Raw genomic sequence first — 65,375 nt, forward strand, 5'->3', positions numbered from 1 at the left:
ATCAAATTTACTTCCCATCTCTGAGGATTGGAGGTTTAGAAAACTTCCTTAAAGATAATATAAGAAAGTCACTAAAAGAAGAAAATCAAATTATGTTCTAGAAATTTGTTAAGACCAGTACTGTCCTGTGGTTTTTCCTGGGCCAATACTGTCACCCAAAGTCACAATGTGCTTAATTTCTAGAGACTCTAGTTCCTATTTTCAAGCTGATGACTATTAAACTTTCCTTTGCAAAAGAATAACATGAACAGAAAAAAATGTTTTAGCGATAATTTAAACACAGATGTTCTCGAGCATGCATTCTCAGTAGAGGTAAAAACGGATTCCTGGGGAGCAAAAAAATCTCACTCAACTATATAAAGCACAAAAATATACATGGTACATAAACATCACATAAGCGTAGTACTAACATTTTAGGGGGGTAACAATTAGAAAAAATATATCCAATAAGGCTCTTTAGGGAGGTGAGAATGAAAAATTCGAGAAACACTGCTGTAGATTCTTTTGTCAAGTTGGGACCCTCTAAATTAATTTCATTTTAGTGATAATTCAAAATCTCTGGATAAAATAGAAAATCATGGTGATCATACACCTAACCAAGGTACTTGTGAATGGTTCTCATTCTATGGCCTTTGTTTCTCCTAGCAGAAGTCACTAAAGTTGTTCGAGTATAAATAAAAGTCTAGGATTAATAAAAATAAGTTTATGAATCATTAAGTTTACAACACATAGAGTACAAACCAAGAAAGTAAATTTATTTAAATTACTAAAATAGCTTTTGAAGTCATTTACAGATCAGCTGCTACAATTACTTTTCTTGAAAGATAAGTAAGGTTAATTACTTTAAAATCATTTTGGTCAGTGAAACATTTAATAAAAACATTTGTTTCTCCATATAATATATAGGTATAAAATAAGCCTTTTTCAAAAACTCTTGTTTTACAATCCTCTAAAAATCAGATAATATGACTTCTGACAGTCAGGTACAAATCACAATATGGGGTATCAATTTATAAATACTGGTAGTCCTGGTGGGGAGAAATTAGAGCGCTCTCTCCCACCAGTCATGAGACCCTCAACAGGTTAAGCTGTGAAATCAAGGACTGGCTCTAGGATTCTAAAAACAGTATTTTCATTTAAAGGTTTGTAGATGATTAAAAAACAACAAGGTGAATCTAGAATTTTAGGGTTTTAAGAAAATCAAAGCAGTTGATAGATGAGCAAGCTGTAACAGATGCAAAGTCAGAGTACAACGATGTGCAGCAGTGTATTTTAACATTCTTCACATAGGAAGTTCACTCTCTTTTTGGCTTGAGGCACTATTAATAGAATTTATCATGTGCATAGTAAATCTTAATATTTGTTATTCGAGTGTCACTAAAGGGCTACGACTGCGACGAGTGGACACGCGGAAAATTAAATCCTTCTTCAACAGCCCAGCAAAGCTGGCTAGCAAATGGTTTACCAATTTTTGAAATTATAGTCCTTTTTTTCCCCCTCCCTTCCCCAGAAATTATATGTCTTAATTCGAAACAAAGCTTCAAGATATATCCAAAATAAACTGCTCTGAATTTGTCTGCCCTTAAGTGTCACATGAACAAATATACTCAACCTCATGATATTTACATGCTTCAAAATCCTTGGGAGGACCAAAAATGTCTTAGAGGTTGAAAAAAAAAAGAAAAGAAAAGAAAAGAAAAAGGGACATGTGAAAAACAGATCTCAACAGAATTCATTGAGAGTGGAGTCTGTTCGACTAATCTAAGTCTCAGGGGCTTACTTTAACATTTCATCTTGTAGACATGTTTCTCTCTTTCCTTCCCCATTCCACAAGTCCTCTCTTTTCCTTTGCCTCCTTTTCCCCATCCTCCAAAAACAAAGAAAAAAAAAAAATCCAAACACACACTTGGATGACCTTTCACTACTTTTGTTCCTATAAGCAGAAGATGACTAAGGAACTCACAACTAAAGGAAGTAAAAGAAAACAAAATGCAAAAACCCACAGTTGCGTTTAGGGAGCTGCCTTACCTCCTATGAGAGGATTCATAGAAAGCATTTTCTAATCCTTCGCGCTGGTCACACCATAGCAATAATGATTTAAGCCAGAATCTAAGTAGATCCTCTATAGGACTGCATGTAATTTATAGTTCTCAGATTTTATCAGCACAATATCACTTGTAACAGGGAAATACTTCTCTCAAACAACAGGTAGTAGCTTGAATAAATGAAAAAATGCTCCATGTTCACATAAGAACTTAACTTCCTTTAAAAAGAAACCAGTTCTTTCCAAAAGAGCTCTGAATCCTGTCTCTGGTTAGAAAGTCTGAAAATTTCTCAGAACTTGAGACATGATTTCCTCTTCTGTCACCCTTTATAAGCAGATGCCCCTCTTCAGGGCATCTTCAGGCTGGACGGGCAGGACCAGGTGGGAAATACGGCTCCAGAGCCCACTCAGTTTGTCCGGGTCCATGTGTTTGTAGGAGTTGGGTGTGTCGGAGTTGGTGAATTTGACTCGGAGGAAATCCCTCACTTTTTCTTCAATTTCCTTTAGACCTAGGCTGGTTCCAAGTGTCTCCTCCTCCAACAAGACGGTCAGGACTAAGGCCACATCTTTGAAGGCTGCATTCTCATGGTCACAGTACTTATAGAAGATCAAAGTAGAGCGTGCGGGCAGTGACTCGAAGCGGTGTACCACCGCTGCATTCTGGCCATTTCTGAATCCGTTGGTCAGTTCCCGATCGACCTCTAGTTTGACAGCATCACTGTCCTCAGTAGCTTTGCCTGTCCCATCAATCCGGATGGCACGGACACTATTAAAGGATGAATAGGCATCAGCGATTTGTTCACTCAGACATTTGAGCACCTCTTCAGCATCGCGGGCAGCAGTGAGTAGCAAGATCGCGGGCTGAGGCCGAGGCTGGGAGCTATTAAGATGTTTTTCCAGGAATGTTTGGCTCCTTTTCCACAGCTTCTCATCTTGACCTTGGTACTTATTCATGAGTTGTTTCATCTGGTTCTGGAACTCTTTAACAGCAGCGGTTTTTGCCTCAGGGGTGTGAGGGGACCACCAATACCCGACAACAAAAAGAGCTATCATGGCTATCAGAACTGGTAGCCGCCACCACTTTTTCTTGACAGAAGATGCATTTTGGGGTTGTCTTGCCACGTCTGCTCAGAAAAAAAGAAATGACAGATACAAATATTTTCTTGTATTCAAGGGCAAGTGATTTAAAAACCAATATTAATCTTTATAAAAATTAGATAAAAGAGGCAGGAATTTAAAGAAGGGAGCTGATAATTTGCTTTCCTGAAGAAATAATTTATTACATGTTTTCAAGAAAATCTCACATCCATAGGTTTTAAGTTATGTGTGTAAGTATGCTGTGTGTCTCTTCAATGTCAAAATGATAAAAAAAAAAAAAAAGTCTTAGAGGAAAAAGAATTATTTTAAATGTAGGAAATGGCATAAGCAAGCCAGAAATAATGTAATTTATAAAGCAAAACTATTATTACTGCTAATATTAGGGAAGTAAACGATATTAAAAGACACTTTATAAAGTGCTTTTTAATTTAGAAACTCAGAGCTCACATGGCTCATTATTCGGGGTGGAATTTTTGAAGTTTCTGAAGTATATAAAAGATAAAAAAGATGCACTATAAGTGAACATCTTGCATATACAATAGCTAGCTGTCCTTTTAATTGCACAGATATCTATCTTTGGTGGTATGCAAGGTAACACTGGTAAGATTCACTTTGGAACTCATCCCTAATTATTATTGGCAATCATGATATCGGTTTACATTTATTTAGTGCTTTTCAGTTTATAAAGCACTTTCTTATGTATCACTCATTTAATCATTTAATATTATAGCAACGATAATACTCTTACACATTCTATTTATTCATTGGCTGCTTTGGGCTAATAATTTTACTATGGACTCTTTAAAGCACCGGTTCTCAAAGTGTGGCTGGCCTTTCAAGGGCCTCACAAGTATCATCTGACTTTTCCTACCATGTTGACATTTGCACTGACGGTGCAAAAAGCCACGGTGGGAAAACCAAGTGACGCTGTAATACGAATCAGAGGACAGTGGCACCAAACCGTACTGGTACAGTCTGTGTATGCTTCATGGCTATGCACTCAAGGTTATCAGTTTCACTTTAGAATGCCCTTCATAAAGCAGTTAAAATTATTTACCTTATTAAAACTCAACCTGAGTGCAAATCTTAATAGTCTGTGTGAAGAAATGAGAAGCATCCATAAAGCACTTCTGATGCGTACACAGCACGGTGCAATGGTGGTCTCAAGGAAAAGAACTTTGTGCAACTGAGCTGTGGGCTGAACTAGTGCTTTTTTCATGGAATTTTTACTTGAAAGAACAAGTGACAAACTATGGTTAATCTGATTTGCATACGTGATAAAGAATTTTCTTCAAAGTGAGCCTCACAATATCAGTTGCCGATTATAAAATTCAAGGTTCCAAGTGAAAATTAGGATTGTGGAAATACCTGCCATTCTGAGCTTGACAGCTCCCAGCACTTAAATGACTTTTTTGTCTTAAGATTGGTGGTGATGTTAACAAAAGTAATCTTTTTATATTGTATTACAAATATGTCAACATTTGGAAGACCTATATAACTTAGTGAACCAATATTTTCTAAATGACCAATTAATGATATTCCATTCAAAGTACAAGACCGACTGACAGATTTTAATGTAATAGAATACAAAAAGTTCATTAATATGGTTTCGGATTTCACATTTCAAACAACATTATTTCAATTACCACTTGTTGAGTTTTGGCAAATATCAAGAGAATATCCACAATTATCTGAACATTATTAAAATTCTATATATTTGTATAAGCTGGATTTTCTGAAATTACTTAGACCAAAACGATGTATTTTTTGAATGCAGAAGATTGAATGCTGAAGCAGATAGAGAATCCAGCTCCATTTTATTGAGCCAGACATTAAAGAGATTAGAAAAAAATATAAAGCAATTTGTTACTCTTCTTACTAAAGTAGTTAAAAACAAAAAAAAAAATTCAATTTTAATTTCTAGGTAACTATGGATAGGTAAAACTCATATACATTATTTTATATTTTTCCATATGTATTTTTAAAAAGCTCTTTGGTGTGCTTATTAATTTCATTAGTGGAAAGTGGTACTGAGATCAAAATGTTTGAAAATCACTATTTTCTTTGTACTAATGCGGGATCATAAACAGGCTTAAAAAACTTAACTTGCCCAAGGCTATACAGAAGGTAAGTGGTCCAATCTAATTCAAACACAGGCTTGTTGATTCTAAAACCCCTGTTAATCTCACTTTGTTATGCTATGTGTGTGTGTGTGTGGGGGGGGGTCCTCTTTTTTTTTTTTTTGAAATCAGCAAGGTTCACTTGGTTAACAATATTAGTGGCTGTTCTTAAATTTTACTTTTAGTCTCATGGACAATAAAGTGAAAGAGAAAACCCGATGTACTTTCATATATTTTGTCCTTAAAAATAATTTCACTGCTATTAATATACTTTTCCCTTAAAATTTCCTTAAAATAAAATATCTTTGAGTGCAATATCAGAATTAAGTTATTTGGCTGTCAAATAATTTAAAAACAATTATGGACCCCCAATTTTAGAGACGCATTTAATAAAAAACTGAACAGACAAACTTACATTGGCTGGAGGCTGACGGAAACCGGTTTCTCAGCTCTGATTTCTGAAGGCTGTCATCTAATGATAGGAGCAATAAAAGCTATCACTTTATGTCTCATAACTTATGTACTTCCAACAGAGAAAGAAAATACAAACCTCATCAAGGGAAAATAAGGCAGTCATCAACCAGAAACAGAAGAAAAAGCCAAAGATCCGAGTGCCCGTTAGACTGACAGCTCCCTGAGACACAGACCCATTTCCCTCCTAACGACCGCTGGCATGTAGTGGTCTAGTACAAAAGCATTAGTTTTGTGAGGAAGCCTTGAAGTATCTGATTATTTAATGGGAGTGGTGAAACTTCTGGGGCAAAGTTAAGAGGATAAAGAAAATAAGCACAACACAACTATAATAAAAGGAAACATGTTATATAATATCTGAAAAACTGCCATATATTTAAAACTCTTGATGATGCTAGAAAGAGGGGAAAAAAACTAAATATAGATTACAGATTACTGAGCTATCTAGATACAGTGTTTTAACATAAAGCTCTATCTTAATCCTATTTTCTACCTCAAACTGATTCAAGGGAATACTATTCCACCTTAAAAAAGAAAGAAATCCTGCCATTTGCAATGAGATGGAGGACATTGTGCTAAATGAGATAAGTCAGACCCAGATGGACAAATACTTCCCCATGCCATTTATGGGAGGAGTCTAAAATACAGTCAAATTCATAGAAGCAGAGAGTAGAATGGTGGTTTCTGGGTACTGAGGGAGGATGAAATATTAGTCCAAGGGTACAAAGTTTCGGTTATGCAAGACGACTAATTCCTGGAGATCTAATGAAGAGCATTGCTGTAGCTGACAATACTGTATCATATATTTAAACATCTGCTAAGAGGGTAGACTTTATGTTAAGTGTCCTTTCCACATGCACACACAAAAAGAAGAAATGAAGAGGTTAGGAGGAAACTTGATTTGCTTATGCCATAGACTGTGGTGATGGTTTCACAGGTGTGCACTTACCACTGAACTCATCGATTTGCATACACTGACTACAAAAGCTGTATACATTAAATGTATGTCAATCCTACCTTAATAAAATGTTTAAAAAAAGAAAAAAAACCTATGAGAATGGCAAGTAGAGGACCCTATAGTGAAAGAGCATGTGAAACATAATACAACTTATTTTTTTATTAAATTAAAAAAAAAATCCATCAAGATAATGTTTATCTTGAATACCTTACAATCCATGGTTACAAAGAATAAATGAGATATTCGATAAAACTGCTGGTAAGTGCTCTTCTGTGATGATTTTAATGAAGAATAGCTAAATGACAGTTACTCTATAACATGTAAGAGTTATATAATCCATAGAACGCAAACTTAGCGGGGTGTATACTGTTGAGGCAGGGCACTGCATAAAAGATAATCTCAATCCCTCTTATTAAAAATATCATTAGGGACAGTTAAAAAATTCTTTAAAAAAAAAAAAAGATTTTTAGAAGATAAAGCTCTAGCTATTCAGTCTGAAGAACATGGTAACAATCATTCTAAAAAGTCAAGGGCAGAGGGCTCAAATCTTTCTTAATTATTACTGATTATTACATGATATATTTCAACAATACATAAGCATTAACGACTATTCATGTGGTAGATAGCCTTGGAAAACTGTGTTTACAAACCTACAAAGTTCCTCAGAATAACCTGGTTATAGGCACTGCTGCCCTTACTTTAAATACAAGAAAACTGAGGTCCACAAAGGTTAAGTGACTTTCCCAAGGTCACTCAATTAGTGGGTAGAAGAGCTGGGACTGGAACCCGAGAGCTCTAAACTCTCCTCTTTTCTATACGCCACTTCTAGAGACAGGTTCCAAAGTATGTATGTTAGTGAGGAACAGACTCAAAAGGTCTGAACTCTCCATACACATTCTTCCTCACTCTCGCTGTTTTATCATCCAGGAAACAGGAAAATCAAGACAGCAGTTCTATCTTCCACCAAGGGTAGGCTACAGGCGGAAATCTGACCTGGGACCTGTCTACCCAGGGAACTGGTGTTAACATGGGGTGACAATAAGAGTCTAAAGTCTCAGGTTCTTGAACATGTAAATCTAAAAATAATTTTTTTTCTCACTGAAACAGACGGAAATGTATAATTAAGGCAATGAGATATGAAATTCGGAATGCTAAGAAAACTTTTTTAAAAATGATCTCAGACTGAATAGGAATCTATAAGGCTGTTTGAAAATCACGGTAATCTACTTTCATTGAAAATATTTTCTTCCTGTTCATTGTTTTTATCTTAAAGTCCTTGTGTGGTTAAAGGTCTAAGAATTCCATTATCTGTACCTAAATGTGCAAACTTCTGGTATCTATGTGACACTCAAAACCCTATATATAAATAGTAGATGGCTATCAATCAGTATACAACTATTTAAGCCATAATAAATACACTAACAAGACAAAGAAGGAATGCAAACATAAAATACAAAAAGTGAACTATCGATTTAGCAACTAAAAGATCTATTTCTACATTCCAATCAGATCTTCAATATAATTATTTTTCATTCTGTACTGCATGTGCACAGTGTCTTATTAGAGGAAGTAAAAATTATATTAAGATTTGTTGATAACAATGTGTCCTATACTTCACTTATCGGGAAGTAATTTATCTATTAATTACCCAGGAGATATAATTAAAAACTGAGAACATAAAAAGTCTCTGAGCTTTTCAAAGTATACATACTCAAACTCATTTTTACTTCCAAGAGCATCTCTCAGATGTTAAAAGTAAGTTTTAAATTTTTATACTGGTTATAAATACAATCCTAATAAGCTGAATGTTAATATTTGTCTTCTTAAATATAATAGGTCGGGGAAAGCAAATTGTGAAAGTAAACGGTCTTTTAATAGCAGGTACATATAGTGGTAAGAAATGATATCCAACAATAAGGCAAGAGCAAACTGCTATTCAGTTTTAGACAGCAGCAGAACTCACTTATATGAGAGGTAAAATGAACTGTGACCCTTACTACTTCACTGACAGAAAAACAAAGCCACAGAGGTTATTTTGTCCAACTGCAGTTAGTCATTTCATGAGCAAGAGATATATGACAGGGATTTTGACATCATCTAAATAAAAGGAAGGATGACCTTGAGACCTGCTGTGATCAGATGAGTAAAAAAGGAATAGAGGTGAAGGGTCACTGAAGGCATGGGTTGCTTTTTTTATAGTCGAGGTTTAATGTGAACACACTGCTATAGACATTATGATAGACGCTGAATTCAAAGTATGATTATTTCATCACATCTATTTATGGTATTTCTTAAATTCTATGACATTTAATCGTTCCTTAATCTAAACATGAAAACACAATTTGTGGATTTCAGCCTTTACTACTAAAAATGGGTGCACGAAGCTGTTTCAAGTGGTCATTTACATAAAAGTAAAGAAAGTCTACTAAAACTAACGAGACAGGTACTGTCCACAGAGAATTTCATTATCATGTGCAGACTGTACTGCAGGTGGACAGACCTGACGACTTGCTCAGTCCAGACCCATCACCCGCTGGTTTTCTCACACTTTACTATCTATTTTACTATCTACCCGTTACACCTCGCTCACCTCCTGCCAGTCCAAGCGGATGGAAATAACCAAACTAGTAATCATAGCTGTCCTTTATTAATAAAATCACAATCTAAATGCTTATCTGAAGAATTAAATATTTCTGTATGTTCAACAAGAAAACAGCAAATAAGCTTAAAATTATTTTGACAGGGAGAAATTTCCCAACTTACTTTGCATCTTAGTCCTTATTCTTGCAGTTTGTTTGACCCATTTCTGAGGGGTGTTTTGATAAAAGGCGCCTGAAGCAAACACATACATCAAGATATCATTTCATGTACTTTGAAGAGGTACACTATATTCTACTGTTATAAAACAAATTTATGAGAAAGACAAAACAAAGTTGGGGAGGAAAACAACAAAAGTGACAGTTTCAAAAGTAAAAGATAATGTCAAAGGACCACATCAGCGAGGATGAATACTTCCCACAGCAAAATAAACATATGATCACCTAAGAAATGAAACTATGTCTAAGTCCTTTGCTCTGGTCTATGAGTGTGACTGAGTTCAGTAACACCTGAACTTGACTTCAATGCTGTTTAAGAAGAAAAAAGTTAACCATTTGCTTGTGCAAATAAATTACTTTCGGTAAAATTGTTTTGGATACATTTCCACATCACAGAGTAACTATCACATATACTATCAATGTGTAGTGAATTAAAAGGAAAGAGGATAAAATGACTTAAAATCCTATTAGAATTTTTTGACTCATAAAAGAACAACCAACCGCTTAGCACAGAATGTTGCTTATCAAGAGCTGTGACATCTCGACCTGAAACAGAAAACAGATACAGTCAAAGAATATTTAGAAATAAAAGCAATGAAAATGTTGCAGAGGTATTTTGCTTGTTTACTATGGATACTATAAAACAAAACAAACAAAAACCCTTTCTTTCATCAATCCCAAACATATATGATATATATTTATTTTCTCTTTTCTAAACTTCAAAAATGTTCAGGAATTAGAAAATTAGAAGTCAGCTTTAGGATCAATAAATATCAAAATGTTTCGGATGTTTACCAGTTATCAAGCATACTTTATTTAATTCTTACACTTTATGTGGTAAATACTACGATTATTCCTATTTTACGAATAAGGCAACTGAAATTAAAAATTTGCCCAATTCTATATCTGAAAGTAGTAAGGGTGAACTATAAACCTGGCAGTCCATATATATAACGTTTCATGTTACATAAGCAGACTTGTAGACATTGAAGAAAAAGAGATGAAGTAAAATATGCCACCACATGTTCTGGAGCAGTATTTAAGAACAACCGTAATACTTGAAACTAATTAAAATAAATAAATTTTTAAAAAGGAAAGCATCAATTATTTTTTCTGACTAAACTCAATTATTATAAATGATGCAAAAAAATAACAAATAATTGAAAAATGATACAATGAGAATTAGAAAATGATTTACAATTATAACAAGGTAAATTTCAAATTTGCCCTGAGAAAGGGAGTTACTTATACCCATTAATAATAGTATGGATATAAATTTATTTTCAACTTTATTTTTTGTGAATACAAATACAATATACGCTGACTACAAAATAAAGGTACCATTCTACAAACGCGTAACTTAAAAATTCATAAATATCTATTAAGTGCCTATGTCAAAACGTTACATGTAGAAATACAATGATGAATCAGATGTATATTCTTCTAGATTTGTCTTCAGTCTATACTAACAAAATACATTTTAAAAAAGTAGACACATGATTTTTTATGTTGCTTTATTCTAAGAAGCAGTTTTTTAAAAAACAACTCAGATTTAGGGTTCTATCTTATTTCAATGGTATGTGTCACAGTTTAACTGGATGGCCTTTTTTTTCCAGTGATGTATAGATTTGAGGGACTATCTCTTGAACACCTACCTACTCATTAGCATACAGAATTCATTTTCATAGCGAAACAGTATTCCACTGCATGAGTAAAGCATAATTCATGTAGGAAGATATATATAAGAGCCTCTGAAGACCGAAGACTTAGAATAACAAAGGGCAAATACATGTTTCAGACAGCAATTTTCCACAAATGATCTGTTTTTGTGTTTTAGCAACTTATTCATTGTGTTATGTCTTAAAGTTACAAATCTAGAATGTACTGAAAACTAAAATAAGTAAATAAAAAAATAAAGTGGAATTCTATGAATACGGTGATTATAAAACAAATTTCCAAAGACTTCTTTCTAAATAATCTCATTTTAAAAATGGTGATGTGAAAGGGAAAAAAAAGTCCTTGAAGATTCTACACACAGGATATTTTTGGCTGATTAATAACTAACAAATTCTGGACTTGAATTAAAAATTTGAAAAGAAAAAACTGTATCATTTCTGCTTAACCTAAGAAATACATATTCTTTGTACATAATCTGCAATACAGGAAAAACATAAAAGAAAAATGTCACCATGAATTCTACCATCCTAGATGAATCACTTTTAGCTTTTTAGCCTATTGTCAATTTTTCTGTGTTATGTTTTCTCAATGTTTTATTATTCATGTGTTCAAAGCTGTAAGCGAGGCTCTAAGTCTTTTATATGCCACCAACTAGCTTACCATTAACGTTCTACTACACCTGGTTTGTCACTTATTTATTCATCTTTCCGAACTTTTACAACAGAATTGAAATTATTACACTGCATATGAAATTTTATATCTTTATTATAATATGTCCAGTATAAGCAGACTCGAAATACTATATCAAACTACATTAATCAACAAATTTGTATTGCAAGCAAGAATATTCAACAAATTGCTGAAAGCAGTAGTTTTATTTTTTAGTTCAAATTCAAGCTTAACTATGACAACTCAAGAAACAAATATAAGATGCAAGATATTTTTTAAGCATTCGCCATATCTTTTTCAACATTTTATATTAAACTGCAAAAAGGGATCTTTAAAAATGAGAACAGCATTGACCACGCTGACAGACAGACTTTTAAGTGTGCAAAAACATGGCTTTACTTACTTTGTGATGGCTGCCAAAATGGCTCTGAACATTGACTTGCTCCACTGGTTTCAGCTAAAAATAAAAAAGAAATATAGTATAATAGAAAGCATATATAACTTTTTAAATGTACATTTGGTAAGAGAAAAACGAGTAATTAAAAGAGCAAAAATATTCAGATAAACCTCAAGGAATTCAATATTTGGATGCATAATTTTGAAAAAGTTCTAGAGTTAGGTTGTATCTAAAAAATTTATTATTTTTCTCCTGACTGCCTTCTAAAGAAAAAAACATATAGAACATGGCATGAGGTAAGGGAAAATTTTGAAATTCTGTAACACTGGATCTTCTTGAAATTATTAATATCAATTTTTTTGCCTTAAGTTTTTCTTGAAAGCAGTCAATATATTATGTATTTTAGCCTACTCTTCTTAAAAACTTTTTCATACAAGCCCAATCCCATCTGATCTCTGAAGCTAAGCAGGGACAGGCCTGGTCAGTACTTGGATGGGAGACCACCTAGGAAGACCAGGTGTTGTAGGTGTAAAAAATAAAAAAAATAAGGATTGTAAGCTGACATGGTCCTTGCAATCTGTGAGGTCAACTAAGGGTTGTCTAGCCTAAAAAAAAAAAAAAAATGTAGAATTTATAAATAAATCTGTTTAAAAGTAATCAGATTGCTGTTTTGGAAACAAAAGCATTTGACACATCCACGTAAGATGGCTAAATATTTTTGATAGCGTATTCCTATACTAAAAAAATTTTAGCATCAATCTCCAAAACCTACTTCTTTCTAACATTATATATATGCATTACTGAAATATGAATGTGTTATGTATATTATAAAACAGCAAAAAAAGATATTTTAAATGAATGAAATTTTTAAAATGTACACAAAACTAGTATTTTCTTCCTATAGTGGATCTTCTTGTACCTCTTCGGTGATAACTGGTTCCAAAGATAATTAGGAATATTAATATTCTCCTTAATACACCTAAAGGGATCACATAAGCATGGGGTTTATGTAGTTTTAAAAAGCTATCCGCTGATAGCAATGGCATCAACACTGGCTATATGAATTGCTTAATTAGTCTCTAATTTTGAGAGCTTTATGTATACATATGAAAACTAATAACAGCACTTAATTTGAGTGTTTGCTATATGCCAGGTACTTTCTAAGTGCTTTGCACATATGTATTCATTTAACCTCACAACAACCCAGATGAGGACACTGAGGAACGTAGAAGTTGAGCACCTGCCTGAGGGCATGAACCCAGAAGCGGAGGAGTGAAACCCAGGGGCTCTGGCTTCAGAGCCCATGTCCTGAACCACTATGCTAGAGTCCTGCAGATATCCTGTGGGATTTCTGTCTTAAGTAAGAATGGGGAAGAGCGAGGAAGGGTGGGAAATGTATAGATTACCAAATGCCCGGAGATGAGCTTATGAGCTTGTTCTTAAAGCTGAATGATTAAGTAAAACTTAGAAACTATAGAAATTCTCAAAAGATGGTAAGGGGGAAGTGGAGACTTACTCCTCCACGGGACTGAAATATAAAATTACTCAGTATTTATAGAGTTTATAAATTAGATCAGCACCCTCAAGGCACAAATTCACTTTTCCTCTCCTCTTCAGTCAATTCTTTTCCTTGAATAAACTTAGACACAAACTTACATGAACTATCAAGAGCTATTAATGCTAACTTGGTGTGAATTTGAACAATCCGGAAATGAAAGTAGTTTCCTAAGTTTATTAAAACTTCCTAAAAGCTAACACTCCTGATGGTATAGTATTAATGCCAATGTGATTACTTTCCCTATAATTTTTTTTTTAAATTACAAATGACTCTTCTTGTGAGCACCAAAATAATCATATTCCATAAATATCAGAGCAGGCTAAAAAGTGACTTTTTTGTTTAGATATTACATGACATTACATTACTAATCAGATGTAGTAATCATGGACTCAGTAATTTTAATTAAGAAATTAAAAGGTACGAAAGGTAATACAAGTTTTTAAAGTATTGTTTTTAAAAAGCGAATTCGCAAAATAACTTTATATTTTAACTCAAAATACAGCTCCTAAGGTAAGAGTCATATGTGTACAAAATGATGTTACCTTCAGAATCAACAGAAGCCCCGGGTCTGACCTGAACAGAAGTGACATCGGAACTAACATCAGAGTTGTCGTCTTCATCGTCAGTGTCCCCTAAAAAGAAGTCAAGGTTACACCGGCACGTTCTTTATTCTGGTGCTCTAAAGAGCTGGATTATACAGCAAAAACTAATGATTCGACATTAAGGCGAAGCCTTCTTAATTATCTGATCTAGAACTGCTCTTTATTTTGTTTATCACTGAGTCAGAAAGTTTTAAGTAACCTAAAATTGAACTCATTTGTGTTCTCTAAGGTGTATAATTATATTCTAAACATATATTCAGAGTGGTATCTGTAAGATTATATATTCTAAGGCTTCAAATTAGAGTTAAAAAAAGAAAAAGAAGCATTAAGTAGTGGAAAAATTTTATCTTATGGGGGGGGGAACTACATATAATTAGTGTGTAAATACAGATAAGACCGGTATATGCATGAATGCTTGTGTGTGTGTGTGTTGGGGGTGTACACAAACATTTCAGTATGCAGATGACTAATTTCAGGTTATGGTACGCTTAAAAATGGGCTAAATTGTATTATACTATTCAAATATGGACTAGTTATGAGAATCTGGAAAACTGTTTGTTTTAATACTAAAATCAAAGTTCAGCACATCTAGGAAACTAAAAATATTAGCTTCGCTTAAAATTATTAACTCAGACAAAAGATGCTTAAAATGCACATACAGGCTATCAACACTTTTTCTATGCTATTTACTGCCCATTTAACAGTGCAGATAAGCATGATTTTTTTTCCTGAAGAAAAAGACACATTAGGGTCTGTATTGCATACCTAAATTCTTTATAAGTTGTAAACTTTGAAGAAAAAAAGAAAAAGACACGTTTTCTGCTCTCACTCTCAAGAACCTATCAAAATTCCTTCTAAAGGGAACAAAAAAGATTCAGAATATACAGCATGACATTTTAGAAGAAAATACCTTCAGAGAAATCGACCTTCTGATGGACACTGGTGGTTTCTAGAAGAGAAAAGCATACGTGTTGTACAAAACACCAAAAGCTAAAGTTTAGGACTAAGAGCATCTCAGTGAAAAAAAGTGAGCATGAAGACACACCAACTCAACTTTTTTTCCCAGCTGAACCATTAAGGAGTCTATTATTTCCCTCTAGGCTATTTCAGGAATAAGTCTGATACAAATCAGAATTGGAAAAAAAAGTTTATTTTTCCTTCACCCATGGGTCTGCTGCTTGTATTCTAAAATGCAACCTGTGTTCACAGACTTTAAATACTATGTTGATATATATTTCAGTCCCTATAGGTGCTAATTTTCAACAAGATCTTCGAGTCTTTATCTGGTTCCCAAAATGTCAGAAGGGAAAACACTAGTATGTTAAGGTTCGAAGATTAACTAAGGGACTTGTCAAAAGGTGTCAGGACTAACAAGTGATGAAAAACGGACTCGAACACAAGCTCTTCCGATTTCCAGTCGACTGCCCTTTTACCGCCCTATCAGTTTTGTTCATAATAGCACGTTATAAGCATTCAATAATTTTTTTTAAATTAAAGACTTTTTTTCAGAGCAGTTTCAAGTTGACAACAAAAGTGGAAAGGAGATCACCCATGTGCTCCCTGCCCCACACAGGCAGTCTCCCCATTATCAACATCGCCGCCAGAGTGGTACATCCGTTACAACTGATGGACCTACATTAACACATCACAATCCCCCAAAGACTGTAATTTACATTACGGTTCACTTCTGGTGTTATATGAGTTTAGACCAATGTATGATGACAAGAATCCATCGGTAAAGTATCAAACAGACTATTTCCACTGCCCTGAAAAATCCTCTGTGCTCCACCTACTCATCTCTCCCACACCCTCCAAAACCCTGATCTTTCGGCCTTTTCCGAGATGTCATGTAGTTAGAATCATACAGGTGTGTATCCTTTTCAGATTGGCTTCTTTCACTTAGTAATATGCATTTAAGGTTCCTTCATGTCTTTTCTTGGCTTGATAGCTTGTTCCTTTGCAGCACTGAGTAATATTCCACTGTCTGGATGCACCATAGTTTATTTATCCATTCATCTACTAAAAGACATCTTGGTTGCTTTCAAGTTTTGGCAAATATGAATAAAGGTGCTATAAAAATGAGTGCAGGTTTTTGAACGGACATGTTTCCAACTCTTTTGAGTAAATATCAAAGAGCGATTGCTGGATAGCCTAGTATGTTTAGTTACAAGAAACTGTAAAACCATCTTCAAAGTGGCTGTTATCACTTTGCATTCCCACCAGCAAGGAATGAGAGTTCCTGTTGCTCCACATCCTGGCCAGCATTTGGTGTTCTGCATTTTGGTCATTCTAATAGGTGTATAGCGGGAGCATTAATAAGAGTCTGTCAATGTTGTTTCTGTATTTACTGATATGACCATGTGATATTTCTTTAGTCTGTTAATATGATGGATATATTGATTTTTAAATCGTCTTTTTGTACTTTCTGGGGACTCGATATTTCTGATTCTAGGATTTATGCCAGTCACTAACATATAGGAGGTAGTTAAAAATAAATGATAGATTTTAGGATCACAGAATACAAACTTTTAAGTTAAGACTTTTGTAATATTTTTCATACTATGATAAAAAAAAACTATATGCAAATTAAGAAAAATAATTAGATTTCATAATAATTAGATGTCTTGCAAGGTCTTAAATATTCCATCTGTTTTCATCTTTTTAACTGCAAAGACTGTACAGATAAATATTTAAAATATAATCTGATGAGTAAGCAACATCTATGACTAAGTTTCAATTTCATTTCCTTCTTTTGTTATTAAGGTTCCTTTATTTTAAATCTCTTGGCTGCTACACATACAAGTTTAAAACATTAAAAAATATACATATATGGATATATAAAGGTATTACTCTTTCCTATGCTTCTGCAAAAGCTTTTTTGAGACATTAAAATCCTGTTTGGAGCAGTAATATGCTTAATTAAAGTTTTTAAAGAAATTATAAAAGCTGTGGCCTTAACAAATATACAGACACATGGCAATAACTGAATGTACTAAGGTACCACTTTTTCAGTAACTTCAACCCATTAGAAGAAGGTACCTTCAGAAATCCTAGGTCTTTCTTTGTTAAAACAGATCACTTACGACAGATCAGTTACAACCATCTCCCCGGTGGAGACCACTAATTTTAACACTTTCTGTTCACTTTCTTTTGCTTGACTATAGATTTTAAGAAAACTACAAAGTTCCAGGGATATTTCTACTACTGTATAGACTTTCTACTATTCCTAGAGACTTGTGGGATGTGTTGGTGTGAGGAGTGAAGGCTACTCAAGCAAAATATAAACTTTGCTTACTTTCTGTTTTGTCTGGGGACAAAGATATGAAGATTTCATAAATGACATTATTATGCTTTCTCAAAGAGAAGACCGGACAGAATACAGGGGTGTCTTCCTGTGCCGTCGGTACAACACAGCACAGAGTGTTACAATAAATCTATGTCCAGGCAAGTATGTAATTCTCTGAATTTACTCTTGTAACAGATGACAATATGGGTGACTTGCTGTCTTTATTCCTGCCATTGATATAAATCAGAGGTCAGTGAACTTTTTCCATAAAGGGCCAAATAATAAATATTTTAGGTTTTGTGAGCCAAATAAGTTCTGTCATATATGTGTGCATGTGTGCATGTGTGTATATATATATATATATATATATATATATGATTACACATTTATTCATACAATAAAAATATTAATGTGAAATATATACATATTTCACAAAATGTAAAGATCTTTTGTAGCTCATAGGCTGTACAAAAACAGAACTGCAGATCAGACTTTACTTTGAAGCTTTAGTTTACTAACCCCTGGTATAGACAGCTTTAAGAACAGTATCTTTAAGATACTGTCAACCATGCTTTTGAGAACAGAGTGGGGCAGCAGGAAGGAGAGAATAAAGAATAGTTTGGGATCTCATTAGTATTCGAGCTCCGTGAACAGTCACTTGATATACTAATCTCACAGAAATTTCTACACTAATCTTACAGAAACTTCCGTTAAACTAGAAAGCACTTGTTTTACCGTTTTTATTATAAAGTACTTATAAAAATGACTTCTAACTCTAGCATAAAAAGTAGAGGTATAGGATTATTTTAGCTCAAGTTCTCTCCCAATTAAGACTCTGACTTAAAAATGTGTTTTAAAAGTTTTTAAATAGAGTATTTGAGAAACTCTGGTGGGTAAAGTACACATGATATCTTTATACTGCAAGGATCATTTTTAGTACCCAGACACTATAAATCCTGAAGCTGCTAAAGAAATTAGCCTGAGCTGAAGTGAAAGATGAATTTAAAAGAAGATGCAACTATTTATAAAGAAAAACGAAGCTTCCATCCTTTTGCCTCATATCCGAATTTAGAAGAGAAGTGTAACTTAAAACTAAGGCCAACCACAATCCACGTAGGTTCACTTAAAGCTGGAGATCTTGGTATCTCATGTCCTACACACAGGCAAACACTGAAAAGAATTTAAACCAGGTAAACAAACATGGCAAAGAACACTGAATTTACTATAAGCAAAAAATCTCAAATTCACTTTCTACATCAAGAAAAAATCTTACTTAGTAAGTTGATTTATCTCCTTTCAATAATGTAAATTTAAAAAGGCTAATAAAAACTAAAATGTATGTATTACATGTTCTTACATGAATTTAAACAATAGTATAACAAAATCCATTTCAGACAGAATAAAAACCAAGGCTATTAAGAAAGCTCATGGTCATAGGGAGAGTGTCCTGCATGCCAAGATAATAAAGCAAGTGATAATCCCAAGCCAGTGACTAACATGTGTGCTCCTGTATTCCATTAGTAATCAGAACCCTCAAAGACAACCTGTAAGAATTAGAAATAAACAAACCTAATTCACTCATGTTAGTATTTCCATTTGTTGTGTATGCGGAATCTGCAAGAGAGATAGCAAGACAATAATTAGAGCTTAAATGGAAATGCATTATATGGTTCTTTACCACAGGTTTGGAATCAAAACCTTAACAGATCTTTATCGTTATAATACCTGATAATAATCTAGCAGAAAAAAAAAACAAAAACAAAACCTAATTCTTTCTTACAGGTAATGACTGAGGAGTAGAAACTTATGTGAAGACAAATAAGCTTCCTTTTTAGTTTCCATAATAAAGCATTCTCATAAGCCAATTGAAAAGAAAATAAAAATGGACTGCTCGGAATGACTTTACTAGTTTTCTTTCATAGTCATGAAATTAATTTAAGGGCAACACTTCTTAAAAGTTTTCATCAAAAAGAAATTCATTGAGGCAGGGAAATTTTAGAGCCCTGAGCCACAAAGCCTTGATCTTCAATTTTTTATCAGCCTTATACTGGGAAAAATAAAAAGTCCCTGACCCTTGTTTTTAAAATCATCATGCCAACAAAAAGAATCATAACGACACGTAAGAAACACCTCTTAAAAAAAATGAGGAAGTCTTTTATATACTTATATGGAAATATGGTAAGTAAAAACAAAAACAAACAATATGGAGGTACAAAAAAGGAATATTTATCATGCTAAAATTTGTGTTAAAAAAGGAAGGAAAAGATCATTTATACATGAGTTTCCTTTTACGTCCGCAAAGTATCTCTGGAAGAATACCTAAGAAATGGACATCGGTTACCTCTGGTTAGGACAATGGGTGGGTAAAGGGTAGAGGGGACAGGGACTTTTCACTGCATATTTATAGTAACTTTTGAATTTTGAACCATATGAATACATGCACTACCCTATTTAAAAATTAAAATTATATTTATAAAAAGTTAAACCAACAGACAAAACAATCTCTTACCAGATCTTGGGCTTCTTAGAGGGGGTCTACGCAGGCTGGTGACAAGGTCTTCACTCGCCACTAATAATGGGAGGAGAAAGTATTTGAAAAAATATAAAATGTCCAGCATTCTAAATTATACAATCATCTATTTATTCAACAAAGGTTTTCTGAGCTTTCCATTATGCTAAGAAAAATGGAACTAGAGACAATTTTCCTGCCATAAAAAAAAATTATGGACTTGATGGAAAAATTGGTAATTTTTCTCAGCAGACCATATTTGTATAAAAGAAAGAAATTCAAATAAAACTCTTCTAATTTCTCAATTAAGAACCAAATTCCGATGCTGTACACCAGAAATAAATAAAATACTGAATGTCAACACTAATTGGGGGGGGGGGACCAAAAGAAGCAGAAGAACCAAATTCCATTTGTAGCATACATTCATTGTGGATCACTTATGGCATATTTTAATTTCAAGGTTAACTTCCTGAGAGTCAATACAGTCTTTCCAAGACTTTAACCTTGTGTGTGTTTGTTTAGGAAATGCACACTCCAATTCTAAATAAAACATTAATGTTAGCCTAGAAATCCAAGATGTGTTTTCTCAAAGCCTCTCACAAAACATAATCTAAATCCCAATATATATCTAAATTTGGATAATGTTTTATTTGTCTCTATAAAAAAGCATCATATTTGACCTTGTATGATAACTGTGAAAACCATATCAGACTGGCTTTCATTGGCCAATGCCATTACACTGACTGCCCAGGTTTGTGACTTAACTCAATTTCCCTTTTACAGCATCTAGAAGAGAAATCCCAAAGGGCTTGTCATTCATTTCTTCAAAAAATACTTACTGAGCATGTTTTTATCCACTTTAAATAAAGAGATACAGGAAAGCAATTAAATTCATTTTGTGTAACTCAAAAAGGCAAAACTAAGATCAATGAGGGAAAGTTACAGCATAGCGGCTTTTAATTCAATATTAAAAAAAAAACCAAAACCACAAAAACAATTAATGTTATCTCCAAAACAGAACAGATAATGAAGGCATGATTTCCATATCACTGAAGATGATCAAGCATGAATGGATGTTTGAAGATTGTGAAGATTTAGGGATGACTTTCCTAAATCTTATGGCTTTAAGATTCTATGAAGTAAGTTGTTAGCATTTCATACATGAGGTATTTAGAACTTATATAGGTAGCTTTAAAAATGAATCTTGAACATGTCTCGTAGTCTCATTATTATAACTACCTTTCTCTTTTTCTCCTCTGTATTCCCATACTTTCCATGCTTAATTAAAAGCTAAACTCAACTTAATCTACAAACATTAATTACTATTACGGTCCCTATCTTTTCATTTAAGAAGCATTTCCTGTATGCCCTACTATATACATAGCCCTGTGTAAGATAATCAAAGAAGAGTACTAAAGAGAGGTATTAGAGAATAAAATAAGTAGCCTTCTTCTTAAGTAGCAAGCTCCTTTTGCTTTTGCTCGCTACTGCACCCCCAGCATCTAGGATGGGGACTGGCATAAACTAGGTGCTTAATAAATATCTGGAGAATGAATGAATGAATGCTATAATAAATATCTGGAGAATGAATGAATGAATGCTCAAACAAAACAGTCGGCATTCAAAAATATTTATCTATGATTATTCAGCTAGAAACCACAACTAGTAAAACATAAGTATCTGCTTAATTTTAGGGAAAGTAAATGAACATTTCCTAATATATTTTTAGATTATAAACTTAGTTCTCTGATTTCCAGAAAGGAATGAATCTGGCCACAGACGAGCAGTTATATATGTACACGTGGAATGAACTGACTGAACAACTTACTGGTTACTTTAATGTGAACATAATTCAATTCTGGAACTTCAAACAATGAGAAGAGTTCAAATTATATCCCTGTTCTAATATAATCAACATTTTTCATGACTTCCAAAAACTGGATGACCAATGATATAGTTGTTTTTACTAAGCTGTTTCAGAAAGCGGCCCCTTGGTTTAGTCTTTATTCTTAATGGCATCTTTGGATAAATGTCTCTCAGACCACACCAACGGCTTTATAGCCAACTGCAGCAAGGTTCTGAATAACAAGTTAAACTGAACGTCCATGATTCTCAAGGAAAAGGGCCTCTCCTTAAGCTAGTACTTAAAAGAGTTCTTTGATAAAGAGTAGCTCTTATTTAAGTAATTTCTCTGTTAGACTTTATAAGCATTTATTTAATAATTATTAAGAGGCATGAAATGGCAGCATGCCAAATGCTAGATACAGTAAGATCTTTAAAAGCACCTTTTAAAGTTAAAAGAACCCTGAGTATCACAAACCTCCCAAATAAGCACATACTCTTATCGGTAGCTAGACTGTATGCACAGTGTACTATCAATATAATCTGGGTAACGTATGTATGAGTTCCATCAATCTATCATTTTTATTGGGAAATGTTTTCTTTTCCACTTCCAATTAGAGTATAAGCTTGTTGAGAAAAAGTTTTATGAACTTCACATCTTTTGTAAAGTGCCATAAAAAAAAACACAAGAAACCCTTGTTATTTCTATGTTTTATGGTGGACAAAGTGATTTTGCATGTATTATCTTATTTCTGCAGTGGTATTGTGAGTTAGGAAGGGTAAATCGCACAAATAAAAGCCTGAGGGTCAAGATGGACAGGTAACTCAACCAAGATCCAGGGCTCTTTCCACATGATGCAGCCATACACCTCATTACTAGTCCTTAAATACAGGCCTAATGTGAACTCCAGGCTATCCAAGACATTCTACTGCATAAGTTTTATAGTGTTCTATAGGATAGCATTCAACAGTCTTCTTTACGTCAATTTACTTAACTCCATAAATTTACTCTAGATTTTATGTTTTTTCCCCCCTCTTTAATCCCCCCCCAACTTCCACCCTTGACCTACGAATGTTGCCATTCCCCCCTCCTTTTTTTTTAAGACCTGGGGGGTGTCTCCTCCCAAGAGCTTGCGGCATGCACCCGGGGGTCCCCACTAGGGGTATGGTCCATGGCTCCACCTGGGGCAGGAACCCAGGACCTTCTGTGTGTAAAGCAGACGTGCTAACTGCTACGCTATGGAGCTCTCTAGATTTTAAAAATTAGAAATTTTTGCTTCTCCAGGTATAAGGGGCATGCAATTAAATCTACTGTAAATAAAATTTCAATAATATGCTTTTTTACTAAATGGCCTGGAAAATCTGATTTTATCGCCTATTACTTGAAACAGTTTTCTCTTCTTTTTAAAAGTTTATTAATTTTTCTTGTTATTTTTAAATTTTTTTCAAAGCATTTTTCTAAGGTAGTTTAACATAGGCTGCTCAAGGAATTAAGCAAAAGGGTGCATTTACTTGGAACTGAACTTGAACCAGATACTTTATTCTAAATTGAGAACAGTTCAAACTATAAAGTATAACCTTATTAAAAGCAATAAAGAAATAAGTCAGAATGTGGGTTAAAAAAAAAAGAAAAAAAAGCCAGGTATGATTGATTTTAATTGCTACAATCACTTACTGTTCTGGGACTTTCCTAGTATCAAAAAAAGCAAAATGAAAATAAATGGAACTAAAAACCAAAAGATTCTAAACATTAATAACCGGAATCAATCTTATCTCCTGCTTTCCAAACAGTTAAAATAGTTTTATTTTACTTATTTTTTATTATTTATGCCTACAGCACCTGGCCTTCCTAGATGGTCTCCCATCCAAGTACTAAACCAGGCCCAACCCTGCTTAGCTTCCAAAATCAGACATTGGGCTTGTTCAGACATCGGGTTTGTTCAGAATGGCATGGCTGTAGACCACAGACCATTGCTCCACTGGGGCACAAACCTAGGACCTTCTGCATGTCGTGCTAACTGCTACACTATGGAACCAGGTCCAAAACAGTTAAAATAGTTTTAAAAACTTAAGCTGATTATCAAATGTAGCCTACTTCCATGTTACATTGATACTAAGATGCAAATATTTTTATACTCTAACATCTAAGATTGGGATGCATCATACAATCTATGGCATATTATAGTTTAATAAGTAGCCTTTCTTCTTTCTAGATGGTATATAAAACAATGATGGTGTATCTTAAAACTGATGATATCTTGGATTTGATGAACTGTAGTATGGAACTGACAAGATTAACCATGTTGCTTTTACCATGCAGACCATTTAATCCATTTTAAATACAAGGTAGTGTGACACTGTCATTCATTCAACACTTAACCTACTGAATAGCTAATTATTAAATGGGAGAGTGACAGTGAGGTCCTTGGGGGAAAATGAAACTTTGGAGAAGACAAACCTGGGTCTAAGTTTCGGCTAAGTCACATACTATGTAATCTTAGGGAAGAGTCTTAGCTACTTTGAGCTTATTTTGTCATCTGTAAAATGGGTATATCTATCCTGCATAGATATGTGAATAAATTAACATACACAAAGTGCCTGGTACTTAGTAGGTACTCAAGTATGCACCCTGTCTTTCTCGACACATTGCTTAGTTCAATAAACACCTATAAAGAAGATTCACTGAAACTCTGATGAGTTGGGACCCTTGATGAACCAGGCTATAATGTGTACATTTCAAAAGTTGGCAAGGAAGGGGAAAAAAAACAAAATAATTATTCTTACCCGGAGTTTCTTGTGTTCTGATAGTCCTCTTTGAGGCTTTTTGGCTTACACCAGTTTGTGGAGATGGTTCATCCTCTAAAGAATAGATATGGCAATTGTCAAAATTCTGAATATATGATCCAGATAGAGATTATACATATAGCAATTATGTTAATAGCAATATTCAAGCAGAAATGCAACTGATTTATTTCTTTAGAAATGCAAAATTAGGTTTACCAAAACTTACAAACTAGTCAGAACTACACTTAAGACAATAAAAAAAAAAACCTATTTACCACTGATGCTTTACAACAAAAGTATATTTTACTTTAGAAAATTTAAAAGATGGGCTAAAGTGTCATAAATGTGCAAGAAAGCAGAAGAGTGAAAAGTGTTTAGATCCTTATAGATTTACTTAAATAAAAGTAACTCCTTCATGTGTTAAAAACTTCACTTTCATAACTGCACTAGGCTCTGTGAATCAATACAATCTAACATATATTGTCAAATAAAAATATGTGCAAAGCATTCTCCCAGATATTGAAGGAGATACAGAATTAACATAAGGACTGAAGTATAATATGGTCCTTCAAATATATACGGCAGGATCTTTGTCTTCAGGAACTCTATAGTCTTAAGAGATAAACTATCACATATGTGGCTAAACTGTCTTGAGTGACCACATCCTTTAGTACCTTACATATCTTTAATGTAAAGTTTTCAGAATCAACACATCTTCAAATGTATCAGCAGGTAAACGTGATGCCTATGACTTTGCTCTAAACTGTAAATCTACTTCCTTTTCATATTCATCAACGGTCTACCTAACAACGTAATCCCATTGTGATTCAAACCCCCTGACTTTTACCTCATAGGTGCCTAGGGCTAACATGAAACTTCCGTCCTGACTGGGTGTTAGATGAGGGTGAGCAGGCAATGTGGGAGAGAATTGATTAAGCGTGTCGATTTACCTGGGACTCACCTAACACTACACACTCACTTCGTCAGCATCTTTTCGGCTCATTTAGATAAAAAACTAAGAGTCTGTCGAGCTACTACTTAACCAATGAGTTACACTGAGGGCCCCCAACGTGGCAAAATTTTGGCAGACACCAAAGAGCGATCAGCTCAAGTTTATCATACATCGGGGGGCTTCAAGTTCAGGACAACTTACCACATTTCAGTATATGCATTTGGGGGGGGGGATCTCAAGTCAATTCACCCACTACGTTATCCCACAAAATGCCCACTCATAAATTTCCCTCCCCACCTGGATAGTGATGGAAAAGGGCTGGAAGGTTAGATTAAAACAGTAATTCTCAGCTGGGGAGTGTTGGCCTCTATGTTAAAGGAGGAAATGGAAGTGGCTTTGGTAGAAACATCCGCAAGACAGACGAAACCGAAATGAAACCGAGCCTGAGTGATTCAGGTTCCCGCCTGCCGCCTAACTCGCCGTCCCCCCGTGAAGGCCTGCAGAAAGCGGCAACCCCGGCACCCCTAAACTGATGCCCGGGGACAGGCTGAGCTGCCCGCTTTGCTCACTGCTGCCCTCGCAGTCCTCGCGCCCGAGCCTCCTTCCTGCCCGCGGTGGGATGGACCGGCCGAGGGGACACCCGGGCATCGGGGCGGAGGGGCGCCCCGAGCCCCGGCGCGGATGGGCTCCGCGGGGACCCACTCCCGGCTCCGAGGCATGCACACGCACCGCGCGCCCACTGCGCCCGCTCCCGGGCTTGCGGCTGGGGCTGTTAGCTCCGCCGGCCTCACCTTCGGAGAAATGCAGCGCTGCGGCGGAATTCAGCGCTGCGGCGTCCCGCAGCGGGCCCCGGGTTGTGACCAGCGACGGCTGTGGCGGCGGCGGCGGGGGCGGCTGCTGCTGCTGCTGCTGCAGGCGGGCCGTAGTACTTCGCGTCTTCATGTCCCCGGCTTCCCGGCGCGGCGGCTGCCTCCGCTGATGAGACCGAAGGTAGTAGGCGCTCTTTCTCACTTCCCCTTTCGCAGAGTCGGGCCGGAACTCTTCTAGCGGGATTCGTTTTTCCGCCGGGGACTTTTCTCCGGCCACGCGGGGCTCGAAGTCGCTGTACACCTTCGGCGGCTCTTCCGAGAACCTCACTTCCCGCCGGCCGTGGCTCGACGGCGAGGGCGTTCCGTACGCGCGCGCGTCACTGCCGACGCCATCTTGAGGGGCGCGCCAGCGCCCTCCCTCCCGAAGGGGGGCCCGGGGTGTGACGTGCAGCCCCCATCTTTCCATCGCCGGCTCCGCCCGCCGCCCCTCGCCCGCCATAGTGGTTGACGTAGCTTGAGTCGATCGCGAGGATGGCCTCGGGGTCGGGGCGGCTTAGGTTCTCCTGCCGTTGGTGGTGACGGCTTTTCGGGGTGATGGGCGGTGGTCGCGACGGTCAGGGAGGCAGTGGAGAGTCGCTGGGGCTGCCGCCTGCGTCGTCGCTGCTGTGCTGCAAACCTGCCTCTGGGCCCATGGTGTGTCCGAGGGCTGTGGGAGAGGCAGTGCCTGTGCTAGGTCAGCTGCCTGTGGGTCACTCCCGCCTCCTGGATGAGGGCACCAAAGAGGAGGAGAAGAGGGAGGAGGACGTCTCGCTTTCCTCGGCCTTGGAGGAGAGAGGGAGGGGACGACCGAGAAGGGACAACAGGCTGGGCAAATTGCGTGTCCTAAACCCAGCTGCTCGTGGCAACTGTTGCCCGCACGCAAGAGACGCCGGTGCTGTCCCCCAATACCAAGTCTCCGGAAAGGCGGAGTGAGGCGGGGTGGCGGAGTTTCAGACCTTGTCTCCAGACTGTTGCGCAGTTCTCTTTGGAACCTTTCTGATGCGCTGCTACCTTGCCTTAATGTGCCTGGAAATGTCCCTAGCAGGAGAGAGAATGATCAAGATAGTTTTGCGGGTGTCACCTTTTTCTTGGGGACAATTTTGGTTTCAAGCTCCTTAGGAAAGCAGTTATCTAGTTTTAAATTTTAAGTCACCTGTTGAGTACAAAATAAGAACGACGTACTCGAGTGGGTTTCCCTTTGTGAAGTATGCATAACAAACGTAGTCTTATTCCTGGCTTTTGTGTAAAAGCTCTATTCCAGCAGCAATGTTCCAGAACCTTATCAGTGGAGTATTATGGACAAAGAGAAATGAACAAATACATTGATTAAAGACAACTAATTTTAACTTGTGATCCGTTATTTTCACTTCGATTCTGGGCATGGCTTGATAAACTGCGTTTGATTTAGTTTCCTGCATTTCGTTTATTGGATAACAGCATGAATAAGAAGCAATTTATTTCACCTCTGTGTACAATATTTACAGATGTGCTAATAGCTAACCAAATTTAGGCACACTGAGGGAAGGGGAATTAAGTCAGTATAAAGTTTGAATAATTATTGAAAGATTAATGTTACCTTCAAATATACATACTTATCTCAGCTTTTATAATTGATTTTAGTGAATAGACTTTTAAAATTGTAATTAAGATACAAATTACAATGAATGATTCTGAAAAAATTGAAGGTATTCTTTCAAGGATTTTAAATCACCTTGGAATGCTATTAAGTAACTCATTTGCTTGAAAGGCACAAATTTCAACTTAATGAAATCTTAAGATGTAGGTTTTCACTAATAGTCCATATATTTGGCCACAGACACAAGGAATTACACTACATGCTTTGGAGAGTCATCTAGGTTTTATCCTGTTTAGCTTTATTTATAGCCAAAGAAACTGGAGGAACGGTAACAAAGGAGATACTACTTAAAAAAAAAAAATCTATCTTAAGGGAAAATTAAAAGCATAGTTTTCCTTGTCAGCCTGGGCTAGATAGTATGTTTGGAAAATCCTGGGGACTACTTCTTCGACAAAATTCTGAAAAGTGTTGGTACTTAGTTAATACCTGGCTTTTATTTATTTTAAGTATGCTTTCTCTACAACGTGCCTATTACATTGCTCAATAACAATAATAAAAGTTCTGTAATTATTAAAGGATATAAAACTATAGTACTAATATGCAAAGTTTATAGTATGAACATTAATGCATGTATTAAAAGCCTCTTTAAAACATTTACTAGGACACCGATTTGTAAAACTCAGGTTTGGGGGACATATTTAAAAAGAAAGGGCAAGAGATTCTACATATTGACTAATCAGTCCATGTGTTATTTTGTAGTTAAAAATGTTTGTTAAGGCTTAGGAATGGCTTCCCAAAGAAGCAATCATGAGAATCAGAAGCATGGAAACTTTAACATTTTATTTGCTTAGGATTTTCCCTCCTTTGACTAGGTAATAAGGATACACAAGCCTAGCTCTGCAATACCTGCTTCCCACACCTCGCAACCTTAAGAATACCAGCTTCTGTCACTAGCTGTGAAGTAAAGCTAAACTCCAGTCTAACCAGATATTCTGCTGTAGATGTTTTCCAAACTACTGGGGTTTCCGAAAGGGGTGACATTACAGAGACAGTAGACTCATAGTCAGTATTATAAGGGAATTGCTGGGCCACCGATACCAAGAGGAGGCATGAGCTCTGAATATTGGACAATTACTTTGGAATTTGAGATTTGTAGAGTCAATGAATCAAAGAAGACAGGAGAAGAAATGATTATAACTATAATTCATATATTTTTTAAACATCTATGTTGGCACAAAATAAGTGTTTAATAAATATATGAATGAAATTAATGAGTATATTCTTTATTCCTAGGGAATTTGCCATGTATTAGGGAAAACATGCAAAAATTATAATTCAGATTAAGTGACTGTCATTAATATAATACCTAGTCGTTAGTCCTAGTCTAGAAGTCTAGTGTTCTTGACACTGGATTTATAAATAAAGCAGCTATTTTAAATGAAAAATTTTATTTTAAAATAATTTTTGCATGTGGGTTTTTTGTTTAGGGCAAGCAGAAATCCAGTTATATGCTGAAAAAATACCTATCCATTGCGCATGATATTCACATTTGTGCTTAGATAGGCAAATAACCGGGGTTTTTATTTTAGTAGAAAGAGGCAACATTGTTATTTTTAATAAGGAAATAGTGATTAAATATTAAAAGGAAGGAAATTAAGGACATTGTAGCTGGTTCCATTTGCTTCCTAGTCTCACAAGTGAGACAAAATATTTTAAAGACTGTTAATATGAATAAAAATGTCTAGCTGGAAACGTTATGCGGAAATTAAGAAAATTTAAACTCAGTGAAGTGAATGGAATATCCTTCCACTTATTCTTTGTTGTGTTAGAAATTGTAGTCAATTATTAGAAATCATCTAAGTGTTCTTAAATCCTGTGACTTCTGCCATAAGAAAATGACTGAGAAGTGAAAGTACTCAAAATCACTCTTACCGAAGAATCATTAATCCAACAAATATCTGGGCCTTTGCTCTTTTCCAGCCAGATCCTGTTCTAGGTGCTGGGCATACAGCAGTGAAAGAATAGATTAAAAGACAACCCTCCCTGTCTTCCTGGAGTCTATAGTCTATGGGAGTCAGATAAAAAACAGAGTAAGTAAAATAGTGTGTTAGAGTGTTTTGGGAAAAAAAGGAAGAAAGGGGAAGTAAGATTTATGTAAGTAGATTTCTTCTCTGTTGTCCCAAATTGGTGTAGGTCAGGAACAGGAATTTTAGACTTAGACTTGGCCCTTGAACAAGGCAGGGGGTGGATGGTTAGGGGCCCTGACCCCAGATGTGGAGAGAAACTCAACTACAGACTTCCTCCACATGCCTGAGGGGATTGGTTGCAGGACCCCTGCGGATCCCAAATACACAGATGTGCAAGTCCCTTATATAAAAGGGCGTAGAACGAATGCATAGTCGCCACCATGGATTCCCCACAGTGGATGGAAAGTCCTGTTTTACATCTAGGGTTGGTTAAATCTGTGGAGGCCAAACTCAGGTATGGAGGGCAGACTGTGTGTTTATTGAAAAAACCCAGCGTATCGGTGGACCCGCACAGTTCAAACTCCTGTTGTTCGAGTCCATTGTACTTGACCTTGCTTCTAACCAATTGTGTGTTCTTGGGAAAATTGCTTTTCACACTTATAAAATACATCGAAAGAATTATTTTTTGCTCATCATTTGCTACTGTCATTCAGTGGATACCGTTTTACTCCTACAAGTAAGGTATGGGGTATATTGGTTGTCCCCATTGGACACGAGCAAAATGAGGTTTGGGGACACACACTTAGTAATAGTAGAGACCGGGTCCAAGTCAAGTGTGACCGGTGCTGGCCGTTATCTTTGGGTAGCGCCTCTCACTGCGTTGGCTCCATGGGTTCTTCCAGCCTAGGATTGTTAGGTCATAAAGGTGAGGGTCGACTCGCAGATGCCCGTCTTTCCTGTCACAAAGCAGCCGGAGAACGCGCGACTGCTGCGCTCCTGTTGCACGCAGCGACCACTGCCTGGCGCTGGCGGCCCGCTGGGCGGCGGACGCGGGGAGGGGGGTGCAGTCTGGGGCGGGCGGGGAGGGTTGTGGGGGAGGCGGGGCGACTACCAGTCCCAGCATTCCGCAGGCGCCTCCCCTCCCCGCGGAGGTCACCATCACGTGGGCAGGGACCGGGCGACATTCTGTTCGGCGCGTCCGAGAGGTGCAGCTCGGCGTCGTGGACCAGAACACTGGGAAGGCTCCGTTGGCGTTGACCGTGGACGATTGTAAAACGCCGCTATAATTCGTAAGTGAAGGAAAGGTGTACACAACTTTTCTATGTTTTAATATTTGATCCGATATTTGATATTTGATTCGAAAGATCTTTCAGAAACGATCCCTCCCCGCCCCCACCTGCCTACTGCAAAAACCTTAAACGGAGCAGGGGGTATATTTGTGTTTTGTGGTAAAATAAAAAGGAGAAACAGAATCTTATAAACATTAAATGGGATAAGGTAGGAGTAAATGTTTAGTTTGGACTTTTAGACGAGAAGCAGAATTTCTGTAAGGCTCAAAATGTAAAGGGGAAATTTACCTGTTCAGGGCGCGACTACTTCCTTTACCTTCGTGACTAACTGGATCTCATCATTCTTAATTCTTCTTAAACAGCAAACCCCCACTCGCCTCTTTTGTAGCCTTTAACGGTGCTAAAAAGGTCAAAGTTTGAAGTTTTAGTAAGACCCTACAATTGCCATTTTGCTTAATATATTGTGTCTTCCCACTTGTACTTCATACCCGGTGAGAAAGTTTTACCCCTTTTTTTCCCTCCTTCAAGAGAGTGTGTAGTATTCTTATTTTATCAGCAGTGCTCAATTGTTAGACTTCATACACAAATATGGAAATGAGCTGTCTTGACCCGATTCAACTTACTGTTTTTGTTTGTCTTACCTGTCTTTAGGTTTTAAAACATTTTGTTTTGGACCTATATGAGAGATCCTGCCCTTGTCTCTTTTTTAAGAATTAAGGCTGTGGCAGTTATCCATATTTATCATTTTTTTTTTAAGCACATGATTCGTATGTAAATGACCAGTGGAAAATCATTTAATTTATTAAGGAACTTTATGGTAGAGGAACTAAAAAGGTTCTTGGAAGCCTTTATGTGGATTAGAACAGTTTGAAAGACTGACATTTGCTATGAAAACTTTGAGGGGCTGTAAGTAATGTGTATTATGCCAATGCAAAGTCCATAACTTGACCAGTTTTGTCGCTGGTTTATCAAGTAACTGTAAGTGACTCATTTAAGCTCTTTTTCACTTTATTTCCTAGTATAGAGGTGATAATACTAGCTTGAGAGCTTCTGTAATTCACAAATAAAGTACTTAAGAATTTAGCTAATTATTTGAGGATTGTTGGGTGTTTTAATAATGTATTGTGCCTTGTATATGTAATTTATTTTTGCCTAAGCAGTCATTTACAACTGTATTCCATGGAAATCCACATTTCTTTGAAGGGCCATTTGAATTTCCCGAAGGAAAGTGTGCTTAGAGAAGCCTTGTCTGCTTTATGCTGTTTTTCATTTTTCATTTAGAATTTTAATTGTGCTCAAATTTCATTAATATTCTACATCTTATGACCACTATTGTCCCACAAGAGATAATTCAATATAGTGATTATACTTAATCCTTAGTTTTGCACAGCAAATTGGTTAATGAAGAAGGATGTCCTCAATATTAGTTATGAGCTCAGACTTTGGAGTCAGAGCTGAGTTGAACTCCTGTTCTGCCACTCTGTGACTTGGCCAGGCTGCTTGATCGCTCAGAGTCCATTTCTTCATCTGTAGAGATTCATAGGGTTATTTGGCATATTAAATGGAATAGTTTAAGGACTCAATAAGTAAAAGCTGTTATTACTAATTGGGTTAATATTAATATTAGCATTAGTATATACTAATATTAAAGGAGTTTTTGGCTCATGATTTTGATAATCAAAATGGAAAGAAAATTTGCCCATGATTCTGCTACCTCAAAGATCAAATTATTTTTCATTTTTTATGCTCTCCTCCAGCCCTTGACTGTAGGTATAATGTAAATATAATATTTTTACAGAAAGTCTAATTGAAAACATTGGTTCATTGACTTCTGAAGGTTTTGTTTTATTATATAAACAGAGCTCTCTGGTTCTGTCTTTAATGTGATCTAGTGAAGAAACAGCAGAACTTTCTACTTGCTTTCGCCATTCCAAAAAACAAACTCTCTAGTCTCACTTTTATTTAATAGTTTAAAAACTGTTTTGAGGGGCTCTTTCGTGTCCCCATCGTGGTGATCGCTACACATTATCTCTTTAATAGTCACAATGCCTCTTTCATCCATAGTGTTATCCCATTTCCTGGTTAAGAAAACCAAGGCATAGAGAAGAATTTGCCAAGACACGTGCTGGAGCAGGTCATTTAGGCCCAGGCCACCTGACTATAGAGGACCGCACTGCAGGGGTTTTATAGCTGTACATTCAAGTGTGAACATTAGGTCATATATGTAGGCAGCAGTTGATACTGAAGCTGACTGACAACTTCTTTGTATAAAAGTAACAGTATTTGTACTTTAGAACTACCTCTGCGACCACCACATTTTTAAAAAATTTCATAGGAAAATAACAAAGAAAAATAAGGAAGGAAGGGGTTAGCGCCTTTACTTAGAAGGCATTCACCTACAGTTTTATTAGTTGTGGTGAAAATATTTATATCCAAGTTATTAATACTAATTTTCCCCTTTTTACACAGTAAACAGGGTTTATAGTGAAGGAAAACTAACCTTTAAAGTAGTGTTTCTTAAACTTTATAGTGAGCATCAGACTCATCTGGTGAACCTGTTAAAACACAAACTCCTGCACCAGACCCTCAAAGATTCTGGTCTAGTTGGTCTGAGGTGGGGCCCAAGAATTTGTATTTCTAACAAGCGCCAAAGTGATACTAATGGTTTCCAGCTAATGAGTTTCGTAAGGAAGCAAATATTTGTGTTGCTTGTCCCAATTGTTGGCCTGATGGTGAAACCCCAGGAGCAATGAGCATCCAGCTCTTGGTTTTAAAAATCAGTCTCAAAATATCTCCCCCAGATAATTATCAGCTACAAAGGAATAATGTAACTTAACAGTGGAGATACCATGTTAACCAACTGATTGCAGTTAATACCACCAGAGACAGACATGGACCTCACAAACCCAGTGATAGGATGCTGTTAGAAGAAAGAGTACACCACCATTTCTGTGGTGTTACCCTTGTCAAAAAAAGCATAACCTCTATGTTTTCTGGTCACGAGAAAACATCATACAAATCCAAATCGAGGGACATTCTACAAAATGGCTAGTACTTTTTCAAGTGTCAAGGTTGCAAACATCAGGAAAGGTCACAAAAGACAAGTAAAAACTAAAAAACTTACTGATTGCAGATTCAGGAGAATTAACAGCTAAACACAATGTAGAATCCCATATTGGACCCTGGAACAGAAAAAGGACATAAGTGGAGAAACTGGTAAAATTTGAACAGTCCGTAGTTTGTTAATTGACTTGTACCAATGTTAATTTCTTCCTTTCTTTTTTTTTTTATATAATTATAATTTTATGGAACGGTGACACTGGGTAAAGGATATAAGGGAACTCTGCACTATTTTTGCGACTTTTAAAATTACCCTCATACACCACTTAATGACAGGGATACGTTCTGAGAAATGCGTCATTAGGCAATGTTCTCATGCCTGTGGTATAGCCTGTTGCTCCTAGGCTGCCAGCCCGTATAGCGTGTTTCTGTGCAAAATAACCCAAGATTAAATCAAGCACAGAAGCAAATGATACAATCAAGATTCCATAAACACTAGATGTATGAGGCATGACATCCTGCTTTATAAGTAGAAAGTACACTCTAAAATAATGATAAAACGTATAGTAAATACATAAACCAATAAAAGAGTATCATGTACTGGACATAATTGTATGTGTTATTTTTTATAGAACTAGCAGCACGATAGGTTGCTTTACACCAGCATCACCACAAATACAGGAGTAGTGTGTTGCACTATGACAGCTACGGCATTTGTGAGATCACTAGGCAGTAGGAATTTTTAAGCTCCATTATAATCTTATGGGACCACAGGCCTACATGTGGTCCGTCGTTGACTGAAACATCGGTGTGCAGAGCATGACTATAGTTCAAAATAAAAAGTTTAGTAGAAACATGTTGGCTTGATGTAGGTACTAAAGGTGATTAGGGGAGTTGAGTTACAACTGAAGATCACTTTTGCTTCCCACTGAAAATCTTTACAAACTCTTTGATTCTTTATGCATTGCTTTTTGCCTCTATGTGGCCAACCTAACCCTGAGATACAAATCAAGGAGTTGGGAGGGAATAAGAAGGAAAGGAAGACTTCCTGTACTCAGAAAACAAATATACTATCTGAACTGCTTCCTCTCCAAGAAACAGTTCCCTAAGGAAGTAATTGGAATGCTTTCTGTTTCTAGTTCAGTTCTTTTTCAAACTCCCTTTCAAAAATGTGGAATCAGTACTGGGAAATAAGAAGGAAACTGAAAATACTGGCGTATTATGACATTGGACATGGTGAGAGGAGTGGGCAATACTTAGAAGCTAGTTTTAAACAAACACAAATAGTTGGTAGAGGTATAGAAATACTTAAGCTTAGCTCTAGGTCTCACTGTTGAAAGCTGCATATTAACTAAAAGTTTGGCTGCTGGTGTTTGAAATCGAAACTGTAGACAGAACTTAAACTACGGACTTTTAGTCCATTAGGTAAAGGCCGATTGAAATGTACCAGTACATTTCTAAACCAGTGTTTCCCCTTTATGGTATGTTAGCAACACACACACATACACACACACCTGTTTGGTCAGTTCCTGGGGTGAGAGGAGAACATTCTGCAGCTGTTGTCTAAGTCAGGATCATATTTTTCATTTGGCTTATCTGTTCTCTGTACGAGAGAACAGTGTGTGTACTAAATAGTGCTGAAGACTGCCATCCATGGACTTACTCTCTGTCAGTGATCTCAAGACTGCCAAACTAAAAGTAGTTCCTCTCAAAACTTAGGGTGAAGCCTGTTTTTCAGGAGCATTTATTTTCATAATGTATTTTTAACAAAGAATTATTTTACGTGTGAATTTTAAAAGAGTGATTGACTCCTTTTTTTTATACTCTTTATTCTCCTATCATCTAAATTCCAAACTTGTTATGAAATACGAAACTCTTTAAGATTTTACTTTGTGTGTGAGACTTAGGGAAACTGTCCTATATAAAAAATAGATAGTTTGATTATTGATTAGCCTTCCCACGGAAGAAAATATTTAAAATGGGAACTCAAAATGGTTTAAAGGATTTATGTTTTCTCTACGTGCATCTTTTGATTTTATATAGCATGTGAGGAGTTAGCTGAGGCCGCAGTCTAAGGGATATATTTGCCTAGAGAAGTCAACTCAAACCTGACTCATTGTGCAACTTAACCTTCCGCAAAAAGAACAAGGGCATATTTGTCTATCAAGGGCAAATTTGAGCTTGCTTACTGATGTTCATTCAGGAAATAGCAAAGAATGAAACAGAATCAGAATATTTAGAGAGGATAATTATTTAATATGTATCAAGCTGCCATTGTGAGTAGATGTACATTTCAGTGGATTAAATAAAACTGCATTTTCTATTTTAGTGTCAAAGTGCTACTTTTTAATCTTGTCCTCTAATAAAGTTTCAGAAAGAATCTTAAGTTTACTTTAGTTCTCACACACAAGAAACCTGATTTGTGTTTTTCTTTTGTGTAGCAGTTGTGCAATAGGGAGGTTCTCGAAGCTCTGGTTTTTGTCTGTTTTTATTGGTTAGAAGGTTTATTTGAAAATAAAGGCATTCCAGCTTCTGTGGGCCTTCCTGAATTTCGTATTATCTCTCTAGGCAATCTTTTCTTTTAAATCTGTCTAAAAGCCCTTAGCCTTTACCGAAAATTGGTTCCAATCCAGTTTCCCCGGATTTTTCTGTAAGATTTTTCTCTCTGTATCCATAGCCCTTGGCATGGGGCCTAGTAAGTACTTGGTTGGGTTCATTAGTAACAAAAGAATTATGTTTCATAATCGGTAGAGTAATGGTGGTTCTCTAAGCGTTTTCAGCATTTCTACAAGCCTAATACTAATCATATATTAACCTCAAATCAACTGTTTTTGACTAAAGCTAATGGTGGTGAGGGAGGAAGTAACACCTAACGGTTCTGAACCATTTCAGAGTCCTTTGAGAGTCTGAAAGTATATAGTACTTTCTTTCCAGAAAAGAAAATGTGTATGTGCGTATAAAAAAATTTATATATCATTTCAGGGGGTTCAGGACTTCTTGAAACTTACCTTGCACCTTTCTGTGTGGAAGTAGAACATTGTGAGAGAGAATTTTCCCCCACACCCAGTTCAACATACACACACAATTGAAGAGTATCCTTGTTAACTGCAAACAGCTTATGAAAGCTTTCTAAGCTCAACTGTCACTGTTTCAGAAAGGTGACATTTTATAGTGGCTAAGAGCACAGGCTCTGGAACCAGTCTGTCTGGATTCAAATACTGATTTCTCTACGACCCGCGTGACCTTGAGGAAGTTACTCACCCTCTCTGTTTCTTTAAATAGCTGATTGTAAGCATTACATTAATTAATACATATAAAGTACTTAGAACAGATAGCTGTCCTCAGTAAGTGTTAGCCATTCATTGCTTACTGCACATTATCTCGCAGACAGGATTACTGTTGAGTACCTGGCTAAGTGAGGGTCCTCTGGGCTGTACCTTGCCCCGAGCCTGAGCGTACCTTTTTCTAATTTGCACAAAGGCAGCATGTGAAACAACTTCCTTTCCGTATACAGATGCATGTTTTTATGGAGTATGCCAAGATAAACTTTCTTTTCCATACCAGCTTTAGGCAGGTTTCTTTTACCTCATTTTTATGAAGAAACAGTTGCCTACAATTTTATGGGAAAAGCAAAGACCCAAATCCGTCTATAGGCCTCCTCTTTTCCTCAGTATTTTCAGTAATTCACTTTGCCTCTGAGCAGAGTAACTGCTGCTGCTCTTTTTGTCCATAATGTGAAAGTTTGGTCTTGCCTATTAATGTCTTTTTCTAGCCCATCGCTGTTTCCACTCTGTTCTCTTTTTTAAATTATAAGATATTGGACAGAGACTGTGTAAGCTGCTGGGATTTATGGTTCAGCAGCATTCCTGGCCTTTGGGATGCTCCGTACACCCTCCCCGTCACGCCCATCTCCTTCCCTCTCCCATCCACGGGGATAATGATCCTTGGGCTTATCTTTCCCTTCTCTTGAGCAATACCCAATATTTATTCCTAAATAATATGTTGAAACTTTGTGTAAATGGAAACCGTGTATTCTGCTACTTGCTTTTTTTCAGCTCAGTATTATATCCTTGAGTTTCGTCTATGTCTATATGTACAGTATTCCATTGTACGGTAGTACCTCAATTTATTTGCCCAGTTTCCTGTTCATGGACATTTTTAGCTGTTATTTTGCTATTATACACAATACTACCATGAATAAATAATTTTTATTCATGTTTTTAGATGCACATGTGCAGATTTCTCTAGAGTATAAAATCTAAGAGTGGAATTACTGAATTATAGGAAGTGCTCATCTCCTGCTTTACTAGATAATGCCAAATTAATTCCAAAAGTGGTCATACTGATTTGTGTTCTTATCATTTGAGTATAAGGATTCAAGTTGCTATTTATTCACTCAAGAAACGTTTATTGGGCATGTACAGCAGTAAATAAAAAGACAAAAAGCCCTACTCTTAAGGAGTCTATATTTTAGTAGGGACTAATAGCTAAAATGTTTACTATATCGAAATGGTGCAAGTTTTATGTAACAAAATTAATAAAGTAAAGGGGGAAATACTATCTCTCTGCTCTTAGAGTGAACTTTGGGCTTCTCGTGATGATGACAGAAAGAGATAGAGGTATGATGAAATTGTTGGTCCTAATGCTTTTAAGCAGATAATGGTAGTGAAGCTATAAGTTTGAGAATCTTGCTGGGAGCATTTTTGGCTCTCCTCTCTCAGCCAGCAGTGATAAGGCTAAGGAATGGCATTAGGGACTAGCGATAGGTATCTTATTCTGAGCACTTAGTGCTTTGGGGCTCCCTTTTGACTCTTGCCTGCATTGGTTTAGAAGACCAGGGGAAGGGTGATCTTGTCCAGAACACGTGGTATATTAGAGTTCTCTTGATTCAAGAATACTTGGAGCTCTAGGGCTTTCTTGACTCTTGAAGCTGGTGAAATGAAGGTTAAGAGAAGGGTAGATTTATTGTGAGCATTTGGAGCTTTTAGGGCTTCCTCTTGCCCATGCCAGTGGAGAGGTCCTAGGGGAGAAGTGGTGTTGTCTAGTACCTGTAGAGCCCCCGCTGTAAACTGGTCAGTTTTTGCCAGCCTGGTGGATGTGAAATAGTATCTTGTTGTAGTTTTAAATGCGTTTCCCCTTTTCACTCTCTAAAGAAACAAAATTCTGTCTTTTCAATGTCAGATTTAGTCGTATAACTCTCCTGCTGACTTCTAAGTTAAACTCCATGATCCTGTGGGTTTATTCATCATCATATCCATGTCCATGTTCTAGACACCCACAATTTCCCAATTCGATGGCTGAAACTTTCACTTTGGTGGCTCTTTTCAGTAGATCCTAGGGAAATCCATTATCCCCTGTGTTGTCACCACAGAGGTCATCGAGTCAGGAACCCTACCTTCTGTTCACTGTCAGAGAACCTGAATTGGTAGCTCTCACCCGTACATTGTTACATAACCTCAAAAAAAAAAAAATCATTATATCCACACCGCCTGTATTCCACCTTGCCTAGCGCTCCCATCCGAACGTTGGTCCCATGTTGCACCACTGGCAGAGGCTGCTCTTCAGTTTCCTTTTAAACTTGACATTTTACAATCTGAGAATCACAGCTACTGTCGATAGGCTAAGGAAAATGCTTTGGCTGACCACAGCTAAGGCTGTAATGCCCTCTCTGCCTTTCAAGCCAAATCTTTCTACAGTTTTAACACTCACGCCTTCCCTGCCTCTCAGTGCTCTCATGGGGTCATGCCTCAGAATTCACAAAAACACTTGAGAAAGTCAGAGTATACACTGTACTCTGATGACCCGTGGCACTCCCTAAGTGGCTCTCTGGTTGTTCCATAGGTCCTACTACCCACCTTGTTTACTTGTTACATTCAGGCCATGATGGGTTACAAAGGTGATGATGGCATCTGCAAATTCCAACTGATTTGCTCTGTATTTTCTAAGACTAGCTCAAGACCATTAGGACTTGCCTTCTTAAACTTACGATGTGCATAAACCTATCAAACTAGATGTAGGCAATGAGACGTGCCCCTCTTGGTTTCTTTTTCAGCCTTCAAAAGGATTTCATCCAACTTCCTATCGTTAGTATTAAGAATATTGTTTAATAATTTTGTAACCTTTTTGCTAGGTGGATGGAGTCTTACTATGGAAAGGTCGTCACCATTATTAACATTCTCCAACACACACATTATGTGAATACCGTGTATGGTGCCCGTTTCACAGGAGAGAGAGATACAAGAAGTCTCAAAGTTCTAACAGGTTAAACATGATTATATAGACCTTATTATTTCCCAAGTGCAAAAGGAGGAGAAACGGTAAACAGTCCTAAAAATAATTAGGCTAGTATGAATCTTAAAATAAACCGAAACCCTTCCTAGTGCCCTTAAAAGAATAACTCCCAACAGGTAAATTGGTTTGAATCCATATGAAGTTGTGATGGGGAATCCCATGAGACAGTTGTCATCCACCTTGACTTACCCAAATGATTTACAGATGCATGTTTCTAATGATATTGTGAGCAACTCAAAACCTATATGAGTCGTCTGAAGTTTTATCATTTACAGGTATGTGAAGGATCCTCAGACCAACCAGCTCAACCATCAGCCACTTCTTACTGGGTCCTGACTAAGGTCCTCCCAAGAACGACTGCATTGGATCCACTACGCTCAAGAGGCCTCTCCCAGGTTTTCCTGACCCCCCTCCATCACCGTGAAGTGCCAAGGCCTTAAGACTTGGGTACGTGTATTACAACGGCAAGAGTGCCAGCGCCCACAAAGACCCATTGGACCTATCAGCACCTCTGTTTGACCAAGCAGACATAATAGCTTGCCAGCAAAGCAGAGTGCGCCACGTGCCTCTGCGTGACATCAGCAGCTGACTAACACACAAGAAAAAAATAACAGATTTAGACTAGAGCCCTATATTCTCTTGAGAAGCTGGGATTTGAAGGAGCCATTTTTGAGATCTGTGCTCCTAGCAAGCGACTCGTAACATAGAGCGGATCAGTCCCTGAGTTCAGAGACTGAGTTGCAATTGAGTGAAAAATAGACAACGAAATCTTGAAGAATTGCACGGAGGTGCAAGCCAAATTTAACTCTCTCCAACTAGTTGTGGTCGGACTGAGAAATTGCTAAGCCAAACCTGTAATAGGACCGGTTATTTGCGTGTCTCTCCTTGTCGCTGTCGCCTCTTACTGTTACATTGCTTTCCGTGTTGTCTCTGCAGGCCCAGATGTTCTCGGATAATTCACATTGCCCCGACTGTGGGCAGCAGTGGTTCCCTAGTTTAGAACTAGGCCATTGGTTGTACCAAACTGAACTTGTTGCAAATGAATGTTACCAAGTATTCTTAGACCGTATTAACAGAGCTGATTATTGCCCTGAGTGTTACCCTGATAATTCTGCTAACAGAAGCCTTGTTCTTCCTTGGTCTTTCCCGCTTGAGTGGGCGCCCCAGAATCTTACCAGGTGGACCTTTGAAAAAGCTTGCCACCCATTTCTTCTGGGTCCTCCACTGGTTAGAAAAAGGATCCATGACTCTAGAGTTGCCGGTTTTAACCCTGCGTTACAGCTGATCTTGACCAGAACAGACACGACCTTAAACAAAAAACTTGGTCAAAGCAGTTAATTTTTTAAACAGTTAAAATCATGGAGACTCTAGAGGATTTTGTACTGGTAGCCCAAGGAAGATGGAAAAATGACTCCTTTTAAATCTGATCCAGACTGTCACTATGGGGTGGGGGGAACTTCTTAAATTGTTAGATCTGCTACCATGGTTTACACCTACTTTGTTCAGCATGAATTTAATGAGTATTTCAGCCAGACTGTTCACCTAGAACCAGACTGTTTCATGTTCCCTGTGTTTTGGAATTAGCTTACCTCTCCTGAAAAGCTCCACAGCCTAATTATTGACAAATGACAAGGTCGTTCTGGAGAGGCTCCCTGCTGTGTGTACCATAATGATCTCTCTAATGATAACTTTTGTGGGAAAGCATTCGCTTTGTAGCTTGATTCTAGATTATTCCAGTAAAACTACTAGATATTTTAATAAGAAACTTCACTGTTCTAAATTCCATCTCTTATATATTAATCAATGATTTTATATATATATACACACATGTATATACATACATACACACACATGATTTAGTCATATATAATCCTTTGTTCTTTGGCTCTATTTGGCCTCAGTATTACTTTGACATTAATCGATAACTGGTCACCATCAGAGAAATCCCATTCTACCAGGAAACACCTACACAGATTATACAGAAACGTGCAGAAATGCTAACCGTTTACACTTATTTGGCTCTACGTAAACAGAGACTAGAATCCCTCCCTGGAAGTGGAAAAGCACGTGTGCTTTGAGATAGGTGACAAACAGGGTTATCCAGCTCACCTCCGTGTGTGTCATGAACAGTCTGAGGGAGGCCCCGTTCCTAAAACTAAGACGGTCTTGCTGGACTTCAGCCACATTCTGGCCTTCACTCGTTCACGAGAATCATGGAACCAGAGCTCGGGTTATAAAACTTAGAAACGGCTGTTGAAAACATCTTAGAAGCCACTGAACAATTTTTAAATTCCACTTAAGATGCTAGATAATCCACTGTTTGCGTAGCAACCCAACAATGTTCTCAAGGTCCCAGATCCTTTCTGTTTGTCCCCGCTGGGGTCCCTATCACTTGGCTTTTGTCCTCATAGTGTCCTCAGTGAGTACAGTGTGGCTTGTTGCTGCCTTAGGCTTCAGTCCCACCCAAAGGCTGGGAGTAGGGAGCAAAAGCTTTCTCATGACAAGTCTCTGCCTTATTTGAAAAGAAAATCTTGCTCAAAAGTCTTTCAGAGATTTCTTCTTACATCTCATTAGCAGGTCCTGGTTCACAAGGAGGCCTGGGAAGCCAGGCAAAGGCGAATGGGGCTGGCAGTGCCTGGCTCAGGCACATCGTCTCCTAATAAAATCAGGACTTTCAGGAAGGAAGGGGTGAGGAATGAATGGCTGTCGTATGCAACAAATCATGCCTGCCACATGTTGTGAAACCTAAAGTTGTTAGTCTGTATAAAGAATGTACTCCAGAGATCTACCCTGTATCTGCCTTATGTCTATCGTGATGGAAGCTCTCGCTTGTCATATTGCTAAATAAACTGTGTGGACTGCTAAACTGCGTGGAGACGAATTAGTTTATCATTAACCCTTGGTTAAAAACCCCTTCACTATCCTAAAGCTCACTCTAAAAATTAAATATTTACTTAGAGGTCCTGCTTTTGAGGATGGTGTTATGAGCAATATTATCGTCCCCTAAATTTTTTCACATACATGCTAAGAAATACTCCACATGTGTGAAATTGTAATTATCAGCAAAATAGAGAAAAGGTCTTTTTGTTTCAGCCAGTCTCTTTTTAATAGTAAAGACAAATTAAATGGATTTATACCATGGACTTTCAAGTCAGTACCCACATAAGCCTGTCAAAAGTGATCTTGCTCTTACAGAAACTGGTTCCTTAGGTTATTCACAGGGCATTTTACAATGCCTTAGGAGACTCGTGCAGGTGCTGTAAGAACCATACTTTGAGAAATACAATAGCAGCATGTCCACGATATTTCGTTATCTGGCTTAAAAGGATGGGAACGGAGTACGCATCATACTACAAGGTGGGGATAATTATTGTACTTTGCTGGTGGCATAAAGAGATTTCATGTCAGACGGAAGGTCACTGTTGATATCTCAGGTTACAACTCAGTCCCATTTTTGTCATTAATTAATAGGACTTGTAGTTCCTACAGACAGTTCTGTGTGGTGTCATTATAAGCTATATGAATATGTGGGCAAGAGAAAGGAATCAAAAAATATTTTACTATTACATTTAGAAGGGCGCTTTGCCTTCAGACGTGATTATATTATCACATACCTGTTTGTTATATGGTCCACTCTCAGAAATAACGTGGTAGAGTTCACAAAATTGAGCAAGGGAGAAAATTTAGAAAACTTTGTAGCTTAGGTCTTTTTAACATGACTACACTTGGCTTAAAACAGTGTAGATTATTCTAGAGTACTCCACTTAATAGTTATGAATAATGAATTTTAAAGTATAAGTACGTTCCTAAAAATAATTTTCACGACAAATGATCTGGAGCATTATCCATTGTTTTGCATTATGTGAGTGAGCCATACCAATCTCTACTTCCATACCTGTGGAGGAATTGATAATACCTATGCGAAATGATGGCCATTGTTTAAAATGACTTAGGACTACTTCCTGTTGTTTTATGGCAGACCTGGGAGTGGAAGGTTAATGGAAACATGCTTGGGACGGTGGGGAAGAAAATATCTGCTAAAAAGAAGGCTGTCCTGGCTTGTGGATGACAGATAAGATTCCATCTCTAAGTTAAAGGAACCCCAGGCAAGCAGGCAGGCCCAGGCCAAAACAGATTCCATCACATCCAAAGAGTATGTGGCTATCGGCATAATACAGATATCTGTAAAAGCGAGATGAGTCATACCTTTCCCATTTCTTCAGCTTCCCCCAGCAGCCTTTGACTCTCCATGGAATCTTGGGAACAACTTGAAAACTGCTTATTATAGAGGAGAAATGATGGCTTTGCAGCCAGCTGACCTGGGTTTGTCTTCGGATTCTGGCACAATTGAATGACTTTGGGCGATGTAACTCCTGTATCCAGTTTCTTCATCTGTAAAATCGAAGGAATAATCATAGTCCATATGTCATAAGATTATCATGAAGAGTAAATAAGTTAATACATAAAGCTCTCTGCTGCCTGGCCCCCCAAAAAGGCATTTAATAAATGTTAATTACTGTCATGTATATTTTATATGTTACTTATCTCCACAGCAGGATTACAGATTGTTTGAAGGCCAAGATATCTAAAATGGCAACATTCACTAAAATAAGTGTCTAAAAATAGAAAAATATATATATATATACTCGTATTTCGCCCTGACTGCCATGCATCTGTCATGATGGCGTTTATATCTAAACTACCATCCTGGATTGACTGATTCTCTTTTGTTCTTCTTGGCTGCTAAACTTTTAATCTCTCTCTCTCTCTCTTTTTAATTTACATCTTAGTGTTGCAGAGACCAGTGCTTCCTGATACCTGCCTCTTCCTTCTGCGGTTCTTCTCCAGGTCTCCATCCCATCCCCTCCTCCTCCCTGGTCCCCATGGCGACACTAGAGGTTTTCAGGATGGAGGAGAGGTTGGATGAGGGGTCCTACTGCTGTCCCAGCCCCGATTGTGTTCTCACAGGCAGGTTTTCCTTGTCCTATCTCCTCCCGGCTGGTTGTAACAAAATGTATGGCAGACCATAGTTGAATGGCGCCTCTTTAACTCACGTTCCTTGTATGTGGGCTCAGTTACCATTACAGGCCTTTCCTTTTGATTCTTTTCCCCATAGAAGCTATTTTATTACTCATTTTAAAAATTAACTACATCAAACACATAGGAAAGTGCTGACAATAGCGTTCACCTATGTACCCAGATATAACATTAACACTTTGCCAGTTACCTCGATTTTTTTTAAAAGATACTTGACAGGTACAGTCAAATCCTGTTCTTGTTCTCGTCCTATTCCTGTCCTTCCCTCTGCAGAAGCGAGCACTAATGGAAGTTGATGTATATCCTTCCCGTTTATGTGTTTAATTTTTATTTTATGTATATATATTTTAAAAATGTACAAAGCAATAAAAAAGTTGGACATTCAGAATGTTATTACTCAGTAACATTTATATATAAATGTAATATGCATCAATTTGTAGCATTACCCTCAGGACACTTAATTTTGTATGTTGGAGCATGTTAAACTTGATCGTGTTACTGCGGTGCAAAGGTCATTCGGTGTACCGGACAACAAACACCTACCAGGTTGTCAAAGCATGACCATTGGTACAATGACCTGGAGCAGAAAGGGTACATCTCGAAAGACAGCGCACGGGGCAGCCACATCTGCAGAGGTAGCAGTGAGGCAAATTTCTGTCCCTCTTTAGAGAAGTCCCAGGACATCGAAATTAAGGAATGCAACTGTTGGCCTACCATCTGGTACATTCTCCATAAATGGAGAATAAAACCTTACTGCTTTAACCCATTTCAGGCCCTCATGGAGACAGTTAAAGCAAAATGATAAAAATTCTGTTGCACATTCCAGAGTCACTGGAAAGTGGCTAACTGCCAGTGATGAACCTGTTATACTTAAGTGGAAAAATGAATCATTGTAATCTCTGCATATGGGGCGCTGAAAATCAACATGTCACACAATCGAACTTAAAAGGGCCTCACTGAACATACATGTTTCTTGTGCCATATGAAGCACACAGGTCTTCATCAGTTCCTTTTTGCAAAATACCCTGTCAAAAGTTATCCTTTTTTTGGACATACTTATGGAAGGGTTTCTCCTACAGAAGCAGAAAGTCTCCCAACATCCCATTTCCATGAGGCCGAGGCTCTGCCTCACTTCCTTTATGCAGTCTAGAGGTTCCTAGTCTAACACTGCCAGGTGTGGATTGGACACTGTTCAAAAGACTGACCTGCCTCTGCCATAGTGGCCTCCAGATCCCCCAGGTTCCACGTGACTTACGAGGATGTGCCAAGCTCCCTGGCTGCGGTACCGCGTCTTCCTTGCGGCCTGGGGGGCATACCGCTTCAGCTATGGGCGTTCGAACATGATGCATTACAAAGGACCCGAACGAAATGGGCCACAGTAACGATGTGTGCCTTGAGACGACAGAGGTGTATACTGAGCATTTGTAAGATGATAGAAATGCCTGTGATGGTTCCTTAGCGGATTGTTTATTGGCTGCAACCTGGTTACCAAGGAATACATTTTTGAAAGCATGCAGTTCTGTTTGTTTGAAATAAAGTCAATTGAGGATATTCTACAAATTAAAATGTAGAGATTTTGAGTTGGATAACAAGTGTACCCACCACGATAAAGATGTGGAACACTTTCGCGGCCCCAAAATGTTTCCTCGAGCCCTTTTCCAGTCAGCGCCTCCTTTCCCAGGGCCCCCTGGTCTGTTTTTCATCACCATGGTCCACGGATCCACACCGGCAGAAAGACTTGTCCCTAACTCCGCCCTTCCCTTCCAGCTTGTAATTGGCACCACTCTATCCGGTCATTCATTCACTCCTTCACTCGTTCATATTTTCGATTAAAATATGGAGTTCTTACTCTACACCAGGCTCTGTGCTAGGCATTTGGGATTTAAATTTTTAATTTATAAAATTAAATTTTATAAAATTGTGCTGTGAGAAAGATACAAAGAAGGCTAGATTTAACCATCAAAATGTAACACTTTACAAAGCTCTTTCACAAATACATACGTTTTTGTTTTTTATTGAGGTAAACTTGGTATATAACATTATATAAGTTCAACGTATACAACATTATAATTCAACGTCTGTAAAGACTACAAGGTGATCACCACCAAGAGTCCCATCCTTCACCATACAATTGACCCCCTTCCCCCAATCTGTTCTCTGGATCTAGGAGTTTGTTTTTGTTTTGTTTCATTTGTTCATTTCTGTGTGTGTGTGTGTTCAGATTCCACATGAGTGAAATCACACAGTATTTGTCTTTCTCCGTCTGACTTCTTTCACTTAGCATAATACCCTCAAGGTCCATCCATGTTGTGCCAATGGCAAGATTTCATTCTTTTTTTTTTTTTTTATGGCTGGGTAGCATTCCATTATGTATATGTACCACATTTTTATCCATCATCCATCAGTGGACACTTAGGTTGTTCCCATATCTTGGCTATTGTAAATAATGCTGCAGTGAACATACAGGTGCCTTTATCTTTTTATTAGTGTTTTCATATTCTTTGGACAATTCCGCAGAAGTGGAATAGCTGGATCATATGGTAGTTCTATTCTTAATTTTCTGAGGGTTATATATATTTTTGTATTTAACACTCATAACAATCCTTAATCATTTTTTTTTTACAGATAATTAAGGTTAACTTTTGAAAGTATTGTTTTTGACAAAGAATAAAATGATATAATTTTTCATTGCTTATAAATTGCTTCTGATTTTGATTCCTTTTGTATGTAGTTCATATTAATTTATACATTGGTCTTCTTTGAGTACTGCCTGAAAAGCCATTTTATAAAGACATATGTCTCTATTTTACAAAAGAATACCGCTGAGAAGTCAGGGATGAAACTCCAAATGTGTATTTCCTATTCCAGGGATCGAGGCAGCCATCCTGGTTTGCAAGTAGCCCCTGCGCATCATTACTTGCTAAGGATAAGTGAAAGCTTGTGACAGGTACTCTGAGAAATTGATATGGGACAGAAATTGAAGACATCAAGGAACTCTGCGGTGATGAATTCAGCAGTGACTTAAATTTCCACTCTTGGAATTACTTTTTATTTCAATTTCATAGATGTTCTCTTTAAGATTCTGGTCACTTGGTCTTACTTTTTACATCCTTTCAGCCACACTGGAATGTATTGGGAGGTTACGGCATTCAAGGTTAATAATCTGAAACTTCTTTTTATTTCCTATTTGTAGTCTAGGATGTGGGATGTGATCCTCAAGAAGGCCAGACAACATTTTTTCTTCACTAGAAAAGGTTTCAGAGAGGAAATAATTATTCAAACTAAACAGATTTAATAACCAAAGTGGAAAGTGGCATTTCACCCATGTAGGAATAAAAAATCATTTAATTTTTTTCATTTCATTTTAGTTACTGTATATATGCCTTGTTTCCTGGGTCCACGGGAAGCATGAGCCTGTTGGGACTTGAGTCAAGAAGAAAACAAGACATCTTCACAAGGAAAACCAGACACTAACGAAAAGAATCTCGAAGTCTGAGGAGAAAGAACACAATATGGCGGACAGAGGACTTAGGGATTCTCCAGAGGGTAAGACCGTCTTGTGCAGCACTAAGGTTTGTGCTGTAGGGATCTAGGGCTGTGCCGAGGCAGAAAATCTCTGATTACTGAAACTTGAAATTTGTAAGTTAAGTTGATTAATTCATTATTAGAATAAAGAATAATTATCCTTTCATATTTATTGAATTTTACCATAATTTACCAGACCTTAATTATAAGTAAGATTCATGTTTTAGGTCATCAGATGGTATTGGAAAAATGCAATGAATCTTAAAAAAAAGATGGTAGACGAATCTTAAATTTTAAAAATATCTTGATTTTTAAAAATCAAGAAAACTGACGTGGTATATATTTAGAGGGGGGTCTTTCAATTATAGAGAAAGATGAAATTTAAATTCATCCTACATATGTGTATATACAGGATATACAAAGTAGGCAAAATATGAAGTCGATTTTTCAGAAGAGCAGAAGGGCATATTTATTTAAATCTTTTACTAAGGATGTTTTTAATATACGTAAAAGTGGAACAGTATAATGAGCCCCCATGTACTTAACATCTGTCTTCAGCCATTATATACACAATGCTGGCTTCTGGGCTGTCTTGGAATATTTAAGCGTGAATCTAAGACATAACATCATTTTATTTGTAAATAGTTTACGTCTCTTAAAGTTAATTAAAAAAAAAAAAAGACCAAAATAGCATTATCACACTTAAAAAATAAATGAATAGTCATTCCTTAATATCATCACATATCCATTGAGTAGTCACACATTTCCCCAGTTGGCTGATACTCTTTTTTTTTTTTCCTCACAGCTGGGTGGTTGTTGTTTTTTTTTTCCTCTTCACAGTTGGATCACATGCTGTGTTTGATATATCTCGTCGGTTGCTTTAGTTGTTTTTGGCTTTATGACAGAACGTTTCAAGCGCATATAAAAGTAGGGCGATGCAATGAAACCCACGTAGCGGCCAAACGGCTTCGGCCTCTGCTGACGCGGGGCGGGTGTTGGTTCCTCATCACAACCTCACTCCTCCTGCCTCCCGCATCATTCACGTGAAAAATTCTAGCCATCATATACTTTCGGCCATAAAAATACTTGAAGACTTATCTCTAAAAGATAAGGATTCTTTTTTTAAAAAACAAAACAAAACAAAACATTTCACAGTACCTTTATTGTTCTAAAAGATGAACAAAAACTTCTTAGTTTCATCAAATATCTGGCATTCAAATTTTCCTGTCTTACAAATATGTCTTTAACAACTGATTTCTCTGACACTGGATCGGAGCAGTGTGGCCCACACACTGCGTCGGGCTGACGTGTCTCTGACGTCTCTCTTAATCGATTGGTGACCCTCCTTTTCTTCTGTTCTTGCCTTTTTGTTTTTTCCTTGCTGTTACTTAAGAAACAGTCGTTGGTCCCTTGGAATGTCTCATGTTCTGGGTTTTGCCGATTACATTCCTGAGGCATCATTTCATACATTCCTCGATCCCCATGTTTTTCTGGATGCTGGTGGGTAGCTCTAGAAGCATGGGTAGGTTCAGGTTCAGTTGTTTTGCAGAAATACTTTCTAGGTGGTACAGTGTACTTCCTCTCGCACTGAATCGGGGGGAGATTCATAACATCTGGTTTCCCCTCTTTTTGTGATGCTAAGATTGATCGGTGGGTTCAGCAGTTGTCGGTCTGGTCATCCATTATAAAATTCCTCATCAGTTTTTTACATAATGGTTTTGGTTGCCATTGATGACGATTGGCTAGATCCATTATTTCATTAGGGAAGAGGATGTATTTAATGCAACTACAAATTGGTTCCGTCATTCGTAATAGTTTTATGTTAGTATTATTTGTTAGATTTATTAATGTGATAATAAATGTTTGTCTTAATCTCCTTTAGTGGATATCAAGAGAAATAATGTTTAGGAAGAATGCCTTGTAAACCATAAAAAAATCTATATAAATATTACTATTTATCAGGGACCTTGTTAAAGTACAAAAAAATAGAGAATTTTTTCTTTTCAATAAAAATTATAAATTTTTATCTCAATAGACTCTCAAAAGGATTTGGAAAATGACCCATCGATAAATTCTCAGGCACAGGAGACCACAGTTACAGCAAGTACCACCGAAGAGGCTCAGACTCTTAACCCTGCCTCCGGTCCCCACAAAGACCACCCAGAGGTAGAAGCAACAGATTCAGGAAGTGATCGTGCAGACGGTCCAGATGAAACTAACTCTGAGGAACATCCAAAGGATAAAACAGAACAGGAGTCCAACCAGAGTTTTCAGGATGGGGAACAAGGGTGTCAGCCGTCACCAGAAAGCGTGGGCGAAGAGCCCTTGCACCCAGAACCCAGCCCGTCTCCGAGGGACGAGGCAGGAAGAGAAGATGCCCACTTAGAGGGCAGCTCTGCAGCCCTCCCTGAGGAAGCAAGTGACAGACCGGGAGCTTCACAGGAGCCACCTGCTGTAGACCCCCAGGACAGCCAGAACCCTGGTCCTTCCAGTGCAGGGCTGGAGGGCCAGGAGACACTGAGGCGGCGGCTGCTGGCGCCAGGTGAGAGAACCCCCTGAACTTCTGTCCTGGTTTGTATTGCGCTGTCACTGAGAACACGGCATAGGTCAGGGTCCTTCTTTTCAGAGAATGTTTTCTTTCCTTCCTAGGATTAAGGGCTTTGGGCCTTGCCCAAGGTCACATAAAGAGATAGGACAGAGCTGAGATTAGAATGAGGCTTTTCATCTCCTAGATCAGCTCATTCCACTACATCGAGTTGCTTCCCGCACATAAACTGCTTTTTTAAACAACATTTTTATTTACTACTGTTTGTATTCATGCAGCATGATAAAAGAAAATATAGTGCATGACTTTTTAAAAATTCACCTCTGGCCTTTTTTTTTTTTTTTTTTTTTAATTATTATTTCTTAGGAGCATGTTTTCACTTATAATTTTTTAAATCTTTTATTTTGGGGGGGAAACAAAATACTCCAAAAATCAAGAGATGGAGATATTTAAAAACCAACATCAATCATACAGTACCCATAACACAGTCATTTCAGTCTTATGGGACTTTGAGCAAATCAGTTAATTTCTCTGTATCTGTTTTTTCCCCACTCGTACGTTAGAGAAAAAGCACTATATCTTCCCTTAGGACGATAATAGTTACAGTGTGCTAAGTCCTTACTGGAACTCGAAGGACACGAGTTCTAGTTGTCGCCCTCCTGCTTGCTAACTCGGGTGACCTTGGGCAAGTCTTTAACTTCCGGGTACTTCAGTTTCCTACCTGTGGGATGAAGAAGTTGGGCAAGGTGATACCAGGCTGGTCGTGTCCAGCTCTCGCCTTCTGTGATTGTAGATGTGGATCCGTATTTTATAAGTACTCTGAAGAGCTCGGTCTGAAATGCCTATTTGTCAGTACAAAGGATTGTAAAGTATAAGATATTCTGTTCATCAGGGACTTGACAAAGGGCTAGAAATTCATGTGTCACTATCAATCAATGACCGATCTCAAATATGTTTCATTAAAATAGTCTGTGACGTCAGTGAAGGCAAGGACTGTTTCTCTCATTCATTGTGTTTCTGTGGCACTTGGCACAGAGAAGCAACTTTGTGAATATTTGTTAAATGAAGGAATGAATGAGATTTGTATGGACCATTATCTGCCATCGAAATTTCACCAGTATAATCTAGGAGATGAGAAGACTTGTTCTGATCTCGGCTTGGCCTCATCTCTTTATGTGACTTGCACAAAGCCTTTAAGATCCCGGGCCCTTTTGTCGTGATATAGGTAAAGTAGGGGGCTGGAGCAGGTGTTCATTAAAGATCCTTTCAGTCCTGAAATTCTGTAATATGATATTTTAAAAATCTATTTTCGGTGTAAGATAACTAAATGGACTATCCTTTAAAGGTGAAGATGATTCTACTTTTTTACATTAATGGAGCATGTTATTTGAGTTGTTTTTTTCAGTAAGGGTTGTGGGCAATACTTAGCTTTCACTGTTATATGAGGTGCCTGCCTGAGGTCAAGCCCACAACTAGACTCTAGGTTGACTTAGCCCAGAGTGCTACAAAATACTGCCCTCCTTCACACCCACGCATTTTAAGATGGGAGTCTCACCTCATCACCTACATTTTTATGGAGTTGATAAATTTTCTTAACCTTGTATTCCTTGCTTTGTATACTTCCTTCACTAAGAGTTTCAAATTTGCTTTTGTAGGTGGTTTTGCAACTGCACAGTAATCTCTCCTGTCTCTGAACTTAGTGCCCCCATTGTTTGTATACTTGGCAGCTGTGGGATACCGAGTCCTGTGTACAGCTGACATTTCTTACATCGCTTCTTAACTTGGTACATTTTGTCGAATCACATTTTGGATAAGTTTGGCTGCAATATTAGGAAGCTGCTTCTTCATCCTTGTTGTAAGGGCCAGTAAGGAACCGTGAATGTAGCAACAGTATCCTTAAATGAATTTCATAGCACTACATTTTATTCTTCTAAGTAGAATAAAAGTAATAGCCTTAAGGAAAAGACAGGAAAAAACTTCCCCTTGCATAGAAGAAAATTTTACAAAGTATAGAAATGCTCTCAAACAATTCTTTGGTTTGGTAAGAGGTATACACACTTATTAGTGTACTGGCTAAAAATAATGGTTTTTCTTATTTTCCTCCAGAAGCCGAAAGTCATCAACAAGAAACACAAAAATTGGAAGAAAACAAAGAGAATGCAGAGGATTCCATAAGAAAGGCTGATAAAAAGTATTTTTTGAGCCGTGGTAGGTATGAAACGGGTCTTACTGCAGTATTGATTCATATTCAGAAATGCTCAGAGAAGATCTCTAGAAAATTTGCAGACTTAAACAGTTTCAACATTGTTTTGATATGTTTTTTTTTTTTTTAAAGAAATGTTTGATAGTAAGTGATTATAAAAATAGAGCAATAGAGTTTTCAGGATTTTTTCTTTAGGGGTACTGGCTGTTGTATAGCCGTCCATAACAAAATGGGATTTCCCACATGGGGAAAGACATTTTATAAACAAGAAACCAAAACCACCTTTTCAATTAGACAGTTTTAACTTCTCAAGTGGCATTTTTACATTTTGATGCTTTAGAAAAAATGGCCTGTTAACATGTAGTAGGTACTTTGAGAAGGTGGAAGAAGATACCGATAGTTCATTTCTAAATCTTTATATTATACTGTAGCAACATATTATAGAACAAATATATGACTTAGCTTTTACTTTTAACAAAGATATCGTATCTTAAAATAATGAAATCTAAGAAAGCAGAGAAAAAGTATATCTGGTAGATTTTAAAAGCAGAAAGTTTAAAGGACTTTGGCAAAAGGAACCACAGCCAGTAAAATCTAACAGTCTCTCTACTTCATTTCAGTTTACCGCAGGCTTTCTTTCTGACTCACGCTCTCGCTAATTTTTTCTTCTATTTTTCCATTCTCTGACAGGCTCCATCTTTCTTGGTGTCCTGGTTCTGGCTCTGCTCACCTCTGCCGCTCATAGCTACTATTCCTCTCCAACAGAGCAAGTGGCCAATAATCCAGCTTTGGAGGCCTTCTTGGCTCAGTTCAGCCAGCTGAAGGATAAATTTCCAGGCCAGAGTTCTTTTTTGTGGCAGAGAGGGCGTAAGTTTCTCCAGAAGCACCTCAATGCCTCAAACCCTACCGAGCCCGCCACCATCATATTTACCGCAGCGCGAGAGGGGAGAGAGACCCTGAAGTGCCTGAGCCGCCACGTGGCGGATGCCTACACCTCTTTCCAGAAGGTCTCCGCCATCCGGATTGATGGGGCTGGAAGAACCTTGCAGGACAGCGACGTGGTCAAGCTGTCGGTGGATGAGCTGCTGAGCTCTGGATTTGAGAAGGGCCAGAAGGCTGCTGTGGTACACCGCTTTGAGTCCCTCCCTGCAGGCTCCACCTTGATCTTCTACAAGTACTGCGACCACGAGAACGCCGCCTTCAAAGACGTGGCCCTGGTGCTGACCGTCCTCCTAGAGGAGGACACGTTAGAAGCCAGCGTCGGCCCAAGGGAAACTGAAGAAAAAGTGAGAGATCTACTCTGGGCCCGGTTTACCAACTCCAACACTCCCAGCTCCTTCAACCACATGGACTCGGACAAACTGAGTGGGCTGTGGAGCCGGATTTCCCACCTGGTGCTGCCCGTGCAGCCGGTGAGGAGCATCGAAGAGCAGGGCTGCCGGCTGTGAGTCGGGCGCAGGGCCGGCTGTGGCAGTGGCGTGCAGGTCTGCCCGAAAGTCAGTGCAAAAGCCTTCCGCTTCCGTGGAAGGAGATTGATGAATGTGAGGAGACCACCTGAAAAGCGTAAATGAGCTGATTTTAGGAAAAAAACTTTATTTTTTACTTTTCGTAAACTTTTTCTAATCTAAATTTGACAACGCTAAAAGTTGACCTCTTTTTCCTTGACTTTCAAGCAAATCAGGTTTGAATTACAACATGGGATATATCACTGAGGATTTTTTTTTTAAATCCAAAAGTATAGCAAACAGAATTATTGCACTGGAAAAACATCTTCTCAGAGTAACTACAGAGTGGTTTTTGTTTTCTCGAGACTCTAAAAGGCCTTTTGGTTAGTATTTGGGCTAGAGTAATTACAGTTATGAAGCAATGATAATTTTAAAAAATGTTTTCTATCATATGTTAACTATTTTAAAAATTCATTTTAATAGCCTAGTTGTGGAATTACATTTTATACTAATTTGCACTTTTGAATAGTATGAAAAAAGGAAATTTGAATTCAAATACTTACCTAAATACTATAGTAAGGCACTGTGCTTTTTTTTCTTTTAATGAGCTGAGGTAAAAGCAGCTATAATCAAGAAATGTTCCTAAAAATTGAAAACAATGGTGAGGGGGATCGTTTGTAATCAGTGGAAATGAAATTCCCATGGACCATCTCTTTGCTTCAGGTTTCTTGAATTATTCAGAGCAGTGATTTTCAAGCTGTGTCTACTGGCCCCTCCCCTCTGGATGAGAGCAGTTCTGCGTTGACTGCTTCATATTTTGGGATTCTTCATAAGACTTAATTGGAACAAAGACTTACACTGATAATGACCAATTGAAAACCACCGCCTAAGGGAGAAAATATCTTAGAAGATAGGAAATGGGTAAAACAAATGAATGTATTAGAACTCATGAATAGGAAGAGGATGAAATGTAGGTTTATTATAGATACGCTTTTTATGAAAGACTAAAACCTACAGATAAACAGAATATTTAAAGTATTTACTAGCATATTTCTGATGCTTTTGTTAATTTCTGTTAATCATCATTTCTGTCTCCCTTAATTGGAATTTTGTAATTGGCTAGGATGAGAGTTTGAGTATCCTCTAAACAGAACAGATTTTAATAACAATTGAACAGGTTTTATATAGGTACATTAGCATAACTTTGCCATATTGTTTATTTATTAAGCAGTGATGGAACATTATATAATGTATCTCAGTTCTTGACCTGCTGGTTAGAATTACCTTTCAGTTAACAATGAGAGAAATACAAGAGATCTCACACTTAGTAAGAGGAAGCAGAAATGGTAAATAACTTCTAAGAGGTTCAATGGCCAATATTAATTGTTGGACCATGTTCTGTCGTCGTAAGAAAGATTGAGAACAGTGTTCATGGAGATAGTAGGATGTTTGTTTGTTTGTTGTTTGTTTTTGCATTCTAGCTCTGAAAGTAGAACGCTAGTAAATGATCTTGACCTAATGAAGGATCTATGTCATTATATGGCATCCCTGGGACTATCATTATGATCCTGGAATAGTTCACCAGCTATTGGACTATTTCAATTAGGTTTTGGCCTCTCTGCTGCTATGAAAATAGAGAAAAGAAATCACATGATTAAAGTATGGAAGGAGTTTCAAAAACAGTAAGAAGACAACAGGGATCTTTATAGATACCTAAAAGATCACAAAGACATGGGGGAGCAATCTGAAGATATGTCACAGGAAAAAAGCACAAATCTGTTCTAACCGAGGCTTACCTTGTGCTCAGCTGAGGAGGGGCACATCTAAAGGAACTATTTTTCACTTGGGACTTCGTGAAGGGGTCTTGCAACAGAGTAAAGACCTGCCCGGATGCAAAGTTAAAGCATAGTGAACATAATATCATATCAATCCAATATAGACGCAGAGGAAATTGGAGAAAAATCTGTATACCATATTCGATCTTTTTCTGTATTTCTAGATCTCAGATCCTAGCATGACATCACAGAAACCAGTGGTGCCTTGTGGAGCCGTCATGTTGGCCAGCTCACCTGTGCTACCTCAGGGCTTATAAAGAACCAGTCTGAAGTATGTGTATCAAATCTGTCAGTGACCAGTGACTCAGATCATAGCTGAAACAAAGATTCTTATTTCTTCATTCGGTTGAATATGGTTTTTCATCACTTCCTTTCAATATTGTTTAGAAAAGAAAATCTCAAAAAGTCACAATTTTTTTTTTTTTTTTTTACTGTTTTAGCCTTTGTTAAAAAACACTTCTCCTTCCATGTATAAGTGCAATCGACTGAAAGTGTTGTCAGTTTTCTGTCCACTACTTCAAAAATCATTTTAAAAGGGGGCAGTATATTTATTAGCTCTGGGTCTTCTCATAAATAAAATGATTATTTTTAAAGGATAAAACTTTATATTTTTAAATGTACAAATAGTTAAAACTTATTATCTAATGACTTAGGTTAATTTCTACTGAATTGTTTCTATTTTTTACATTTTTCAAGTTTCCAAATTTTCTTGTATACCTAGTAGTTCATCTTTCATTACTATATAATAGATAAGTTTGCTTATTTGACTTAGAACAATGACTTGTGGGCAAATGACCAATATGTGATACCTAAACATCACCGTTTCATTATTATTGTAGAGCAACTCTCATTACATTACATATTGATATAAATTACTTCTTGATTGATACCAGAGTTCCAGAAGCAACTGATGGAATCAGAAATTATCTCTGGACTTGAGCTTTTTTCCCTGTGGAGTAAATTTCCCTGTGGGGTAAATTTTAGGTTTCCTAGTTAATTTCCAAGGGTTGGCAGAGAAGTTCCGGGGGATTCATATCACTAAAGGCAGTGATGACATTTCTGTTTTTCTAAATCAATACAATAATTTCAATGCATTTCACACGAAAACCTCCAAGCTTATGGGGGCGAGTAAAGCCTCTAAGAGCACCCCTGCCCCCTGACCCCCTGACCCCCTGCCCCCGCTGCTAATGACCCAGGTGAACAGTGCTAGCTGCTAAGGTGGTTCTGACCCTGTCACATTTTTTAATTGTGTGATTTATACTTTTATCTGTTAAAGACAGGGAGCGTAATGAGTATTTGTTAAAATACATATAACAAACAAATAGAGCAGGCAAAAGTGATAATGATTTAGCAACATGATCTTCAATTGTTAAACAGAAAATACAATTATTATATCTGGTTAGGGTCATCACTTAATGGGAATAAAGCTTACATCGATGTACAGTTTATTTGTAAAGAAATAAACAGCAACATGAAAACTTTTCAGTAGTTGAAAATAAAATATAATAAGTATAAGAATAAACCAGTACATCATTGTAAAGCCCTCAAGACGTCATTTAATAAAAGCAGTTTTTAATCTGTTTTTCAAGTTGGATATGTAGTTAAATATCAGTATTCATTTTAATATTTTGTTCACTGAGCATAATGTATTTCATTTTAAAATTTGTTGAAAAGTCATAATGGATTTTTTTTTTCAAAATTAAAGTACATTGAAGACTGTATCACTGGTGATATTTCTCTTTATGTATTGTGAATATTATTGATTACAAATCCCTTTATCATAACCCCTGGATATACAAAATGATTATTTAAAATTTTTTTAAAGATGTCTGACATTATCAAATTCCGAGGCTTAGGAGTCACATACTTGTGAGTAATGATATGTTTGCGAAAAAGATGTCACCAATTCTAGAGAGAACTAAATGTAAAACAGTTTTTCCAGGTAACTTTAAAATATGCCTTATTTCTATTTATATTAAACTTAGGTGTTAGGTTGTGGCCTAAATTTGCCTCATTCAGACCGAGACTGGGCTATAAAAACTCATTTCCAACTAACAGACTGCCCTATCAAAACTATGGCATTGCTTCTCGACCTATTTTTCAAAATATGTGTCTAAATTAGTGAAGAGCACTAGCCTTGTCCAAATGGCAGGAGAACACGACCAGCATCCCGTGATCTGCAAATAATCTGTAGAGATATAATTTAGTCTCAACGTATTACCTGCAATGTCTATTTCAGCTTGTGTTGATGTCTTTAGAAATCCAGACACTGTTTCCTGTACTAGGAAATCATCTCTCGCTTTTCCTCATCGGGGCTCACAGTGAAATTAGCCGTTGGCTAAGAGCACTTACCTGAGCCGAAAAGAACACTGGACTTGAGAACCAGCGGGCTGAGTAACGTCTGAGGACAGCAGAGCTGACGAGATGTTCGGCCACCACCACCTCAGGGTCCTTCCTGTACCCAAACTAGGCCCCAGGCTTATCAACACAAAGCTCCAGGCAGCTGCTCCCCGGTGACCAGAGGACTGAGATTTAAATCCTTTTTGCCATCCCTGTCCTAAAAGAAAGAAGCGGTGTGTTGACTTTCAAACACATTTTTTTTCCTACCTAACAAAAATAAATGGGCTTTGCCAGTGTGCGTGTCAAGGTTTTTGGCAGTCCCCTTCATTCCCAGCTGTGATTGCTTTTGCATTTGTTTCTTACGAATGTTGAAGAATGTGCCTGATTCAAATCAGTTGTCTGGTTTTACCAAAAATCAATCGTTAGTTGACTATTTCTTGATTATAGTTCCCAAAATAGCAAGTATATAGAAAGGCATGTGGTCATCAATGGTGAGAAAGGAAACTGCCTTCATATGGCAATAAATCCCGAGAGCCAAAGACCCCTGTGAAGGTCAGGCCGTCCCCGTGGCCATCGGTAAAGTCACTCAGTGCAGACGCTGTGCCTAGAACCCACTGCGCTTCTCACGGGCCTTTCTCTGGGTGCGAGTCCTGCTTAACGACGCTTTCCGAGGAAGGGAGAAAGTGGGGTTGCAAGCCCGGCCCTGGGAATGTCGCTAACCGGGGGTGTGCTGCTAGGAACTGTGTTTAAGTGTGGACATCGCGAGCGGGAGAGTCCAGAATGCTGCCAAACGAGAATCAGGCACCTGAGTAACCACCTCTGCCCCTCCTGGCTTTCCGCCCGCACTATTCCAGACTCGATGGAAAACAACCAATCTATTGGCAAAGTTCATAGCATCGTTTTCTACCAAATCCGAATTCGATTTTGAAAATCGGATTTAGTTTTGCAATTTAGGAAAATAGGAATGCTCAGGAAGGAGTCTGCTTATCTTAAAATATGAGATTTCCCTGAAATGGGCTAAAGTCAAAAGATAAGAGGAGCCTGAAGGCGAAGAACAAAGGATTTCCCAACACTGGTTCAGAGCACGCCCGGGAGGCTGGCAGACGGGCTGACTCCAGATGCTATGAGCTGATGCAGGCTCGAAACCGCCCCCCACGGGCAGCCTGGCTGCCCAGGGAGATGCGGACTGGGGCTGGCGGAGATGGGCGTGTGGGGTCAGCTCGAATCAAATGATCATCCCAGGAGGAACAAACAGGGCCGGGAAAATTCCCATCGCTGTTTTCCTAACTGGATTTTGGCAGAAGGGTGTCCTGGACCCTTTCTGAGTATGTGCCACACGCACGTTTACATTGAAACTCTGTGGGTTCACAGACCTCGTGTGAACCGCATTCAAACTTCAGTCTGGCTGAGGTCCTAGTGTAGAGTCCGGGCTGGGCCTGGTTGTCTCTCCTTCCTCTGCCCTCTCGGAGGCCAGTGCTCCACTGCTGTGGGTCTGGGGGCCATGAAGAAGGTTGGCTGCTCGGTGGGGCAGGCCCAGTAAGGTGAGGTCGGCTGCTGTCCTCGTGGACAGCGCCTGCCTGGGGACTCACGGGCGGTCTGCCCAGGCCTCTGCCATCCATCCTGTTGACTGGCACAGCCCAGGGCCTAAGTGTGCTGACAGCCAGGGCGGAAGGAGGCCAGGCTCCGAGCTGCCCACCCCACCACTGCGAGTCTGGGCCCACTGAGCCTTGCACCTCGCAGCTGGTTCACGCTCTCCGCTGTAAACACGCGGCCTGCCCCGGCCTGCCCACAGAACAGAATGTAAAGTCACATTCCAGCTCTTCTATCTTTGGAGTTTGTTCCCTTGAAGCCAGTTTTTGCTTAAGACATTTCGTCGTGGGAGAAGGGACGAGATGGTCCCTCGTCACCTTGCCTTCCTACGGGTCTCCCGAGTCCCGTCCGTCTGGCAGGACTGGCGGGGGTGCGCCTACCTCCAAACTTTGTTCTGCTATAAAATTAAAACCCAGCTGTTAAAGATGATTCAAACGTGAATGGTTACAGGGTTCCTATTTGGAGCGATGAAAAGCCTTTGGAAGCAGATAGTGGCGATAGTCGCACAGCATTGTGACTAATTAATGCCTCCTCGAGATGGTTGAAGTTGTCATTTTTATGTTATCTATTTTACCATGACCAAAAAAAAATTTTTTTTTTAATTTAAACAATCTGAACTTAAGCTGACGGACACTGTTGTTCCTTCTAGTCCTCTGCCTGCTGGCCTTGTGGGGAGAAAATTGCTCCACCCTTGCAGCTTAGAAGACCTGCCTGTAGAGAGTCCCCTGAGGCCCAATGGCCCCAGCCTGGGAGCTGGAAGGGGTCAAATGCTCAGCATGTTAAGAGATGGACTGTGGGGTGCCCCGGGGTAGGGGGGACGGGGGGAGGGAGGGGGAGGAGGGATGAGCTCACAGTTAAGGATCAGAGCAGAGGCCTCTGCAGGCTGCCCCCCGAAGGCCCCTCTCACAGCATGAGCTTGTGTACCCTGCACGACCGACTCGAGGGCGTCTCTATCCTCCGGCACAGTTCTGGTATAATTTAACTCAGAGAAATATCTTTTCGAAATCTAGAGCCACAAAAATCAAAATAACGTAGCCAGGCTTATGCTGAAAAGCTTTGCCCCAATCTCCCTGACTCCTCACTTCCTCCCGACAGAAAACCATTTATTGTTATTATTATTATTTTTTAACGTGCCCTTCCAATGTCTATCTTAGGCACATTTTACATTACCACTTTGTTCCCTTCATTAAAATTCTCAATTCTTAATTTTTCTCTTTTGGGTTCCTTATTCATAGTCACCAGCTCATGACTTCCCCCTCCCCCCTCAGATGGTGTCCTAGGGGCCGGTTTGGGTGGGAGGGAGTCAGAGGCGAGGGATGGGTGAGGGGGGCTGGTGAGACCCTCGGAATTCAGGGGCCTGGGGTTTGGAGTCTCTTGATCACTCTGGATACCTTTGGTGGGACTTTTATGTTTGGAGCAGGAATTCAGAGGACATTGTAAAGAGGGCCAGGCCTCTGTTACAATGTCAGGTTTTATTGGACTCAGAACACAAACCCTCTCCGGGGAGTGGTCCTTTGTTCGGAATGAGCATGCAGTTCCCAGTGGGTAGAAAACCTCTGGTCCGAGGTGAAGCCCAGCCCAGGAGGACACTTAGATTTCAGGATGGGTTCGAGTGCAGCCAGGACCTGGCTCGTACCTGCAGGCCAGCCCGGGAGCCCTCCAGGCGATCAGGGGCCAGTGATCAGGGCCAGGTGAGCCATGTCATCTTCTGCAGAGTCCTGGAGGGGAAGGCCATCTCAGATGCCCAGTGTCAGCCAGCCACCGAGCCTTCGGCTGTGGACGCCTGTGAAGACCAAAGCTGTCCCACCCACTGGGTGGAGTAGGCCTGGGGTCAGCGCGTCTGGGGGAGAGGGCTGGATCACCCGCCCGGCCCCAGCTCCTACCTGTGGCTGGGTTTCCTTGCCCATGGTGTGTGTAGAAGGAGGTGGGTGTGGTTGATGACAGGCTAGAGAGGAAGCGGGGAGCCAAGCACTTCCCTGGAGGCCCTGGAAAGTTCTTCCCCAGGGACCAGCCATCCTTGGAAAAGGACCTCCTGCAGAAGTGGGTTCGCCTGCAGCTGTGGGGTGGTCTTCTGGAGAGAGGGATGCTGGACCGCCCAGGCCAGGCTGCCCGCTGCCCACCCAGCTGCAGTCAGGCTTGCAGTTGCCATGGTGCTGAGGTGGGGAGAGTGTGTCCTTCTCATGCACACTCCACACACACACACACACACACACACACACACACACACCCTCGCCCTCGTCCTCACTGAAGTCTTTCACACACGGAGCTGTTTCCTGTTTCTCTGGTTCTCACCCCACACGGCTCTTGTTCTTGCTGTCTCTACTGGAGTCAGAGCTAAGGATCTGGTCCCCAAACTCTCTTCTTCCTTCCCTTCCCAACAAGCAGGGGTCACGTGACACTCTGGGTCTCCTCAGATTCCAGAGAGTTGGTGATTGAACCCAGAGCTACAAGTAGGGGACGCCATGGGCCTGGACACTGAGTATGGGCTGGGGACAGGGAGGGGGCTGACTCCTGAGCTGCTCCCCTGTGAGGTCCCCCATCACCAGCAGGGGCACCCCAACGACTGCACTTCGAGTCCCCTTTCCCAACAAACGACACATCCTCCCTGGATGCGAGCTCGGACCGAGGCGATGGGAGGGACTGAGGCGTGGAAGCAGGAAGGGAGAGGAAGCTGGCAGATTTTTTTGTGCTGAAAATGAACATTCTAGGTGATGAAAAGGAGTGTGCTCGGCTGCCCCCTCCCCAACGTGAAGAATGGAGGACCCCGTGGGATTTCTATTTCAAACTCCTCATTTATTTCGACATTCGCTTGGTTATCAAAGATGCAGAACAAGGAACCCGTAGCAGGAGCAGTGACGTGGAGGTGGCGACGAGATGGCGGAGGGGAGAAGACGGGGTGCGCCCAGCCCCCCCTTCCTGTGTAGGGTGCAGTCTGGAGAGTGTCCGTACCGTGTCCCATAGCCAGAAAGTGCAGTGCAGCTGAGTGGGGTGCGCTTCCTCGCCCACGGGTGAGGCCCTCGCAGCTGCGGGGAGGCGGGCGGGCGATCCTGAGCCTGTGGCCTGAGCGAGGCGGGGGCTGCGTGGGGGAGAGGCGCGGCCTGCCGTGCCTCCAGCGCCCAAACCCAGACTTTCCCCTGTGGCTTGACAGGACTTAGGCTGAGAAAGCTCTAGGAGGAGACAGGGCTGCGCGAGATGCTTTTCACTCGGGGCCCCCAGCAGATCAGGACTAAGAAGCAGGTGACGGGCTGATCGGGTTGTCGTGATTTCTGCAAAGGCAGGAGTTGCAATTGACGCTGTTCTTTTTTTTTTCCGGTGCAGGCGGGGTGGCCCCTGCTGGGTGACCGGCTGTGGAGTTCCAGGCGCCGGTCCACGGGAAAGCAGCAGCTCACCGCAAAGGGGTGCGCGTGGCCCCGCAAGGGCTGGCGGTGAGCTGGGGTGCTACGGCTGCTGTCCTAAGCCGGTCCCTCCAGACTCGGAGACACATTGTGCCCGCCTACAGCTGCCTCCTGGTGTCAGAGAAGTGTCACCAGCTGAGATGGACCACTCGCTAGGAGAGCGGGACAAACGAACGCTTTTCACGGGCGATGCGCACTGTTTCGCCTGCTCATCCCGTGTTCCGTCCCTCGGCACGCACCCCGCACACAGGATCAGGCAGCTGGCAAGGGCGTCCAGCCTCTGCCAGGGCGGGGGCAGGAGGGTGTGGTCAGGCTGGCCGGTCTTCTCAGGAAGTCCTGGCCTTGTGGGGCACGACAGGGTCCTTAGAGTTCATCTGGGCAACTCTCATTTCCCTGGAGAAAATGGGGTCTCAGAGAAGGGAAGTGACTAGCCCTGGAACTAGAGAGTGACCAAAGTGTGACCAGACCCCCGGTTCCCCTGATTCGCAGCCCAGCGAGCCTTAACTCCAGGTTCGGAGTGACGGGAGCCTGCACAGAGCGAAGCAGAGGTGGGCGCATGCCAGTCCCCAGCCCGGCCGCGCCCCGCCCTTTCTCAAATGTCAAATCAAGATTTCGGCAGAGGGGTCAGCTCTTGCCACCCCCCACC

The 65,375-nt window shown here is 38.9% G+C and overlaps 3 protein-coding genes across 5 annotated transcripts; 2 read left to right on the forward strand and 1 right to left on the reverse strand.

The window, feature by feature from the left end:
- Nucleotides 1-729: 729 nt before the first annotated feature.
- Nucleotides 730-27,117, reverse strand: TOR1AIP1 (torsin 1A interacting protein 1). 2 transcript variants are annotated; one of them, XM_016141163.2, is made up of 11 exons: nucleotides 26,575-27,117; nucleotides 24,832-24,906; nucleotides 20,206-20,265; nucleotides 19,266-19,310; nucleotides 15,321-15,359; nucleotides 14,351-14,440; nucleotides 12,257-12,310; nucleotides 10,009-10,053; nucleotides 9,455-9,523; nucleotides 5,678-5,734; nucleotides 730-3,168 (listed from the first exon to the last, which is right to left on the reverse strand). In XM_016141163.2, exons 1-11 carry the CDS (start codon nucleotides 27,089-27,091, stop codon nucleotides 2,372-2,374), a joined length of 1,848 nt encoding a protein of 615 aa, XP_015996649.2. In that variant the 5' UTR covers nucleotides 27,092-27,117; the 3' UTR covers nucleotides 730-2,371. The 2 variants fall into 2 exon arrangements, with proteins under 2 accessions (XP_015996649.2, XP_015996650.2); XM_016141164.2 differs by lacking the exon at nucleotides 9,455-9,523.
- Nucleotides 27,118-31,350: 4,233 nt separating this feature from the next.
- LOC107509018 (torsin-1A-interacting protein 2) lies at nucleotides 31,351-56,496 on the forward strand. 2 transcript variants are annotated; one of them, XM_016141167.2, is made up of 5 exons: nucleotides 31,351-31,463; nucleotides 49,220-49,397; nucleotides 51,412-51,918; nucleotides 54,028-54,129; nucleotides 54,815-56,496. In XM_016141167.2, exons 2-5 carry the CDS (start codon nucleotides 49,364-49,366, stop codon nucleotides 55,570-55,572), a joined length of 1,401 nt encoding a protein of 466 aa, XP_015996653.2. In that variant the 5' UTR covers nucleotides 31,351-31,463; nucleotides 49,220-49,363; the 3' UTR covers nucleotides 55,573-56,496. The 2 variants fall into 2 exon arrangements, with proteins under 2 accessions (XP_015996653.2, XP_015996652.2); XM_016141166.2 differs by lacking the exon at nucleotides 31,351-31,463 and adding an exon at nucleotides 41,137-41,261.
- LOC107509020 (torsin-1A-interacting protein 2) lies at nucleotides 41,258-43,680 on the forward strand. Its single transcript, XM_016141173.2, has one exon. It carries the CDS (start codon nucleotides 41,757-41,759, stop codon nucleotides 42,150-42,152), a length of 396 nt encoding a protein of 131 aa, XP_015996659.1. The 5' UTR covers nucleotides 41,258-41,756; the 3' UTR covers nucleotides 42,153-43,680.
- Nucleotides 56,497-65,375: the final 8,879 nt, after the last annotated feature.

This window comes from Rousettus aegyptiacus, unplaced genomic scaffold (genome assembly GCF_014176215.1).
Source record: "Rousettus aegyptiacus isolate mRouAeg1 unplaced genomic scaffold, mRouAeg1.p scaffold_m13_p_17, whole genome shotgun sequence".
Classification (NCBI taxonomy): Eukaryota; Metazoa; Chordata; class Mammalia; order Chiroptera; family Pteropodidae; genus Rousettus; species Rousettus aegyptiacus.

Excerpts from the sequence above, each read along its gene's own strand:
- TOR1AIP1 (XM_016141163.2), bottom strand. The coding sequence starts at position 27,091 with ATGGCGGGCGAGGGGCGGCGGGCGGAGCCGGCGATGGAAAGATGGGGG. Across the intron at positions 20,266-24,831 it reads CAGAACACAAGAAACTCCGG|TGGCGAGTGAAGACCTTGTC; the intron begins GTAAGAATAATT and ends TCCCATTATTAG. Across the intron at positions 19,311-20,205 it reads TCTAAGAAGCCCAAGATCTG|ATTCCGCATACACAACAAAT; the intron begins GTAAGAGATTGT and ends TCTCTCTTGCAG.
- LOC107509020 (XM_016141173.2), top strand. The coding sequence starts at position 41,757 with ATGTTCTCGGATAATTCACATTGCCCCGACTGTGGGCAGCAGTGGTTC.
- LOC107509018 (XM_016141167.2), top strand. The coding sequence starts at position 49,364 with ATGGCGGACAGAGGACTTAGGGATTCTCCAGAGG. Across the intron at positions 51,919-54,027 it reads GCGGCGGCTGCTGGCGCCAG|AAGCCGAAAGTCATCAACAA; the intron begins GTGAGAGAACCC and ends ATTTTCCTCCAG. Across the intron at positions 54,130-54,814 it reads AAAGTATTTTTTGAGCCGTG|GCTCCATCTTTCTTGGTGTC; the intron begins GTAGGTATGAAA and ends ATTCTCTGACAG.